Source organism: Polyodon spathula, chromosome 17 (assembly GCF_017654505.1).
Source record: "Polyodon spathula isolate WHYD16114869_AA chromosome 17, ASM1765450v1, whole genome shotgun sequence".
In the NCBI taxonomy this organism is placed as follows: domain Eukaryota; kingdom Metazoa; phylum Chordata; class Actinopteri; order Acipenseriformes; family Polyodontidae; genus Polyodon; species Polyodon spathula.
The window spans coordinates 27,182,057-27,254,145 of record NC_054550.1 but is presented as its reverse complement, the minus strand read 5'-3'; the positions used below and the strand labels follow the sequence as shown (position 1 = coordinate 27,254,145).

The 72,089-nt window shown below is 36.4% G+C and overlaps 1 protein-coding gene across 2 annotated transcripts; it reads left to right on the top strand.

Moving 5' to 3' along the window:
* The first annotated feature begins 23,407 nt into the window (after nt 1-23,407).
* LOC121330224 (syntaxin-binding protein 6) lies at nt 23,408-70,873 on the top strand. 2 transcript variants are annotated; one of them, XM_041276567.1, is made up of 6 exons: nt 23,608-23,690; nt 32,911-33,098; nt 60,571-60,701; nt 61,349-61,514; nt 67,097-67,254; nt 68,418-70,873. In XM_041276567.1, the coding sequence occupies exons 2-6, from the start codon at nt 32,945-32,947 to the stop codon at nt 68,436-68,438; spliced, it is 630 nt and encodes a 209-aa protein (XP_041132501.1). In that variant the 5' UTR covers nt 23,608-23,690; nt 32,911-32,944; the 3' UTR covers nt 68,439-70,873. The 2 variants fall into 2 exon arrangements, with proteins under 2 accessions (XP_041132502.1, XP_041132501.1); XM_041276568.1 differs by lacking the exon at nt 32,911-33,098 and having other exon boundaries at nt 23,408-23,690.
* Nucleotides 70,874-72,089: the final 1,216 nt, after the last annotated feature.

Sequence of the window (72,089 nt, the reverse complement as noted above, 5' to 3'; positions counted from 1 at the left end):
GAATGCAATTAGTTTCAGCCTTCTTTCCAATGCTAAAGTATTTTTTTTTTTTTTTTAGTAAACTAACTTGAGTAGGCTATAGCATTTTCTTACTAAAACAGATCTGTAGAAGAGGCTAAATGTCCAGATGCTGCAAAAAGGTTTAACAAAATTAATACCACTTGCGTTATTTAAGATGCTATTAGCTTCAGCGGGGGTATTTTTCTACATGTTTTGTCTGATATATTGCCGTCACAGATTCTGACCAAGCTGGTACAATGTTCTATATAATTGCTCGTGCAGTTGAGTCTGGTACTTTTGTACAGTGATAAAGATGCTAGCTTGGGGAGTGTGCAGTCGTCCTTTTCTACTAAGCCTCCACCTTGTTACATGTACAACTGTCTTGCTGAGAACACCCCTTTCTTGAGTTGAACTTTTTATTCAGGTTGAAATGTAAATGTCCTGTGATTTGTTTATCTTCATCAATTCCACTTCTCTAACCAGCAGTCTTTAGATCCCTGTGACTTTCAAACTTTTCAGTTTGGCTGCTCTCGGATCTGCGTCACCAAGGTGAAAGGCAAGTTCAAGTATCTAAAGTTCAAAGCCCCCCGGCTTAGTAATCTGTTAAACCAGAAATAGATTTTGATTTGTCTTTAAGCCCATAATAAGAAGAAGCCATATTCACATTACCATGTACCGTTGATTACAATGTTCTATTAAAAGATAGTTCAAACGGGCACAGGAAAATTCTGCACTGTAATTTAGCAGGGGGTTCTAAATCCAATTGCTTTGTGCGTAGATGCTTAGTTTTATCTTGGGATGGCATTTTAAAATTATAATTGAATAACCTTTAAAGCTGACTTAAAAATTCTAGTAGGTATTAAATCGACTAGAACCCACGCTACATATTAAATCTTGAAGCTCAAATGTGCTGTATTTTTCTAAGAAGAGAAACTGACATAACATGTTCTTTGCCTAGTCTAAATTGTATTTATATATACATATATGGCTTTTATCTTTTTAAATTTTTTTAGAAATGAAGAATTGCTCATGCTCGTCACATTTTCTGTTTTTTTTTGCTCCTCTGTACATGCTTAAATACCAAAAGACTACCTCCCGCCCCCCCCAACTAAAACCATTTAGTTCAATGAGGATTTATTCTATACTCAATCATTATACAAGTTTACTGTGGTATACAATAGTAAACGTGTAGTAAAGTACGTTAAAATAGAAAAGTTACAGTAAGCAATAGTAAAAGCCATGCTAAAATGCAGTATTAGCAATGCATACTCAAAGCTAGTAGCGTCATTTCATTTTTTTCTTGTGTGTAATCATTCTGAGTTACTGGAATTGCTAATATTCTGTGTATTAATCTGAGTTCAGGTGCTGCTCCAGTTCTAGTTGTCTTTTATCGATATATTCAACATAGGCTAGATCAGCGTTTCTCAAACTAGGGGTCCCGACCCAAAAGGAGGCCGTGTGATTACAAAATACTGTCAAACCTTACCATTTCATTACAGCGTGTATACACTTAATCACTAGCAGTAAAAGAGGTATTATGAAGCCAGCCCTCTCGCCATGTTTTACTGGTTGGCTAATTTGGTGGGAAGGTGAGTGGAAGCGAACTGTCTGTATAAAAAAAAGTAATTTGTTTACTACAAACCCTGTGGCAAAGTGGTTTGTAGTGTGCAACTGTACAGGTAATGCAGTGCTCCAACAAAAAGTTATAATGCTGGCTTGACAACGACAGCGCCCGGGTATTTAGCTGTCTAATAATTACAAATAAACAGTTATAAACACAAACAAAATACAGCACTCACAGTTATCTTATCTCTGTACTCCTTTTACGGATCCATCCGTTACCATAACAAAGGAACATATTGCTTGGCCATACCTTTAGTCACACCTTCTTCAGTGGCCAGTTCAATCACGTATCCACCAACCCGTGACTGTCACATCGCCTACCCCATTAAGGCAATGACTTCTGATATTGTGGCTCCGCCCCTTTCTGGATGGCCGACTTCCAACTGACCCTGGAATGAACTGTCTAACCATCCAGTCCGGGGCACACTGTTCCTGTGCCCTCACAGGTCGGGAGGGAGATTGTTGACTAAGATTCATTCATCCTCTGTTACAGGAACTTAACATGTTTGTTTAAATCACAAATACCTTATACTATTTAATCAGAAAAAAGCTATACAAATAACAATGAAACGTATCGGTCTGTAGGTTTGTTTTTTTTAGTTGCAAGTTTTCTTACTAAGCCGCATGCACTATTTGTTTTTTGTTGCTTAAACGGATCAGAGATGAGTCCATAACTCAAAACACAGTCTTCTGTAATTACTTTAGGTAAGGTACTTAGAGTCTAGAATTGGTAATCGGGTTTGTGTAAAATATATAAATAAATATATGAAATATTTTTTATTTATCGCCAGTTTAAGTCAAGTAGCATATGATTGCTGTTTTCTTATTTTTAATTAACACATTTGTTTTTGTGGGGCATTTTATTAGATGTGAAAATACTGTAGCACCCCTGAAATGCCCTTCCATGATTAAATATGGGCCCCCTTGGTGCCCCTCTGAGCAAAGTATGATGTTGCCCATGGTGCATTGCTTGTTCAGTGTTGTTGCCCATGGGATAGCAAAGGCTGGGCACCACTGATATCCAGTAATTTCATATAATATCGCACTGCGGGCTGAGGGGTTGTCACAGCCTGAAATATTTCCAGAGGGGGTCCCAGCAAAAACGTCTGAGAAACCCTGGTCTTGATCAGCCAAAGTACCTTTATAGAAGAAAGATCCAGCATCATCTAGTGACCGGCCACTTTAGTGTTTTTCTGATGATGCCCCCTTGTGTTTACTCTAGGAAGAGCTGTAATTAACCGGGTGGGGAATGTAATGGCTCATAAGTTAATATTACTGACCTCAGACATGCAGACATGCACTTGCTTGTCGACTTAAGAGCTTGCTTATACTTGAAGGGTAAGGCGGTTGACTTTGAACTGTGAGTTTACCGGTTTGCGTCAAACCCTTTCCTCTCCATTCAGTTCAACTGGCTGTGATGTCAATTTATTACAGTAGGTTGTCAGTGAGGTTCTTATAGTGAGGTCTGTCCCAGTATGTTACCAAGCAAGGACTGACTGGGTCCTTTTGTTATTGAGTGGTCTAATAAAGTGCCTCACTCACCAACAATTTCCTAGAGTTAAAGCTAGTGTGTTTTTGCACACCCTCCTCCAAAATTAAATTCTAGATATTGAGCTTTGTTTTTGTTACAGTACGTAGAGCTCCTGTCTAAAACAATGTACACTTGTTAGCTTATTTTACTCTGTGCAGACTCTGCAAGGGATAGAATCTGGTTCTTGGTTTCCCTGCAATCAATTCCTAGCATGTCACTTTCTAATCAAAAGAAGGTTATGCAGCTTAGCGCCATATTCAGTTTGTTCAAGCCAGAACTAAGCAAGAAGTTCTGTGCTAAAAAAAAAACAAACAAAAAACAAAACAAAACACAATCCCTGTTATTAGACTTCAAAAGCACTGGGATTTCAAAGATTCAAGCAGTCACCTTGGCAGCATCTGAATAGTGATGAATGCTGACAAAAATGCAATAACATAGGCATTGGATTATAGGTCCTATTTCAGGTAGTCCCAAAAGGTTCTTTGTGAAGAGATTGAAATGGTTTTTGAGTTACTGTGCCTAGCAGAGAGGGAAAGGTCATGCATGATGCATTTCAAACTTAGATTGAGCAGAACAGAAACTGAAAAAAATGCTACTATTAAACATTCCTGCCTTGTGTTAATAATACATCAACCATGCCTTGGCAAACTGTCAATTTTTGAAATCCTAAATGTCAAATTAAACAGTTTTTCATAATAACCAAAGTTGTTTGCAATGCACTTGTGTTTCTGACTAAGCTGTAGGATTGTATTATTGTACACACAGCACACTCACTCACTGCCTATGAGTTGGAGATAATGGCTTGATTGTTGAGCATCATTTTTTAAAGCCCTTAATGTAACAAAGTAGGGCATTGGTGGCTAGGATGGTGTATCCCTTTAATGATATAACACTGTGGAGTATATTATACAAGTAAAACATCCATTCTCTGGGTCTGAAGAAAGATGGGATAGCTTTTTCCTGTTCATACCAGTTCTTAGAATAAATGGTTGCATGAGTAAGTGATATAATAGCCAACTACAGGTCCATTACTGGGTGATAAGTGAACTTCATAACTCTGTAATCAAAAACTCAAAAAATGTTTATATAATTTATCTCAGGCAAAAAAAAAATACCCCAAAATTCCACGACACAATACAGTTTTTTAAAGGTATTTTGAAAGCACTTGACGCATAATTGCTATAGGTCTGGTTGAATGTAACTTATCCTCCTTGCAACCTCAAGTGTTAATCCACAGTTTTTTTTTTTCTTCTTGTATACTCAGCTAACCCTCACTTGAATAGTCCTAGCATAAATACAGTGAACCTAGTTTGGTAGTTGCAATTTTTTTGAAACATTCAAATCTTCAAGCTTTGACTTTCTCTAAAATAAAAATAATGTCTTGTCTAACACCTCCATGCAGAAAGGCTGTATTTTTTGCTGAAAAGATCTAACTTTTTCTGTAAAGCATTGATCTTCTCTTCAAGGACACGGTGGTAGATTAATTTGCAGCAGCATGCCCCCTCAGCATATGTTCATTAAAAATATCTCTATGAGGTTGTACATCAACTCAAAGCATACCGAGCCACTCACCTGAGCCTCCCCCATTCTTTTTTGATAGCAGTTTATAAATATGTGATTTCTTAAGATGTCCCCCATTATTCCTTAGAAGGAGAGGCAACAGTGCTGTTTGTTCATAAAACTGCTAAATGTTGATTTTTAATTGAAAATGAACATACAGTAATTTAAGTCGTGAAGGATTTAAGTCTGCTGTGAATTAAATGAAATTTGAAACATAGATGCTGTCAAAAAAATAGAATCCTTGATATTGTTTTTTTATGCCATGCTCTTTCTCTGATGGAAAGGTGTGACAGGGTGCCTCGCCCCTGTGTGGATTTTGTGTTGTATTTTGTCTATTATATGTATTATTGTAGTGGTGCACGGAGTGTGGGTTATGTAGCACAGGTGATGTAAAATGTATATTTGTATTTAGGCACAGGGAAAAGCACAACCACTTCATTTGCAGATTGAAATGGGTATTTATATGTTAGCATGGGAAGTGATTAATTAGTTATTGAAACCTGGCACAACTGTATGTATAGATGCACACTCACTCGGGTTGGGTGTACAGCGAGGAGGGACGGGAGAGGGAGAGGAGAAGTTAAACTAAAAGATAACAATTGCTACTCGTGCTGAAAGCATGAACACAGTGCTTATTGTTTGGTTGAGTGTTCATTTTGTTTGGTTTGTTTAGTGTTTGTTCTGTTTTGTTAAACCTTTTATTTTGTTTATTTATTATTTACAATAAACTGGCACAACAGTGCATTTACTCACAGTACTGTTGTCAGCACCAGGCAACCTGTTCACAAAAGGCTACCATGTTAAATAGCAAGTCTAGATGTAGCAACCTCAAACTGCCACGTTTATATCTCTGTTGTACAGTATGTGTGAAGCAGTAGTATGGCTTATGGGTGCAATAGTTATGCATTACCAAATTATCAAGAATTACATGGTGGAGAATGTCACACAGTATTTCATAGCACTGCTCATTGAAATACACCGTTCCTATCAGCATATTTTGCTAAGTTTCACTTGCAAATCATTTGAATCTGTTAGAAACTTTAAAAATAAAATCATTTTACTATGGTGCCCATTTATATGCTAATCATGCAAACGATTAAAGAAGATTTAGCCTCTTCCAGTACTACTGGCTTCTTTATTTGCTTCTTGCTGATGACACCGTTCTGTCAAATATGTTGTAAATGATAGTGTTGTTTACTAGAGCGTTCTGAAATGAATGCCACAGCACTGCACTTTTGCTGCAAAATGCCTTTACAAGGAGGCAAATTAAAAAATGTTTTGGCTGTGTCTGCAGTGCCTCCTAGTGGTTGTGTTTTGTTTTGCTGGTAGCTTTCCACCCATAGCAGTAGTACAACCAACAAGACACTTAAAGGAGAAAAAAATAAACGTGACAGCTCATGTTTGCTTTAAACTTTACAACAGCTGTATGCTTTCAATATTCCTAAATATATCTGTGAGTTATGGACATATTGTGCTTCTAATACCTTAATCCGGGATGCATTCATGGAAATAAAAGGAATTGATACATTTATGACTGAAGTTAGGAAGCAATTGCATGTTTTCTGTTCAAAATTGTATGTTTGGGCCCAAATTGTACGGCATTTCAGAGTTTTGTTCCAGGTTTGGTAAAATACTCCAGTTCAACAAACCTAGAGGGCCTATTTACTCCAGTCTGTACAGTATTTATCATTTTACAATGGTGTTTATGTATACCTTTTACATAATCAGAACCAACCAGTTCAATTTGAGCACATGCACGTTGTTTATTGTCATTTTGTAACATTACTTTTCAACACTGCAGAACTGGCTGCTGATGCAAGGTGCCTATGATTAACTGAAATGGCAGTAGTGCCATTTACCAGTACTATTTAGTAAGAGCAGGTGGTTGCTTGGTTTAGGTGACTCTGCTAATACATTTTTACTGCATGAGTGTTCTTCTTGCATGGATACTGACAGGCTGTCATCCAGTAGTAGATCCATGGGTCCTGGGAAATGGTTCCAAAAAAGGGCAAAGGTCAAACCATCATGAGTCTGTAATGGTCCGAGGTGGAGTAAAAATTTTAAAAATGAAGTCGTGTCCCATTTAACATTATTAATGATATGCATTTGCTTCTGCAGAAATAATTATAGGACCATAAAAAAATAATAATCCATTCATTTTAATAAATGGTACTAGAACTATAGAATGTATTAAACTATGGAGCAATGCCAGCTCATGTTTAAACAGTAATGATAGTGATCGAATACCTTAAGCGATAAATGACACCAACTTAATCTTTTATTTATGGCACATCTTAAGTGTGGTTAAGAATGAAATGCTTATTAAACCATCCCTTTCAAACTTGAATATTAAAAGTGAATAAGACCAACTACAGTAGGTTACACAATAGTACTGGTATATACAAAACTGTTGAACTTTTACTCAAATCTAGAGTATATCTTTATTATTATTATTATTATTGTTATTGTTATTATTATTATTATTTATTATTATTATTATTATTATATTATTATTATTATTATTATTATTACCTATAATGGCACAATTTAACCACTAAGTGGCAGTCATACAAACAATTAAGATTAAGATTGGCTCTAATTTAATCCCAGTAATGCAAACAAACCTCTAATGACTATGCCATGTGTGTGTTGCAGTTACCAAGAGTAGAATAAAACTGGATATAGTTATTGGTTCCCACATGAATACTTTTCAAAAATATGGGTTCATAGATCTTAAATTCATGAAAAAATGTACTTGTGTTCCCATTGAGAGTACAAAAAAACTCGCTTTTTTAAACATCTATGGCATTCATCTTATAAATATGAGCATGTGTCTTTTAAAATACCTGGTTTGATTGCAGATTCGGGATTTAAAAGAAGACAGTCTGCTAGCTCAACAGTGGCCAAATTTCTTTCTTAATCATAATTTTCATTCTTCTAAATTAATTTAAATCTAATTCCCTAAAAAAAAAAAAAAAACATGCTTAAACATGTTAAAAGAGCCAGAAGGGAGAGAGAGATTTCAACAACAGATTTGATGTCCATTGAACACATGTGTAAGTAGCATTAATGACATTTGCAAAATGTTTCAGACCAGGACTGCAAATAACTAAAATTATGCAAATGATTACTAATTATACTTTGATGGTACAGATAAGCTACCTAATTCCTAAACTGCGTGTTTTTCTTTGATTACCAACATAATTTCTCCTGTCTCTGTTGAATAATGTAAGACTAAATAATCCACACTTCTTTTTTTTTCATAGCCTGTTTTTATTAATAAAGCACAGTATGATGTTGTTTCTTTCCAATTTTATAATGGGAATCTTACACAGGTGTACTGGCTCTGCTTTAACCACTTTAAACATGATATATCTTTTGGATATAGGTGCCTTCTAACCACAGCCTTAAAGGGCACATAAGGACCTTTTTATTTTATTGTGTTACATAGTCCCATGTGTTGCTACAACTGTTTACATAAGGTGTGTGTATTTTTTATTTATTTATTTTTTTTACATTTTGACCACTTTTTTAAACTTTTAAATTGCTTTCCCTGCCTCAAGATGACTTTCATGTATCCACATGGACCTCTCCGAACTCCATTTACCTTACCTAAACAGCTGTAGCAACACATGGGAACATGTAACACAATAAAATAAAAAGGTCCTTATGCACCCTTTAATGATTACAGACTGCAGTAAAAGATCATGCAGATATTATACTGTGTACTGTGCTGGCTAGGCATCGGTTCTTTTCCGATGTGATATTTCCTACATCAGATCTCTCATCAAGTTGGGCTGGTAATCACTTTCCTAAAAATGAAACATTTTACTGAAATAAATCAAAATGCCCTGATTACAATGCATGTTTTTAAAGTTAAAGTACATATAGCTGCAAACTATGCTTAATATTTATATTTTAGTCATTTTTCATGATTGTTCAAACAGGCTAATATATATATATATATATATATATATATATATATATATACACACACAGTGCCTATAGAAAGTCTACACCCCTTGAACTTTTTTCACATTTCGTTGTGTCAGTGCCTTTCATGCAGTTTAAATTAGGATTTTTTTTTCCACTTATCTACACATCATACTCAACATTATTAAGGGGAAAAAAGTTTTTATTGAGAAAAAAATTATAATTGGTTAAGTCTCCACCCCCCCTGAGTTAATACTTGGTGGAAGCACCTTTGGCAGCAATTACAGCTGTGAGTCTGTTGGGACAGGTCTCTACCAACTTTGAACACCTAGTTTTGGCAATATTAGACCATCCTTCTTTACAAAACTGTTCAAGCTCTGTTAAGTTCCTTGGGGAGCGTTGATGGACAGCAATCTTCAAGTCATGCCACAAATCTTTCGATTGGATTTAGGTCAGGGCTCTGACTGGGCCACTCAAGGACATTTACCTTTTTGTTCCTTAGCCACTCCTTTGGCTGTGTGCTTTGGGTCATTGTCATGCTGAAAGGTGAACTTCCATCCCAGTTTCAGCTTTCTTGCAGAGGGCAGCTGATTTACCTCAAAGACTTCTCTATACTTTGCTCCATTCATTTCCCCTTCTACCCAACAAGTTCCCCAGTCCCTGCTGATAAGAAACATCCCCATAACATGATGCTGCCACCACCATGCTTCAGAGTAGGGATGTGTTCTTTGGGTGATGCGCTGTGTTTGGTTTGCGCCAAACATAAGTTTTGTTTTGTCTGCCCCGGACCTGCTCACCAGGCTACAGTCTGACAAGTCTGTGCCGGGGTACCTGCATCCCACTCTAACACCATTCATTGTCCATCAGTGTGTGTGTGTATGTGTGTATATATATATATATATATATATATATATATATATATATATATATATATAGTAGCGTTCTCGGTCTGCCGCAGGCAGGCGCATCACACAGGGCGAGGCAATCCACACACAGGTGGAGGGCGGGCGCAAACCTGGACCTCTCGCACTAAAGCATAGCACTGATACCACTGTACAAAAGAGCCGGCTCCTTTGCAAGGAGCGTATATCGGGCTTATGTCTTTGTATGTGATTACGTCATCTACCAGCCCTGCTGCTGCCTTCCCCCGTATATATATATATATATATATATATATATATATATATATATATATATATAGTGAAAGATCCTCGCTCTCTCACGATTCGTTGCCCCTTTAAGAACAGACCCAGAACACGGAAATGGATTTTAACCTTCTCTGACACGCACTTTTAATAAACACAAATAAAATACGCAAAACAGAAACAAAAACCTAACTCCATTTTGGAGCTCTGACTTTACACCACCAGGTCCCTGACTAACACACAGGACGGCTAAGCCGTTTACCTGTCACCAACAAAACACACAACAAAAGGTTTTCCCACAATACCTTTTTTCTTTGAAATGACTGATCTCACACACAGTCAGGCTCTTCACTCAGCAGCCCTGAACAGACTGGCTGTATCCTTTATATACCCTGCACCTGGTTCTAATTTACAATTACCACCAGGTGCAGGGGATTAACTAAATCATTAAACTATAAAACCATTAGCCCATTCACCCGACCTGTTTTTAGCAGGGAGGATTTTTAACCCCCTCCCTGCTATCTTACAATATATATATATATATATATATATATATATATATATATATATATATATATATATATATATAAATGTTGTGTCTTCAATAACCCTGTGATATTTTGTCCTTTTAACGCTGTTGACAGACCCACCTGCTTCATGGAAAAATATAAAAGCAGCAGCATTACAAAATACAAAAAATCTCCCAAGGAGGCATATTTACTTACTGAATAGAGTTCCCACAGAGCAATAAATAATTAATATCGACAAACATAGGCAGGAGTTAGATTCCACTTGCACTTATCGCCCATATAAACATACTGCCACTACAGTACATCCCACTCTCAGCCAAATCACCAAGTTGCAGTTATATTAGCATATCCAATCTATTATGAAAAAACATCCACTTAAAAGGGAATTGTCTTTTCATACACAGTGCCCTATTTGGAAACAAGTGTGCCTGCAAAGGCATTTTTCTCAAAGAAATACAACTATTGCAATGATATACACTGTAAAACATACAAGACATAACTTAGTAACAGGAAGAAGCAAAATATTGTTCTTAGTACTTCCTAGTAGAGCCAAGAATGTGGATAATAGGCAGTATTCTCATTCTTAAAGAATGTTAAAGTTCTGTGACTAGATCCATGTTTGCAACTGTTCTAGAGAGGGTTGTATAGCTTATTCCCATATACAGCTCTTGTTTTAACAAAAATAATCCTTAAAAAAACATAACAGTTTTTTTTGTTTGTTTTATTATTAAGTTTTGGGACCAATAACAGAAGTTAATTTATTTTTCAATAGTGAAGAGCAGGTGGTGTATTATTGATCATGGGAAGAAAAACATCTTTTTTCAATAGTGCATAATACCTGAAAACAGAGTTCCCCTTACATTATAGAGGCATCCAAACTGACCTTAATTTTTTTTTTTTCCCAACAGTCAACTGTGCCTTTATATTTCTAATGCCACAATGGCCAAGATTTGTTTTCTCATTGTTTTTCATGGCAGCCATCCAATTCCAGATTTTCAATCTGTGCACACTTTGGCTTTTTAATTCAATCTAATATTCTCAGTTGTAATATATTTCTTTCCACTAAGAGGCACTGTTGTCTTTTTAGTGTGATGTAAGTTACAGTAAGACCAAACCTTGTAGTCATATTGTAGGTATTAGTTAGACTTCATTAACAGGTCAACTTTTTTATTTTTTTTCATTCAGTTCCTGAAGCAGTAGAACCTTCTTGTTTAATCAAGTTATAAACATGATTGAGTTTGGAATACTCTGATTGTTTTTCAAAAACTTTATTTATTCTTTATCCCACCCTTAATCTTTTGTATCACCGGGACTCACAGAAAATACCCAGAGCTTGTTCAGAATTATGATGAGGTTAAATGTGTTCAGTTTTCATAGGAAGATAGATGGGTCTGAGTTAAAATAAATATAATACAAAAAAAGCTTGCACTTTTGTTAAATCATTTTAATGATGCACATTACAAACTGCTCCCCCTATTGACTAATATTCCCTTTCATGTTTTCATCCTTTCATCCCTTACATGCTTTGACACTGCTAAGGTAAAATGACATACAGCAGGACATGTAATTTTAACACATATCCTGAGACTAAGGCATGCAAAATGAGAACTTTCTTCAGCCTAATGTAGTACCAGATATAGGGGTAGATGTAAGTATAGGCACAGTGCAAATAATTGCAAAATTCAAAATTCAGATTGGATTGCGGCCAGGCAGTTATTTTGACTTACTAAGCTTAAGAGCAATGCAAATTACTCAACACGCACAAATAATGAACTGCAATTATGATAATAAGGGTCTCAATGAGTGCATCAGTCTATTTAGAAGCCATGCTTGTAGAGTTAGGAGTACAGAAAGCAATAGTTGCTGTATGACATTTATGGAGCACAAAAATACAAAACAAAATAAAAATGTCAGAGGAAGTACAGCACCGTCCTCTTAGTGCACTGAAAAAAAAGAAAAGTTTTCTGAGAAGGAGCTGAGAGCCCTTATGGCTGAGGTCACTTAGCATGAAACGGAGTTGTTTGGAAAAGCCTCAGTCAACATCAGTTATGCTAGTATCCTTAGCAAATGATATGCATTGACCTGCCCATTTTAGCATGACATCCATAAATTTGCCTAGCATTCTGAAAAAAGGTGGATTGGGCTATCTATCCAGACATTCCAACTGTGGTCTAAAAAGAACCAGAAGTTAAGTAGTGCAGAGATCACAGTACTTTCACATGTGCAGGGATAGCGCTCCCTAGATTGACACTGGGGTCTAGCTCATCCCTCAATTCAGCTAGTAGGTCTAGGATGACCTGCGGAGTGAGACGATAATTCTTTACCACTGCATCCTCTAGCATCCCAAACAAAGTGACCCTGGGATTGAATATAAGGGGTCTTCTTTATCTTGCCCTTCTCCTGCTCAACAAGAGCCAATTGTCGCCCCATCAGGAAGTGTACTACAGCAGCCATCCTGAAGCCAATGACAGGTCTGCAGGTGTGTGCTTTGATACAGCTCTTAGTTACTCGCTTATACAATGTTTGCACCTTGTAAGAAGAGGTGTAAAGTTTTTGTAGTGTCAGCAATTGGCTAAGTGCAAGACAAAATCCTTACATCACATTATAATGTTTGCACCCGCTTAGTATCCAGATCCCATGCTCTTTTCTTCATTAGAATGAATTTTAATATAATTGTAATGGATTAATGATGGCAATATGCAAATTTCACAGCAGGTGCAGAACGCCAGGTGAACACCATTCTTTACATACATCACATTTTTAGCGGCCAGTAAAATCCGACTTTACAGCTGCTAAACATGATTTACAGCAGCATTATGGGGGTTTTGCGCATGCAAATCCCTTTGTGTGTATCATTTACGTCACCCCATAATGTGTTAACATAAAAAAATCATGTTTGCTGTAACATTTTTTTCAAAACTGCTTATTTGAGATCAATGTAGCTTGTGGAAGTGAAAAACAGTTACGATGTATGGAATTATTGTATTAGTTACAATCTTTAAATAGCCAGAAAATCACAAACATGATAACTTTCAAAATGTAATAAAATGTTTATGATATTACATAAAAAATTGTGGGAAATTTTTATTTTTTAGAGCATATATAAAACCTGCATTCCCCTATAGTCTTTAGTGATGCCTTTTGTGTGATTAATTTGGGTAACGCCACTTCAGGAACATTATTGAACAGTGTGATATCATTATAGCTGAAGTATTCCATGTATAGTATTTTATTATTCAGTGTCTGTGCTGTATTTGTTGATGAGGCTTCTCTTTTGTCTTTACAAGTGGATGGACACACACCCTCTTAGGATTTTAGGCTGGCAATCTTCTAAAGCATTAAAGACAAGGCTTGTGCTCATTCTGATACAGAAAAACAATATAATCCATTTAGCTGCATTCATGTTGAGCAAAACCTGCAGGTGAAAAGAATGTGTCAACTACCCTATCCACCTGGATTCTTCCTTAAAAGGGCTCAATAGTGACATCAAATGAATTCAAAACCTCATAATAAACAGTGCAAGGAGGGGTTATTTATTTATTTTTTACAAAGCTTGTAAGCCACACTGGACTGTTGCAACATTCACTTCCAAAACCTTATAAAGAATGACCTTCAATATTCTCACAGTGGGAAATACAGTACATAAGAACAGTAAAAAAGATATTGACCACAATGACTAGATTATTTATTTGAACCCATTGCACCAATGGGACCTCATTGTACATCATCACATACAAAGTGTTCTTATGCCTATCTTCATTAAACACATGCAAAAAGAAAGATAAGGTTTTACTAGGGTCATGCTTCTGCTTTCCAACTGTAATATCCAGGTTGGGCTGAATAAAAAAAAAAAATACATTGAATGTCTTTAGAACATGACAAAGTTACTCTTCATCATTAAATATTAATTTCAAATCTATTGACATATTAATTTAAAGTGTTCCATTAGTGGTAAATGCTTTCTTATATTACACTGTGCTTAATATTTTGTAGGTTGTACAGTTAAAATTAATGCAACTGAACATAATCTTGGTCAGCTGAACTTTAAATAATCCTCTCATGGAAATTATTCAAATATTGCTTTAAGATTGGATTAGTTCACTAGTACATATATGTCTAGTTACACAGACAACAATAAGCACTAATCTTGAACTACAGGACCTAATGTAGTCCATGAGTAGTGCATATCCAGTAGGCCTCTAAGAAATTAGTCATTACAGGTATACTTTTGCTAATGTGCCTTGGTAAATTTAATTTACAGCGTGCAAAACTGATGAGAAATGGTTCAGAGAGATACTGCAGTGAAAGGCTAAAATAAATTCTGAAAAACACAAATATAATAACAGAACACAGTGCACCCTTGCTATTTTACTATCTGATTTGCACATTAAATAGTCATGAAATCTCAAGGGCACTGAATTAGTGAAAGTTCTCTAGTCAGTAAAATATAGTACATATTACTTACCTTCAACATGGCTTAACTAGCACTTAAGCAAATTGGTGCGTTATTATATTATTAATTAATGAGGGAGCACTGTATTCAAATAAAACACATGGTACAGTCATGGTACGCTGGTATAAAAAAAAATAAACACAAAATGGATGTGAAAATGTGTTTAGAAACAGGCACTCTTCAAGTAAACATAATGGTAAGTCAAATACCCAAGCACTGTATATTGGATTTTAATAGTCCTTTCAGCCATTCGGAGGTTCAGAACTGATGGGTGACAAACAATGAGAATACAGTATATTTCCAGACACATGCATTAGATATGTGTCACTAACACAACAGTGCTACTAAAGTATGGTTTTAATTTCCAGTGGTGGTTTTCTGGTAATATTGCCTTAATAGGAAAAGCCTTAGCCTTTTAATGGGCATGTTGGTCAATGGAGCCATTGAGAAACAAGACTGTTTCACAGACATTCGCTATTATGCTCCTTGTAAATGCACTAATTTCTAAGTTTTACTTACATACTCAAATTTTATGGCTAGGTAAAATTAAGTTATGGGTATGATATGATAAAGGGACTCAGAACGCCTGTTCCAGCTCTGGTCTGGAAAATGGTGATGTTTGAAATTGGATGAGTGGGTTAGGTTGTTGCATTAAACAGGTACAAGACAACGTGAGATAAATAGGTATCGGGCATCAAACCGCATTAAGAGGAATATAATAGGGTGGAGTATTACTTGTTGAGTTTTTGTGTGGACATGCAATGGAAAATCTGGTATTTACTGAAAACAAATGCTGAATTATTGGGGGAAAAGAGGCAAGGAACACAAAGGATACATTAAACAAACATTTTTGGTTGAATATTTTTTTTGGTATATTTTTTTTTACTTTTTTAGTTTTCTGTTCTCTTCCATGTAGATTGATGTTAGTGATATATCTCTTTGTACTTTAAGGATTTCACTAATTGTTTTGTATATTGTTTTTTGCCGGACAAGTATTGAAAAGAATCTATTGCATTTGAATAATTTCTCACAAATCACTGCAAAGTTGATCAAAATGTCAACCTCACCTTTTAGGTGCCTGACCCTACTCGGCTATCTGATCAAAGATAAAATTCAAATTACATTCAATAGAAGTACAGGCAGCTACAGTGGTCACTGGTAGAATTGTACCAGTGTGGTAAGTTTTTCACATTTTGACATAACATGTTATATCTGTGGTATTAATAAACATATCAATATACAGTGGTAATTTGGAATGGTTCTAAGTTTCAGGGTATACACTGGTAATGTAATGGTAGCCCAATAGCGTGTTTAACACTTGTCTTTTAAGGATTTGACAGGTTCAGGGGATATTACAGAAACAAAAATATATTTTATCACAGATATGCGTGCCATGTGATTGGAAGTAGACTTTGAGCTGAGCAATGCTGTAAATGAGAATAGATAAATATATAGATACCATATACCTGTGAAATTATCTTTTATCAGCTTTGCCTGTCATTCTTCTTTTCTAGTGTATGTTTTAATTTTATTTTACTTCAATCAAATATCTACTTAATCGTGTCTTCAATTATCTCCATTATCTACTGAGTTTTTCATAAACAAAAACATAGCCTCATTGCTGCGGCCACACAAACGTAACGGATGTTGTGTAATGGTGTTCCGAGTTCAGTTGTTAGTTTAAACAGGGCGTGCACTCATTTCACTATGAAAGGTGTGTGTGTGTGTGTGTGTGTGTGTGTGTGTGTGTGTGTGTGTGTGTATACAACAAACAATAACAGCGAGTGCAGTTTGTTATTACGGTTTTTGCGCTATCTGCAATCTGTGCGTATGAGGCCTAAAAGTGTAGAATTAGTTAACATTTGAGATGTTCAATTTCACTACATGACAAAACTTGCCCAGTTGGTCAGGCTACAATATTAATAAGAATAATAACAATTAAGCATCAGGTGGGAGTATTTAACACACAGTATCGTCTGCATTCTTACCTCAGACAAATGCAGTATAGGTATGGCAGCTGCAGTACTTTGCTTCAAACAGGCATATAGTTGTGAATTGGCCAACGTGTCAGCCTTCGGCAGTTGGTGTTAAAGCGCAGTGATTGTTGATATATCAGGCAAAGGGGGATTGAAGGACTGCCAGGCAGCCTGCTAGGGAGGAGTAGGGAACCAGGCCTGGGCCACGGTTGTTGTTACTGCTGTGTTTTGTAATAAAAGTCCCTGAGGTGAAATGCTCCACGGCTGTTTTTTAAAATAAAGTTACTGATTGAATTTGAGTCTTACTCCATCTGTTTTGAAGACAGACAGCTGATTAAATACCCATCAGTGATAGTCTGTCCCTCCATCCATCCATATAATGCGTGACCGGTTACTGCGTTCTCAGCAAAAATGCAGCAGGCAGACAGTGTGACTTTAAATCTGAACAACCCCAAGCTGTTCATATTTATTTATGTGTTGATGTATAATGTATTGAATCTGTTTATTTATTTGCCTTCTGTATTTACACATACATACATACATACATATACAATAACCAGATTTTAAATAACATTTTGAACATGGTATAGAGGCAAGAAGCATATTAGTAGCATCTGCAGCTTTTGCCTGTCCCATGATAAATAAAGCATCTCTCTTCATGTCACGTACTGTATTTACAAGTCATGCCTGTTGCTTTTATGTACATTTCTGTATCAGACTTTTCAGTACTGCTTTTCCTGGTCATATGTTTTAAACATACATGCAGACATATATTCAGGCACCTCCATATATCACCAGATATAAAGAATGTCTTTACATTGTTAAATAACAATTCTATGAGCTGTAAACGTGTAAGTGCAGCATACTGTACATATGTTCAGTCTTAAGTATCGGTACTTCCACTACTGTCTATTCAAGTTGCTGGAGCTATGTAGATCTCCCACAGGTAATATTAAACATATGGAACCAATTTATCATTCAAGTTACTTTTTTCTTTCCATTTTTGAATGAGCACTTTTATTTAAACAATACACCTCACGTACATTAAATCTTTTTTGTTAATAGTACTGTATAAAAAAAATGACAGGGTAAATGGCCAGAACACCCACAATGTTCACCTTTAACACGAAATAATACGTATATATTTGTTTAATGATGACCGTAAAAAGGTCAACAGGTTGCAGACACAAAATAAGTACCCTTCATCATTTGTCATCACAAAATAGTCCTGGTAACTCACTGCTGTTCATTTTAGAATGTAAAATATGAGAATATGTAATGTGCCACCCACTTTTGGGGTTAAGGATGACCAGATTAAGGGCGGAAGTTAAACCACCTGGGATGAGCTGATCTGAAATGCCATTCTTGGCTGTGTTTGGGGAAGGTCAGGGGTAGTGGGTTTGGCTGTGTATGGGCATTCTACAGGGACGTGTGTATAAGGGTTATTGGGTTTTAAGCAATCACAGTGGCAGTGGGGATAGAACGTACATGAGTTGTTGTTGTTCTGTAATGTGGACTAAAGCGATACAGCAGCATCAACTTTGAGCACAGAATTTACAAAAGTTTTATGTTTTTTTGTTTTGTTTTTTTAATAAGGTTAATTTTCTCTTTAATGGCAGCAGTAGACGTGATTATCATGGGCCACGTGACTTTTGGTTCGAAACTGTGTGGTCGGAGTTGCTGAATTCTTCAAGTAGAGTAGTGACTGGCTGCTGCTGTGGCATTGAGTATACTACAACTAGTACCGACAAACATACTTTGTGATTTTAAACCGAGATGGTCCAAACAAATCTACTTTGATATCAGAATCAATTGACTTGAAACTGATGCGATCTGCTCCAAGGCCATAGCCAGCTATGAGGCACCGGAAGCACAGGCCTCGGTTAAAATCATACTGATAATTAATTATTTACTTTTACACGCAGCTTTTCTGCAAATAAAAATACATTTCATCACTCGTTGTGTGCATACATGCATTCCATCTATAGCCTCTGTGCTCTTCAAAATCTTTTTCTGTAACAGACTACAGGGACATCATACCACACACCACCGTAACTGGTAAGTTAAACATGTTTGAATGGCTTCAAAACGACCAAGACTAACTGACAACTTTTTTTTACTGGCCTCGCTTAGCATCTGCACAATAGACCAACAGCTGATTTTCCTGCAGTGCAGATGGGACTCACATTCACCTCACATTCCTTGCGGTAAAGTAATAATGTTGATTAGAAAGAAGTGCATATCAGTTTAATAACAAGGAATAATACTTTCATTGGTGTTTCGCAGTGTAGAGAACCCAGCTTATTAAGATTCCAATTCTAAACTGCGAGGACCCAGTTTATAACAATTCTATACAATAGTTTAGAGGACCCAGGTTGTGAATTTTATTAGGTCATTTTATGTAAGGTTTGGGGGCTTGTAACTTACATAAACATGTCTTATACATGTAGACCCAAACACTGGGCTCCATGAATAGGCCAATACACAGTTGACAATGGGTGTATAGTTGCTTCGTGTCGGGTCAAGAAGTGTGCAACTCGACATACTGTATGCTTGCATTGTGTCTATTTACTTATGTCGTGTCTCTGTATAGCCCCCATTTATCACTTTCGTGGGTGGCAGGTAGTGTATATAGACATTTGCTTTGATTGATGTCGTTAGTATTGTTTGCATTTCAATTCAATATCGTTTCGATTATATCTAGAGTTTCTGGTTTTGGGGGTTTGTTTCTGACGAATGAACCTGCCTTTAAATGTTTTTGGCAGACTATTTTTATTTAAAAGTGAAACAAAATGATTAACTGAGGCTTTTTTCTACTTCATCGAATAACGTGCAGAATGAAGGCAGCAGAATCAAATGTTCTGCATTTTAAGTAGTGCTCTTATAATACAAACACATAATTAATCATCACAATTATTATGAATGATTTTATTTGATGAGTTTAGCCAGGGTGATGCTTTTGTTTTATGAAACAGGTTGTTTCGTGAATTGCTATATTAATGGCAGACACAGCGCTCACATATAAAAACCGAAAACAATTCTGGTGTATTTAGAAGCATTTGATTTTTGCCTGGCATCCCCCCCCCCCCCCCCCCCTAAAAAAAAAAAAAAAAAAAAAAAGACTAGATGAATGCAAGAAAACCTTAAAAGAATTGCCCCTAATACCTCTACAAATGTTTTTTTTTTTTTGTTTTTTTTTAATTTAAGGGCTCAGGTTCCTGTTTTCTAATTGGAAACACAAGCAATTAGGCTGCTGAAATGTTCAATACTGAATTTGTTAAGAGACAATGCAAGTAACACTGACATCCAACTGTAAATAATACCAGAAACACATCATATTAAGTCCTATTGCAGTATATTCTTGTTAATTGTATGACCCTGGTGCCTACTGTAACAGTTTTATTCAATTAACCAGCATATGCAATTATCAGTAACATATACAGTGCAATATATTTGTTTACCTGATCAATGCATACAATTGTGTAGTACATTTTGTTTGAAAAAGTATGTTCCTTATCCCGGTTAAATAAAACTGTTTGTTCCTTATTCTGGTTAAATGCATGAAACTGTTAGGCACACAGGACACACAATCCATAGGAATCTACTGCATGTGCGTTTTCATAAGAAATGTGCTTCACTTTTTTTTTACGTTCAAGTTAGAGATATCTTTGAATGAGTTTGAGAATGTTCTAGATGAACAGAGAGTTATTTTGGGATATTGCTAAATGATATAGAGATATCTCTAAATGAATGGGAAGTCATTTCGAGATATCAAATGACAGTTTGGCGTGCCATGCTAGCAAAACATTATTTAAAGGCATCTGCAAATCAATTTCAGATATCTTTATTTCATTTTTAGATATCTCAAAATGAAATGAAAATATCTTCAAAAGAGTTTATTTACAGATATCTCATATTCCTTTAAATATTTCAAGATATTTCAAAATGCAATTTGAGATCATTTGAGATAATTCTACAAATATTCTGGCATTGCTACATTTCTTATTTTTTTTGAATCTTTTATATTGAATTTGAATGTTGCAAAGAAAAAGCTGCTTATTTGCATTTAGTATATAGGCTAGTCAGTGTGTTGTGACAAGATCTGCCATGCAGATCAGCTTTATGTTCTTGCCCTGCTGCACTGTTACAGAGATGAGATTGATCTCTCCACAAAAGGCATTTGATGCCAGTGGTCACTAGACATTTAAATCAGAATCACATGGCTAGCCAATCAGGGCCCTGTATTTCCTGAATGAGAAAACTTATATTTCTGTATATAGTTGCTTTGTCACAGCACTGTGCAAAAAAACCACACAGGTCCTGCAAATTTAGAATCTCAGGTACTCAAAAAGTTCTATAAAAGTATGTTACTTACAAATGTCTTCCATTATAAAAACTTTTGTGGCGAGCGTTGGCTTTATAAAACACGGTCGAATCTCCACAAGGGCTTTTTGCATTTGTCAGCCTTTTTATCAACTTGTGAGGTTTTCCATTGCACAATCATATGATGAGTTTTATTGTAGAAGCAAAAGCAGAACATTAAAAATAACTTTAAAAAAATAAAATAAATGACAGCAATAGTACCAATTCATAAAGTAAAGGAATGTGAGGTGAATTGGGGTCCCATCAGCAGTGCAACTCATCTAAAAGCTCCCGATTATGTAAACCAAATTAAACAAACTTGAAATGCAAATAGTACTGTACATAGCTTCCTCTTGTCATTCTCCTTTAAAATGGGTCCTGCTGGTTCAGGAGACTTCATGCTGGCTGGGAGCTTTCAAATCCCTTAACTGCAAGTTCTGTTGGTTTAAACTCCTAATTAATCTATTTGCTGTACACATTGTCAGGGATTTTATACATTTACTTAGTTCCCAGTAAGAGGCCAATATATGTCACAATAGCCAGCTTTCCAGTAGTTGATGAAAATTTCATCAGGGATATGCCGGTGTCTAACTGACTGCTACTGAATGCAGTGTTGTTGTGGAATCATATCCACCCAAGTTACTGATTGTGACCTTCCCGCCTTGTTTTATTTTTAAACTCTCTTGGCTCATCATACACCATAGAATACAATGAAAGAGCATAATAGAGGGTTGCATGGTGCCATATCTGAGAAAAAAAAAAAAAAAAAAAAAAAACGTGTATAGAGATTACAAACCAGCTCCTATTGAAATAAACCAGTATTGTGGATGAGCACTGTTATTTAAGGAATACGCCTAACACACAGTAAATATTAGCTTTTTTATAGTATAAAGAAATGACCAGAACATCCACAATATTCACATATTTCATAAAAAATGACCTTTTTTTCACATAAAGAATGGTCCACAAGTTTGATTTTAAAGCTACGTTGGTAGTCAAGATGAAAATTAAGTTACTGTTCTCAGTAAAAAAGCCATTGCTAAGATGGCAAAATAAGAACAAGATGCTTGCCTGGGCCATGAAGCACTGCCAGTGGACTACTGAAGGACTTATGGACCAATTAATCAAAATTTTAAATCTTCGGTTCATCATGCAGGGTTTTTGTATGCCGTCGAGTAGTCGAAAGGATGGTTCCTCGGTGTGTGACACCAACTGTCAAACATGGAGGAGAAAGCGTGACGGTCTGGGGCTCTTTTGCTGGATCCAGAGTCGGCGACCCTGAACCAAAATGGCTACCACAACATTTTGCAGCGCCATGCAATACCCTCTGGTATACGTCTAGTTGGTCAGGGGTTCATCCTACAGCAAGATAATGACCCAGAAGAAAAGAACAAGACGGTAGGCTTCAAAACATGGACTGGCCAGCACAGTCTCCAGACTTAAACCCCATCGAGTTGGTTTGGGATGAACTGGACAGAAGGGTGAAAGTAGAAGCAACCTACATTTGCTTACAACCTACAACCTAAGTGCAACACATTTGTGGGAACTTCTGCAACAGTGTTGGGAAGAACTTTCCGAGCAATATTTGATTTCCATTGTAGAAAGAATGCCACGAGTGTGTTCTGCTGTTATATCTGTAAAAGGTAGCTACTTTGATGAGTCAAAAGTTTAGATTAAATTTTGTTAAACAAAACGATTCCACGATTTCTTTTTTTATCTCCAACCTTTTCTTTATTTGTTCTATGCTTTAATTTCAGAGTACACTGAGAAATTAAACTGTGTAAATTTCAATAAAAACTGGAAAAATGGAGGTGTTCTAAAACTTTTGGCCGGTTGTGTGTGTGTGTGTGTGTGTGTGTGTGTGTGTGTGTGTGTCTCTCTCTCTCTCTCTCTCTCTCTCTCTCTCTCTCTCTCTCTCTCTCTCTCTCTCTCTATATATATATATATATATATATATATATATATATATATATGTGTGTGTTTAATGGTGCCAGTAAAGAGGTCAACAGGGTGCAGAAAAAAAAAAAAAAACAAGCGCCCTTCATCGTTTGTCGTCACAAAATGGTCATGTGACCTCACTGCTGTTCGTTTTAGAATGTAAAATACGAGACTAGGCAGATGACCAGATTGAGGGGGATATCACAAACCACCTCGGGTAGAATGTACAGGAGTTATTGTTTTGCTTCACCTTCTGACTGTAATGTGAACTAAAGCGACATAGCTACATCAACTATGAGCACAGAATTTGCAAAACTTGTAGTTAATAAGCTTAATTTTCTCTTTAAGGGCAGCAGTACACGTGGTTATCATGAGCCACGTGACTTTTGGTTCCAAACTATGTGGACGGAGTTGCTGTGTTCTTCCAGTAGGGTAGTGACTGGCTGCTGCTGTGGGATTAAGCATTACAACTCGTACTGACAAACATACTTCTGGATTATTTGTGATTTTTAAACCGAGATGATCCCAACAGATCTAACTAGATAACAATCAATAGGAACTGATGGATGCGATCTGATCTAAACAATTCAAAACGACTTAGTTGGTTACACGGGGGAGAAAAAGTCAACGTTAAAAGTGGTAGGTTTCTCTTCCCTCTTGTCAGCCATGCTGCAGTTTACTTTGATTTACTGATGATACTTTAAAAATAACTTCAACAAAACATATGCCTAAGTAAAAATCACAACGTTAATGTTCTGTAACGTAAGTTTGAAATTGGCGTAGGATGCTAGTTATAGGCTGATAATATAAGGGGTTTCTTCAGCTCCAGCAGTCGTCTCCTGACTTATGTTGTGTTATTATGTCCATTCTCCCAACACTTGTAACTGCAGTTTATTTCTAAACTGGTTAAACTGTTTAAATTAAATACGGATAACTTACACAGACTGGAAGCATGTGCCAGATAAACCTTACCTTGGTTATTACTGGCCAAGTTTTAGACTACAGACAGTAAACAGCTGTTTTTCAACTGGAACGACACAGACTTGCATTAATTTAAAGAGTGAATCATATTAAAGCCTGTAGTATCGCGCTGAAGATTATTATTATTATTATTATTATTATTTATTATTATTATTATTATTATTATTATTATTCTTTGTTTAGTGTTGGCTTTGTAAAACACAGTCGAGCCTAAGCCTGTAGCGCGACGAAACGAAATACTGTATAGGCTAATATAGTGTGCGTGTGGACGGTGTTTCTCGATTGGGTAAGTTGCTGAGTGTACATACATGTTTATTTCAATTTAAATACGTGCAGGTACAATGCCCATTCGTTGCTTACATTTTTAAACATTGCTATTTTGAATGTTGAAGTATTAAGTGCTGCTACCGTGGTGTAGTGTGTGTTTACCTGCAGGAAATGACTCATTTCAGGTGTAAACTGTGCTGTAAAATAGTACAAACACTACACTACTCGACATGGGAAAGTAAACGTGTGGGATAAATGAATAAGTAGCATACCATTTTAAAAAACACAGTGCAGTACTGTAATTGAGTGAGCAACGTTATTTTAAAGCTAGTAACCTGTACTGGATAGTTAAATAACAGTCGGTTTTGACATTGTTTTTCCTTAATGCAAACCTGAAAAAGATTGTAATCCAACACGAGTGTATTTTCTGTTGCCACGGTTTTGTAAATTCTGGTTGAATGGGTACAGTACTACTTGATAAATTAATGGGAAAACAGTGACGATGTGACAATCTAACAATGTGACAGAATTAATTTATATATATGTGTGTGTGTGTATAAATATGCATATATGCAAATGCTATTGTAAATATATAAGTATAAGTGCTTGTTCTTGAAACATTTGTTGATGTAACGGAGTTGCTTAGTATTCGATTGAGTGTTTAAAGTGGATGGACTCGTCACGAACATACCCGTTTGGAAGGAGTTTGGTTCAAGTCATAATATGTTCCTGTGTTGTACACAATAAGGAATATCATTAGACACAAGTACCTTTCTTAAGGAAATGTGCATGCTGCTGAAGTTCTGTTTTTATCCTCACTTATATTAGTGAGACATGTTACAAATCAATTGAAGGCATACTGTACTTTTAGTCTGCACATTTGTCAAAGACCTTTACAAGTACATTTTTGTGTTACTCCTTACTCTATGTTGAATTTGTTTATAGTCCTGGATGATGTCGTTATACTGTAGGGATTATACAGCCCATGACAAATTTGTTTTACTGCAGAACAAACAAGGATATAGAATAGCTGATAAGTCTTTACTTTAGCTTTAGGTTTTCTTTTATCCATGTTTTTTTTTTTTTTTTTTGTGTTACTCACAGCATCCCTTTTACCACCAAAGAAGCTCCATTGTTTTTACTGGAAATAGTGAATTACTAATTTTAGTATGTTTAATTATGTCATTCCGGGTTTCTTCAGCCAGTGGAACACAGGGCAGTTTTCCAGACTGAAAGCAAAGGAACTACAAAATACAGATGGAGATAACTCTTCCATTATGCATGTTTTGCAATTTGGGAAAGGAAGTTAAACATTACAATTTCAAATGTTTGCTTATAGAACTTTGCTGTTAAGTCCTATCTTGAAACAGGTGCTAGAAACACTTACAGTATATATCTATATGGTACGTTTGCCTTTCTTTTGACGGGTGCAACATCTGTTTATAAATACTAAATGTTTCTGTTGCACACAAACTAAGTGTTTATTGTTTCTCCTGAATTAAAATATTCACTGCAATTAAAAAGAGCCATTTAAATAAAATAGGCTAATATATTTGCTGTTTTACAATAACTATGCAGCACAATCAAGCTGTTCAAGCTGGTGTTTAAACTGGTCAGTACAATTAAAGGGGCACATTGAAACCTTTGTTCATTTGTCAGTATAGCTTAATTCTGCCCATATTTTTTCTATCGAGTGAAATGCTCAGTTCCAATGTTGCCTAACCTCTAATATTGACTCTGTTCTCGCCTCTTTTTTCGCCCACCGATCTTAAGCAACCAATGTGACCAATCAAGGATTCACCTTTGGATGTCTGTCTGGACTTTTCGGACAGCTGATGACTTGAATAAAAATGCCAGTGCAGCACTTCCTGGTTAAGTTTGTCAACTAAGTCTTTTTTGTATTATTTTACCCCCAATTTTCTCTTCAGTTTAGAATTATCCACAATACTCAGGAGACCGAAGTCGTACACCCTGAAGCCCGGTTGCGGTTATCAGTGAGCTAACAGCTGTCAGAGGATGAGGTATCTTGCAGGTGTCTGATTGAGCTCACTGAGCACCAGGCTAGTAGGGTCTTCTGTAGCGTAATGAGGAAAAAACAATCCCTGCCGGTTTTGGCTCACCAGTGGGATCACCAAACCCACTGTGAAGTTCCCTGTAGGGGAATAGTAGCTTTGTAGGTGAGACACTCTGGGACCATGGTATTGATGTCTTAATAAAACTGTTAAGCCTTGGCTTCAAGCTATAAAGCCTACTTGCATTTGTTACACACACTGTACCTGTTTAAATCATACAAAGTGTGGTCTTCCATGGAGATAAATACAACAGAAGCAAAGGATGACATTTTGGTTGGGGTTGCAAAGCATTATGAGCCTGTGCAATCACAAATTCCTGGCATTTTTGGGTAAACTGTTTTCCAGTTAAGGTTTCTGAGCTTGGAATGCAGTTCGTTTTAATAGACTGCATTTTGCTGTGCCTGAGCCAATGAGAAATCAGATTGTCTTGTCTGAAAGTGCAGAAAGATGGAAATAAACATTTGTTAAAAGTGTGTGGAATGCACCCTTCGCATCTCCTGTTGTGTTAAGGGCTTGGATTGGGAACCAGCATGGGTCCATTACAGGGAACTGGTTTCTTATTTAATCAGTGGCATGCTTTTGATTGATGCTGGATAGCAAGTTCTTTACAGACAGGGCTACTTATGTTACAGTTTGTGAAATATTCTAAGATTCACTAACGTATTTGCTTTTGGGCTTGTTTGAATTTTATATTCATAGCTGTTTATTATGGAAGGAAAATCTCATAAACCAAAATAACAATGCATATAACATTCAAATTCAGTTTTTGTTGAAAATCTTGGATCACCACAATAAAAGGCACATTGAAAGAGAAGTGCAGAGGAACTCAACAACACTGCTTTCTATACTAATGTGAGTGTATTTAAATGAACAAATGTCCATACAGTATATCACCTAATGATTTCAGAAAAATGGTCTTATGTGATGCTGGGTAAAAGATGGATTTTAGAGATACAGAAAATCATTTCCCACATTTATTAATTTTGAGCAAAAAACAAGTTTTTGGTTTCTGGATTATGAAGAGCATACGCTTTGAGATATTGGCTCAACTGCATAGTTTTATTTGATGAGTCTTGAGGTCATTATGGATAGAGTGCATGAAAATGTACCCTATTTAGTCATTTTACAAAGTTCCTGCCTCCGCTCTGTCAAAGCCTCATGACCTTGCATGTGCATGGTTATGAACACTGCTGACCTAATGTTTCGGTGACCTACACATTTAGTAGCCTATCACTTTTATTCCAATTCATTTGAGAGTTTCATATTGGTCATTGCCCAATAATCTACATTTTTTTTCTGCCACATTTCTTGTATTCTCTAATATCTCATAATTTAGACTTCATATTTGTTTATCTCAATGGGAATCAGTGTTTAATTGGTCCTAATGGAACTGGCAGATGCTATGTGTAAGATTATGTACCAGGAGTGGGGTGCTTGTACCTTTTGAATGATGTCACAATAGGTGCCAAAGGTGTAGGAAGGAGGAGGAAAGCACAATGGTGAAAGATCATCTGAATCGCAGCGCTTTATAATGAGTATCTAAATGCCTTCAATTATATAAGCAGCAAATGTAACACTGGAATTGATTATTACCCCAGACTGTAGTAGGAGCACAGGCGACAGGTGTCTGTCCTTCAGCAGATCAGCTAGCTCTGTGTTTAGTCCTCCAAGTTTGTGTCTCTGTCTTGCTCGCCAACCAAACTTTTTATCTCCCTTTTTGTCTTAGTTGCGTCATCCCCAAGTAGTGACTCGGCTGGGACAAAACAGCCAATGGCAGCCGATTGAGCTTTTAGTGATCTGTCCTGATTCTCATTCCCACAAGTATGCATTGTGCCTTCGTTATCTCTCCTGTCTCCAATATAGACCTTGAATATGTTTTGGCCTATCTTGACTTGGCAGGCAAGCAGCAACTCTTTACTTAACTTGTTTGTTGCATGCATAAAAAAGTTCAGTTCTCAGCAAGAAAGAGAGGCAATTAAATTATTATTTTAGTATATTAAAATTATTAAAAGTACTAGATGTTACATGTTTAATTATTGTATTTTGAAATATGATATGTAGGATATTTACAGTGTCATATCAGCTGTCTGCATAAATGTCAGTTTAGACACTGGCCCAGTGCACATACTGTATTCCAAGTATTTTTGTAACAAGTGGAATAATGAAGGAATATTGAATTCTATCTGCAGTATTCTTGAATTAACATTTTACCTTATATATATAATTTTTTTATGGGTAATACATGTGTTTAAACGTCTGTTGGAGAGAGATAACAGAGAAGTGGAAAGAGAATAATTATTTGGGTAATCAGATGTTAGATGAGGGATTTGAACAGATAGTGTTGCCAGAAATGATCACGATCACATGCTTTGAATTCCACATTAAACTGGAGTTGGTTGTCTCCTTCAAATGGGTTTTGTAGGTGTCAAGGGAAAAACATAGGGTATTTTTCCCATGGGCACATACTTTATGAGCCTGCCATTTAGTTTCAGAATAAATTAAACCAATGCATAACTGTACATATTGCTGGGAGAAAAAAGAGGTTCTGACTGTAGCTGTTACAGTGTTTGACAACCGCCATAACAGCAGTGAAGGCATCTGAGATCTCCACATAGCTCCCACCAAGCAGCTGCTAGCAGTTTGAGAGAGCCTCTCTTTGTTGATTTAACACAGTAACTGAAGAGCATTTTGTTGGCACTGAAAAACAACAGTCTGATGCAGCAGTTTTAGAAGGGAATGGGAATTGTATTTGAGGCTCCAGGATTATCGTGCTGGGCACTTTCAATGCTTTATTGAAAACTATAACAAAGATGGCAATTTCCTGTAGAAAACAGCTGATGGTACTGTACCTGCTGTTTTCAATTTACGTTGTTTACTATTTAAACATTTTGGGCCTGCTGTTTTGTGCATTTTCTGAATGCAAATGTGGCAGTTACACTACTTGTTTAAGGTATACTTAAGCATGATTCACACGGGATTAAAAAGCAGGTGTCTTCAAAAGTAAAGGGCGTCTAGTAACCTCCCGGACGTGAATTAGTTTTCATCCAGAAAAGTCAGTAAATTCAAAATGAGATGCGATGCTGTGCAGGATTTGTAAACCCTGAACCAGGTCTAAATAACTCTTTGTTGTACCAAAGGCGAGAATAACCATTTCATCGCTTGAGTGATATGTATTTCCATGCATACCTTCAAATGCACCATTCAAAGCATTAATTTAGTTGTGCCCATTATATGTTTAGAATTTTCAGCCGATCCACAATTTGGTTACCCAGTTGTTGTTGTGTTTTACTGAACTGTAGAACCTGGGGACAGATCGTACCAATTTTAATACAGGCAGTCCTCACACTTACAACACAGTTGGTTCCTGAAAGTCGCATTATAAGTCGAAGCACATTTTCCTATAGGAAAATTATAGGAAAATGTTATAAATTGGGGTTACGTTCCTGACTCTTTGGCCAGAAAAAATATTTTTACAAACACAACCCGTTATATTGTATTCCTGCAAATATTTATTTAACTTTTTACACTTTTAGGCGCATATCACTCTGGCATCTATATACTTTAAAAGTACAGACTAGTGGCTTTCCAATTACGTATTCAGTGTGTGTATGCGGTACTCCTAGCTGGAATTACGATCGCCTGACCTTTAAGCCCCTCATCATGTGACAGAGTACACAGCTTAGGTTTCGTTTTGACTGCATTGCTTTTGTCAGACATTGTTAAGGGCAAATACATTCTACAAAAAAAAACCCCGCTAGACTGAGTCACGGTGGTTCGGACACCAAGCATGCGCACATGACACATGTCTCGTGTCTCAGCGTGTCGTAAATGCCGAAGCAGGGTAATAATACAAGAGAGTCGTACTGCCAAATTCTTTAAAACGACATGGAGGCGGCTTACGGTAGAGAAATAAACATTCAGTTCTCTGGCAACAGCTCTGGTGGACATTCCTGTAGTCAGCATGCCAATTGCACGCTCCCTCAAAACTTGAGACATCTGTGGCATTGTGTTGTGTGACAGAACCACATTTTACAGTGGCCTTTTATTGTCCCCAGCACAAGGAGCACCTGTGTAATGATCATGCTGTTTAATCAGCTTCTTGATATGCCACACCTGTCAGGTGGATGGATATCTTGGCACTGGAGAAATGCTCACTAACAGGAATGTAAACAAATTTGTACACACAGTTTGAGAGAAATAAGCTTTTTGTGTGTATGGAAAATTTCTGGGATCTTTTATTTCGGCTCATGAAACATGGGACCAACACTTTATATGTTGCATTTATATTTTTGTTCAGTGTAATATGATCATTTATACCGTAATGTCTGTTGAATCTGCCAAATCTGTTTCCTGTTTTATTGGTAAACTGGATTGTCCTGTTTTTACATGTGTATGTACTTGTATTAGAATGTCATGCAGAGTATTCTGTCAATTCTTAATATTGTTTTAGACAATTAGGGTAGTGTCAGTGGTTTTTCAATAGGTCCAGTCTTTAAGACAAACTTCTTTTTGAACAGGGGTGGGGTGTCTGTGTGGACAAAGCGGTCTGTTTTCTTGTTAATGACAAGTTGAGCGAAACCAGAATGATATAGGAGGGCTATGTAACTTTGTGCTTTTACAGATTGTATAACTCTTATCTGTTAATATTTAATGACAGCTGCAGCTTTTTGGTGATCTGTGATTGGCTGCCAGTTGGACTACACAAATGCTGTGTGTACAAGAGACTGTATTGACCTGCAATTTACGACAGTCTGGCAGGAAAAGCATTGTAAAAGGTTGGCTTGAGCTGAAACTGGAATAAAAAAGTTCCTGGCTTCCTGCCAGGTTTCTGATTCTCTGTAAAAGCTGCCACTACTATACAAATCATGCCATGCCCCATAGTAGCCTTTTTTAAGTATATATATATATATATATATATATATATATATATATATATATATATATATATATATATATATATATATATATATATATATATATAATATATATATCAATGTTTTGAATACTTTTGTCATTGTTTCTGTATCCTTTTTTCCTCCATTTCTGATGGACCACTTTGCCCCCTCGTAGCTGAAGCATGATCTCCAATTGTGTTTACTGTTTCGCTGCTAGCCTGTTTGTATTTTAAACATACAGTCCTTTATCAAAAACTGGGTCAAATTGCTCACAGTAGTGTACCTGCTGTTTCCGGTTCACAGTGCTTTGCTTTCAAAGGTAAAACATAAAACCTTTACAAACCTCTTGGTTTATTGTTTTCTCTGTTGTTTCTAAGGAGTAAAGTAGGTTAGAGCAACCTGTTTTCTTTTTTTCCCCATATTGTATGTAAAACATCTGGGATACATTTTACTAGTATACTGTAGGATATATTTTGTGGTAAAGTGTGTGTGTTTTTTTTCTTTTTCTCTTTACACTCAATAGTGACACCCACTGGAATATTTGGAATCAGAACTGAAGCAGGCACATGTTCTCTTATAGCTTATTACTGTAAAGTAATCAGTCTTTGATACCTCCACAAGGCTGTAGCTGTCCGCTGGCAGCAAAACCAGTTGCATACTCAGTTTTCAGTGATAATCTAACAGTTTCCTTTCATGAACTCTTTGCGAACTCTAGGCACTAAAGTGAGTCATCAAACTTTTGCTTATCGTTTAGGGCCATTGGATCTCATTGGGAGGGTTAAAATCAATTCCAGAGTGCTGTAATTCACATTTAAGTCACCTAAAGCCTTTAGACTAGTGACGGAATTCAAGCATATTGTTTTCATGATCACTTAATATAAGAAAGTGGACAACATCCAATGATCCTTCTTTAAAAGTATTTCCTAGAGCCCTGAGAGTTGGGTGACTCTTTTACAGATTTACCATAACGTGTCTTCCCTTGACACTTCTACAGCTCTGAAATTGACCAGAGCTTCGGATTATTCCTACAGGGCAGTTTCTGATAACACAGCAGAAATACAATGCTAGAACTGTAAAATGGATAGAGTGAATTCATTTCATGGTTGGACATGCACACATAAGGGGAGCTGCTACTACATTAAGTAACATATTTTTAATATTCTTACCTACTTTATAGAAACAATATAAAAAAAATACTTAAATGGCAAAAGGTATAGTATAATTACATAGATGCTACCCATTGCATTAACTTCAAAATGATCCAGCTTTTTTTTTTTTTTTTTTTTAATCTTTGTCAGGAGGGTTCACAGATCAGACCACCTTACCTAAAGTAAAGTTGCATAGTCCAAGAATGCTAATTGGGGCCTGTGAAATGAGCTGGGCATGTACAAATCAAAGACTAATAAAGTATATTAAAGAACAACTGTATAACACAATAATTGGTTTAGATTGGACTTTCTAAATTAGGTTTGAGTCGCCCAATTAGTCGCCCAGTGCAGAAACAATTGGGGTAGTTAGGCTTTTGTAGTAAGCCTGACCATCCATGTATTTATCATCCCAATTCTATGGTATCGTTATCCACGTCTGGTAAGCAGAAATCCTTGAGATGAATAATAGATTTGGTACATGTTCTTCTCCTTACAGTTAAGTCTGCTGTTTGACGTGTGCCCAGCCGACAATGAGTGCTAAATCTGCCATCAACAAGGAGGTTTTTGCACCACATGATGAGAAAATGCTCGGAGCAGTCCAGGTCAAAAGGAGAATGAAGAAAAAGATCCCGTTCCTTGCCACGGGAGGGCAGGGAGACTACATGACCTTTATATGCCTGTCAGGTAATGTCAGCATGTGTGGTTCTGAAGCCACCCAGAGTTTCCTAGTAGGGCTTCAGAGGATGTCTTGAATGTGGTCATCCATCAAACAGCTTGCACTGACAAGGTAATTGTGGGAGCTAAAATGGATAAACACTTCAGAAAAACGTAAGACTTGATTTGGGGAGAGAACCCAAAATGCTCTGCTGATGGGATAACATAGTGAATGGACTGCTGGGAGGGCTGTTGGGTTGCAAACTATAGCTCCCACCTTGTTTTTTTTTTTTTTAATAATCATGTTTTGTTTCCTACTGTTGATAATATAGGGTACAAAATTAATCAGATCATATCACTTCTAGGGTGCCAAATTGTGCTTGACATCTATTTAAAGGGACAGTTTTGAAGTGAAAGCTTTAGTTACGTGTTATGGCCTTATGATCAGTAAGTGTCCATTAGTCATTAATGTCATGTGTTTGTAAATATATTTAAAACATTTCTCAATGGGGAATTCAGTGTATTAACCTGAATCAAGACGCTGACCTAAGATCTGTTGTCTCCATTTTTTGTGTTGCAGTCACATACTGACTTAATATCTCTTATGCATAAAACACCTGCCTATTATTGATTTGCCTAATTTAAGGCCATTTTATAGTTTCTTTACAAATGCTTTGCCGAACAAAGTATCACTTTCTACTATGGAACTATAGCCTCAGGATGTATTGTGCTTTAGGACCACCTCTGTATAGTGCATGTTCAAAATGTCAGATAACCTGTACTGTGTTGCTGGTGAAAGTACTGATATAAAGTATTACAAGGAATTCAAATTAGCCATATTCTTCTCGGAGTATTGCACAGGCTAGCAACTTATAGTGCCAAAAGCACATGTACAAATACATTTTCAAAAAGTAGCATTGTTTATTACTGTAACAGTATATTAAATAGAAAAAAATATATATCAGTGACTTTTTTGAGTGCGTAGTTATTTGGACCTGAGTCCACCTAGGTTTTATATGTTCTTTCTTCTAAAGGTTTCACTCTAACAGTAGCAGTACAGTGTGCTTTAGGAGCAAGAGAACCTGCTGTAATACTTTATGTTTTATACTTTAGGTTTTATATGTTCTTTCTTCTAAAGGTTTCACTCTAACAGTAGCAGTACAGTGTGCTTTAGGAGCAAGAGAACCTGCTGTAATACTTTATGTTTTATACTTTAGGTTTTATATGTTCTTTCTTCTAAAGGTTTCACTCTAACAGTAGCAGTACAGTGTGCTTTAGGAGCAAGAGAACCTGCTGTAATACTTTAGACAGGGACAATTCTCTTGGCCTTTGGCTTGAAATTCAAACAGTGATTCATTCGCCAGTGCTGTGGTAAATCACTGGATTATTTAATATGAATTGTATAGAATTCATGTAACAATGTGAATTAGTTTTTTCTTTTCCCACTTGGGTAACTCAGAGAGAATGGTTAAAGGCCTATGGGTGCAGTCACATAAAATATTCATGTATTAGAGGTGATCTGGGATTGGAGCTCAGTATATTTGGATGTTCATAATGTAGCTGAGACCCTTAACCGAGGCATTTAGGGTCATGCACTAGAGGAGGTTGTACTTCAAGGCAATTTTTAGTCTGAATATATTGAAACAGTCACTGATTTTTTTTTATCTGCTCAATATTTTGCCATGTTTAAAATAATCACTCCTCCCTTACACTCTCACCAGCAAAGTAAAGTAATCTTACTACAGCTGCAGTGTAAAATGGCACAGCAGTAAGTGAGTAATAGTTACTAATTTAATTCGGCTCCAGATTTCCTGACATCAGTCAGTGAAACAGGATTCTAAGCTGAGTGATGAAACTGCAGTGTTAAGAGACATACCACAAGCCTTATTGTACTGTATGTATCCCTGACATGCATGATAATGAGGGTGGTGCACTCTGTAAATGTATTCAGTGCACCACATGCTTAATGCCGCCATAGAAGTTGGCACCTTCAAGTCCGCAGGCGAATGAGAACCCGATTATATTGAGCCGTGCCCTGATTTATTAAATGTTGATGCAGTAAAATGCGAAAAAAAAAAAATAAATAAATAAATAAAATGTTACATCTTCCATCATTTAGATAGACTGAATAAGCATCTTTATGACTGGTATATAGTTTGCCAGCCTTTTAATCACAAACCTCGTCATTCACAAGTACTTTGCCATTCCCTGAGATGCCTATGGAGCATATAGTCTCTGCTAAGCTGCTGGGAAGTCATTCATTACCGCAGTAGATAAATGTGGCAAATGAATGGGTACTAAAATAGTAATTGAAAGAAATGTATATGTATATTTAACGTAGTCCTCAGTCGAGGCGATCAAACGTAAATGAAGAGGGTGTACTTTCAGCTGGCAAATGGTACTTAGCAGTATGTTTCATCATGTGTTAATATTCATACAGTCCTATGAGAGGGAAGCTAATGGAGCATCAAAAAAGTTGAATCTCAGGAGCCTGTGTTCTGTTATTTTATTTGTAATTTAAGGAACATATGATGCAGAAATCCAAGACTGGTGGTGCTTGGGCAGGATCCAAAGAGTGATTGCTGTATTCAATTTGATATTTGTATATTAGCCTCTATGTTTTGTAATATAATCCAGGTTGTTTTATTCACAAATATTAGGTCATAAATCAGCTGGAAATGCATTCTTCAACTATACCTTTGAAAATGAAATAGTGTAGTTACAGTATCTAATACAGTGATCTAATTGTATTTTCCGTTATCTGTAATTGCGTAATCCTATAGCACTTCACCCGGCAGATATAGGGCGCAAGACAGGACTACACCCTGGTCTTTTTAATATGATTTTTAAAAAAATAAAATCATCAAAAAATTAAAAAAAATAAATAATAGTAATGAATTCCTTATCGGCTATGCCCTTAAAGTCGTGTAAACAATATGTGATATTGGACTACTAATTATTATTGAATTTAAGCACAAATTCCAAAAAGGCTTCTGTTATTAATGTGTACGGTAACTTTTTTTTTTTTTTTTTTTTTTAATTCATTTTGAATAGATCAGGCACTTTTCAGTACAGGTTTCCCTTTCCATAAAATATGATACATGAGGGATTTCCTATTGAAATACATTATTCTTGTATTTTTCCATGAATAGACAGAGTCTACTGATGAGGCAATGTAGTACAGTAGATCTATTCAGAGAGCTATTCAAGGCTGCCTAGGATTTACATCTACCACTGAATGCGCTGCCACAGTTGTCGCAGTCTGGCTGTTCATCAAGACACTTCATTGAACTCCCTGGAGAAAGCTTGCTGTACCTTGTGCTGACATCTTTTACTACCAGAAAAAAAAGTACTCTTGCCCAACTCTATCCTCTTTTCCTCAAAGGTGACCTATGACAAGGAAATAATTTTGATAGCTGAGCAAAATTCAAGCCTGCATAATTTGTTATAAAAATGAGTATTTACTAATAGGTATTGTACATCATACTGTATATATCATTTCCAGGGTTACTGTATATATCGTTGCCATGGTTTCAGTTAGTTTCTTTGACCCCGGTTTTATTAGGCTTCGTAATGTTACCTTAAGTAAGGTAAGGGATCTGTGGAACCAGCAGAAAGAGATTTAAGTAGAGCTTAAACATACCTACCAATGTTGCTTAAAATGTTTTCAAGACTAGTAAAATAACCTCACTCGCTAATCATCTAGCACAACCTTAGAACATAACTAGACAGTAAACAACACTTACTAATTAACTTTTTGTCAATCAGAGTGAAACAATATTCTAGTCGTGGAGGACAGTAGTTAGATATTGGATAAGACCCCAAGTGAATTGAACTCATGGATTCCAAAAGTAAAAAACATTGTAGCTAATCAGAAAAAAGGTATTTTTCAAACATGTTGTTTACAAAATAGTACAGACGTGGTTTATATTTCCTTGAGCGTGTATAATTGTTGAAAACATATCCCTCAATCTTCATCCTAGTAAAGCCATTGCTGGATTTGTGCTGTACAATATTTCAGGCCAATGTTTTCCGTATTCATTGGACAGCAGCTTGCTGAAACGTGTAATACACAAAATGTTTTCTACATAAATCTTTTAGCACTGCTGTTTTCTTAAACTATATTTTTGTTTTCTTAAACTTCTTTTCTGGAATGGTTCATAGTAAAACACAATAAGACCCTTCAAGGTGTACATTGCTGTAAAACTGACAGTGAAGCTTAAGTAGATGGTTGCAGCATTTGGATTCTGTGTATATGTTTTTATCATCTTTTATGAATATTCCCCTCGGTGTGGTAATTTCAGAGAAAAGCACATCTTACTGTATCCTATTGCGTTAACACCACCCATGGCCCTTGTTGGTAGGCTTATTATCACCTGGTGTTGCCAAATGTTGGTGTCATATTTTTTTACACAACAACAAGGACCAACAACCAGCGTGTTATTTAGCCCCAAGTTGCATATTGCCTGTTACTTTGAGGTTTATCCTTTGTTCTATTATAACCTGGGCAGTTATTCCGCAGGATTTCTTCTGTTATAGCTTCAGTGTAAGCTAAACCTATTCCATCAACGCAGAGACTGACCCACCCTCTCGTACATATGTGAAACTCTGGAAACTTGGCTGTGTTTTTGGGCAGTGTAGAGACAGAGGGTTGAGATGTAAGTACTATTGCAGATGTTCACACACTGGAGCAGCCATGCTCAGTAGGTTGTCTCATATGATCCAGTAATAAGATGTGGTGCCACTGTTTCTTGGCCTGAGAACATAGTTTTCCTATCTTAGAAGGCAAACTAGTGTGTTGTTGGAATAACTACAAGTGGAGTTGCTCCTTCAATGAGTTGGGAGCAATAAAACAAATTCCAGTGATATGTAATGTCTCTTTGTTTTGCATCATTCCTATGTGGAGTAAACTATTAGAAACAACAACACCCTTTGTGAGAACAGTGATGTTGCAATGCGAGATTATGTTGAAGTTGGATTCTTACTGACCTTCAAGGGATGGGTCTTTTGATTCAAAACATATTGTAAACTGATCTTTCTGTACTCTATCACTGAAGTGATTATATAACTCTAGAAGCCTTCCCATAACTTTCTTTTGTAATAATAAAATGACTGCTTACTATGATAAAAAAAAAAAAAAAACTATAATTACTATAACTTATTAAAAGTGATGACCTACAACTTCCTTCCAATGCATTTTGTGACAGTACTAATTCATAAAATTACTTGCCAATTTGTCATAGTTAATCGCATGTCGGTTGAAACGAGCTGAAGTCCTTCATATTGAAATTCATAAAATGCATGTGCATATCGTTGTTCAAGAATGAAATCAGTCGTCTTTTGATGACATCATCAGTCCTTTAAATGTTCCCTGAGGGCCCTCTGTAGCTGTTGAAGACATAGTCTAAAGCAATGGCTTTAAACCTTTTCACCTCAAGTACAGTACGTTTCTCCAGCAGGGACCACCTAGTGTACCAGTAACTGTGCAATCTTAAACAGTTGTTGTAAAACAGAGATCTACCCCATTACAACTGTTTTTTTTTCACTGAAAATGTCCTAATTACTTGACAAGAGTTCACCACAGTCAGTATTAGAGATGCTGCTTTAGTTCTCCATTAGTAACTCTGAAAGTTCTCAACAAATACCTCTCATCATAATTTCTCATCTCTTGTATTTCAGGGATACAAACAGATGGATATATTAATACGGTGTGATTACGGGAGCATTGTGATTGAGGAATCATATCGGCATGAAAAACAGCTGCCGGTGCATAACAGTTGCAAGCCTGTCATGTACCAGTACTGATATGTACCACAGGTTAAACCGCTGGTCTAAAGGAATCTACCGATAGCAATAGAGGTACACAAGCACGGCGAAGAGGCAAAGGAAAGGGCGTATTCGGGCACATGAAAATGTTTTGAATAAGGAACATAAACTGTGTGGTCCAAAACCTGTGTCTAGATTTTTTTAGGGGTGGGCATGTGTGCGATTGTTAATGTGTTTTACGATTAGACATTTTATGCCGTCCGTCCATCCATGTACCATTACTGCACCTGCTTAACTGGTCCCTTCAGTACGTCCAAGAGCAGTTGGCTGCAGTATAAAATTGGCAGCGGTCCCAGATCAACAGTATTTCTTTTGAGATCTTTGGAAATTCCCAGTGGATAAAGTACTTGCCAGTTTTATTTTTGTTGACCATGCTTTAGTAATACAATCTTATACTGTATCTTTTTAGTCTTGCCGTGTTCCCTCCCAGTTAAATTGCATAACGTTTTTTTTTCAAATAATTGGATTTCATGTTGCACGCAAAACCTTGTGTTCTCTTTTTGTGAGGTGCTTGTTAATAAACTGTTTGTTTTCTTTATAAAATATAGAATAATTTCATTTCAGAACACCAGCTGCTCATCCCGTATTGTATTACTTGTAAATTGTAGGAAAGTATGTAATTTGTCTATTTCGAATAATGCTTGAATAGAGCCCCTCCTACCTTAATATATAGTGTCAATAAAGCTACCGTACTGTGTTAAAATGTATTGTCTCTGCCAGATAAATTGCCCTGTACTGTAGCTCTCAGCATCAAACTTCATGGAGAGAATGATGCAAGATAAATACCTATTTTTTTCAGTAGAAAATCCAGCTCTAATGATACAAATAGATAAAGTGCTTATGTTCTAATGCAGACTAATATAGTCAAAGGAGGCTGATTTTGTTTAAATGTTGTATTAATGCTATGTTTACAATAAAATGTAATATGCACAGGACATCTATACCACTAGCCATCTTCGACATGCTGTAGGTACCCCATTTGGCCATGGTACATACAATATGGTAATTGTGCCTGCTTCGTGTTGATTGAATTTGAATGGAAAACAGTGGGTTCATTATTGGAATGGAATGTGTTTAAGTAATTTGCAGTCTTGAACGTGAATTCTGAAAGCACACTGTTCAATACTGATACACAGATTGAAGTTCTGTAGTGCCGCATAATCATGCAAATAGGCACACAGGCTTGTACCCGAGTGTCGTCTGTTTCCTGTGTGAATGCAGTTACTCCCTTCATTTCACATGTAAGCCTATGCACTTCTAAAAGCAAGACATGGGGGCTAAACGGTTTCCAAATATGAATTAGTATGATAAGTTGGGATAGTAATATTGGTAAGGAATAACATCAAAAATAAATTCCATACCATGTTGCCTTTTTTTACATCGAATTCATTTTTAAAATTTTTTTTTTTTAAAGGAAACATACAGAAAAAGCATCAGGATTTCATAAGGGTGAAAGAAGTGTTGACTGTGATATACTTTACTGTAAACATTGAATTCCAAGCTAAGATTCTTAACATGCAAATTAATCTTCATGTGCTTATCCTATAAGCATAGGGTAATATGTAATTTTGAAAATGAAAAGAATCCGGTGGGTATTGACCCCTTTCAGGCAGAGGCATACATCAGTCTGAGAGGGCACTGCAGCATGAGAGCCACTTCCAATACTAGCTTGATTAATGTGAAGGAGACTGCCAGCAGAATGTCAAAGCTTGAACGTAGAGCAATATAACATCTGGTTTGACTTTAACTTTGTATAAATCAACTCCTGATTTTTAATCTTTGCAATTGGATGGGGAGAGATGAGAAGAAAGTATCAGACAATATTTTTTACACTGCCTGGGGTCTTTTCAGATGAAAATAGCAGGCAGATCTAAATACTCTTTACTCATGTTGCATGTTTTTAATTGCAGTATTGTAACTGGTGATTGCTGTACTACACAACCAATTCATACAATGCAATGTGCTCTTTGTGTAATATAATCAAATATGACAATTAATGATGAGCTGTTTTGGCAGATGGCAGAACTTAAATTGGAGCATGTATTATTAATGACCGCTATAAATCTCATGTAATCAAGTGATATTTGTCAGGTATTAAGATGCATATCATGAGGAGTCATCACAATTCAATAACACAAAATGTGTTCACCCTACAGAAAAAAGATACCATTTGACTATGATATCCAGAAAGTATTAGTTGCTGTAATACTTATTTGCCAATAATAATAATAATAATAATAATACTGTCATTGTGCATCTCATCATTTATTCATTTATACATTAAATTACATTAAATCATTGTACGTCGGAATGAAAATTGCACCAAAATTGACTGATTCTAGTGATGTGAATTCTATTATGCACTTCAGTTCACCACATTAAGACAATAAGTCATGTCATTAACCAATAGAGACTTAGTCATGATACCACCTAGTTTGTTCCAGAGTGTGGTAATTAATTACATAGATTGAAACTGTCTTTGTTTGCCGCTACATTAGACGTGTTGGAGAACTTTGTAGCTGCCATGTTCCATCCCTGGAAAAAATGTTCCATTTAAAAAATGTTCCATTTTTTTGTGTATGTTTTTTTAATGTTCTCATCTATGATCAAAAATTATGGAACAACCTGTATCTTTACATTTTTATAAAAAGTTAATAAAGTGTACCCCAATTAAGTGTATATCCCACCTTCCTGTGTTAAATCTAAAACCATTACCAGTGCTGTATCTGTACATTTACCCTGTTTAAGTGTTATGTTGTAAATGTACAGCACATTCCTGTTTTACTGTATGCAGGACTTTTATATAGTTAACCTAACATGCAGTTGGGAACACAATATTCCTGCACTAAAATTTCTGCAAAAAAGTAAAACTGAGAGATTTTTCATTAAGAGACTGTAAAGGACTATGATATGTGCTCAGATGAACACAGTATTTGTTAAAGATACGTCGACAATGATTTCTTTTCAGTTTTCAGTAGGCTAAAATGACTTTGATCTGTGATCAGTCTATGACTGCATCTGTTTCAAAAGGTGTAGGGTGGAGATGGCATTCATGTCTAGTTTAAAGCTGTATTGATTGCACTACACTGCCATTCCCAGGTTTTGCTGAGCCATCAGACTTTGGGACAGAGAGTTGATAAAAAAGGCTGGTGCATTTGTATGTTAGCATTGATTGACAGCAGTGCCTAAAATCAATTTGCTTCTTGTAGTGAATTGTGGAGTAAGCAATTTTCCTGTTGGTCCAATTATCATACTACAGTGTGCTTGTACCTTACTTTAGTATGGTTTGTCATGTTTTTAATATGCTTTACCATAGCTCTCTGGGCATTAAAATGTTAACTTTGCTTTACCATGATTCAACTTAATTACAGTTTGCTATGCTTTTACTATGGGACTTTTTTTTAAGGGTAGGGCTTTAACCTGACCTTGGTAATAGACTGATCCCGACAGACAACAGAACTGTACCCACACTTAAGATAGGTTGCGTTATTCTGTCTGCAATATTGCATTCTAGCTAGACAAAATTTATTTCACTTCCTTTTGGTTTAATTCAACGGGCAGTTTCACCACATTCCCAGCTAGAGAGTTATGGGATTGAACATTAAATTTGTGTAATGTGTAACAATGTATTCAGTTAATGACTGTCCAATTACAGGTCTTTATAATGGTGCCTGCCCCACAGTTGCTGTCACACCCATTCAGTTGGATCTTTGATGCAGTATTATTTCTATCTCTGCACTGCTACAGTTGATCTCCTTAGGCCTTCAGAAACAAGTTGCAGGGGTCATCAGCTGAGAGGACCCAAACAAGTAATGATTGAAACTGACAGCGGCCAGACTGGGACTGTATAATTGGACCTTGTGGGAATATTTATTTTTATTGTTTTATTGCTAAAGTAAGAAATTACCGAAAAAAAGATTTTCAGCTTTGCCTGCAAATGTAATTAACTTAAAACCTTTAGGCTACAATGCTGACAACTGTAGCTCACGCAAAGACAGACACACCCAAATTTGCTGTCGGTTAAATCAACCTAGTTTAGATAGTTATAAAAATGAGGCTGATCTTAAATGTACCTGTGCTGTGTGTCATGACAAATCTCATATGACACATTGGCCGGGTTTCCATGCATCTTAGAAAGTCGATATTCTCTCTCTACAGTCATTATTTATGTGATGTTGCATGCACATTCCATCCGCTGTAGGAAGTGTGCGTCTGAAACGTACAACTTTGAGGGGTGGGTAAATCATCATCTCAAACTAAAAAGCTGTACAATTGACCAAAAACTCTTTATTTGCATGAAAAATATTATTATTATTATTAATAATAATAATAATAATAATAATAATAATAATAATAATATTATAGTAATAATAAAAGTAATATTTAGTGAAACACAGGCGAGTAGGGTAGCCTGATTATACTACCAATATTTAGCCAAAACCAGCTCTCTACCTGTCATGATACCGTCACAGTGCAATGAAGTGAAAAATGTTGCAGCTTTACAATCCTGTTTTTCCTGACTACCATTGAATCAGCTGCTCTGCATTAGTCCTACTGTTGGAAAAGAGAATTGATTAGCAGTTTGCTATGCATGTGGACTGGCAGAGCTATACTGGTGTTCTTTTCTGAAAAGAGACTAATATTGCAGATAGCGGACTGTTTGGTTCAAATTGCATGTACTGCTAACAATTGATAGAGACGTTGCGTCTACAAGCTTCTTGCCCAGCATTGACTACAAGCTAACAAGATAACAGTGCTGTTATCAGCCAGGCTCTAAGACTTTTGGAATACAATGCATAAAGGGGATAAAAGGCTCCCAGGGACTGGCGTTGGACCCAAAGGTTCTCGGAGAGATCCAAAGAGATAATGCCACTGGAATCAAAGGGTCTCAAGAAGATAACAAAGACTAGATGTATGGACCTTTTGGGGCACCACCAGGCGTCTGAAGAATGCACTGAGTTCAGAGGTCGTCACACTAGACTACACACACAGACACACACACATACACACTAAATTAAATACTTATAGTGTATGGTAACAAAATAATGTGTTGTACCTTTGCTATTGGTTGTCAGAGAAAGAGGAGGTGGACCATCTATACAGAAGGGTATTTAATGTCATGCAAACATTGTAAGGATGAGTATTCTATTTGTCCTGTACCTGGGACCAGGCTCCCTGCATATTTCAATAAACCTAACAACTGATTGAAGAAAAGGACTCTGCATTTTCTTGAATCTACTTACTCACCATCCATTTTTTAAAATTACTTCACCTACCATTGCTTTATGATACTAAATATTCAAACACGTATCTCTTACATGAAGCGAATTCCTTTCAACTTGTCCCGTTCCAAAGATGTTCTCAGTTTACCAACATGCTTTGCAAACCAGGTTCATTCAACAGTGTTTCCAATAGAACACTGTTATGTTATTCTTTGGCCAAGTCAAAATATGAAACTGTACGCTATTGTATATATATTGAGGCCCCTTCCTTAGGCTCAGAAATCTGCCTAACTTGTGTGTAGGATTAGTCTAGTACCTTTCGATTTTGAGTTGCTTTCAGAGTTAATTTTGGCGTAGTCAGCAGGATCTCTCTTCTATAAGTCCCCCTCGAGGATTATAAAGTTCCATGCTCAGGTAAACTTGTTTTTATCAGCTGATATCCTGAGCTGTACTAATTTGACTCTGTAGTCGATGGAGAGTGTTGGATGCTTTTTATCTGTATGCTTGATGTCTTTGCAATGGCTGTGCTTGTCGCGTCAATTCAGCAACAGTGAAAGTGCAATTAGTTGTTTGTTTATTGTATCTTTCATTTAATCACCTCTAACCATTAACATACAGCACTTTTTTTTCCCCTTTTCTTTTTGTTAGCATGGTTGATTAGTTTGCTGTCTGGAACAAGCTGCTGTCCATTATTCCTCAGGATCAATGGATGCTTTAAAGTAGCAGCATGATGTACGTGGCGGGGGTTCAGTAATCGTTGAGCACAGAAAGAAACAAGAGGCACAGTTTGTACTATAATACACTGGAAACAAACCTCCCCAGTCTGTACACATTACAGACACACCTCAAACTTCACTCAAGGCCTGCATTGTTTTACAGCACCCTGTTGTGGCTTATTGCTTCACAGAATTTTTTGTTAATTGTATTAACCCATTAAGTGCCATTGTCTTCATTTGAGGACAGACTACTTCATTTTTTTTTTTTTAAACTGTTATGGTAACTTGCTCTAATTTTGTTAACTACAAAAGTTAAGTATAAATGTAATGTATCAAATGACATAAATACAGATTGTGTTCTGATGTTTTTTTTCAAATAATTTTATTTGGTACTGAGTGGGTTAGTTTTATAAACACTGCAGGTAATACAGTATTATTTAAGCATACAAAAAAGAACGATTACCATGTAAGGGTGGAACTATTTTGAAGGTATCATTCTTAGTTTTATAGGAGTTAATATCCCTGCTGATAGAGATATTCAATGAGAAATGCCCATTATTCATGTTATCTTGAGAACAATGGATGCCATTGTAATGAAGATGGTTGCATGGCATTCTTCCACATATTTCTTCAAGGTATCTTATTCTAGGATATGACCTACTTCTGGTCTTTGATTGGTTGAGCTAATGAAGGTTTTAGAACCACTTGTCCAAATTAAACCAGGTCTTTTATTAGAAGTAGTTTTACGTTCATAGTAGTGACACTCATTTCAGCTACTACTGTACCTTAGGAACTGTCTGTATGGGGAATATTTTATGAGATGCAAGTCTGTTTTCTGATGACATAAATCTTAGTTACCTTTGTTCCATATCATCCGGAGTGTGTTACTGACATTGTCTTCTGCCTCAGAATAGGGATAATGAGAGTGACACTGTGGATCTCCGAGTGGCTTGCCTGGTAAAAGGGGGGCCAAGCGGTCGATCTTGATTGGGTATGCCATAGGAGATTGTCACATTGTTGGCCCCGGCAGGTAATTTTAGCTCAAATTATGAAGCACTGAACTGAGCTGAGATCTTAATTTCCAGCTTAATTTGAAATAGGTTTAGCAACCGACTCCCACTGTGCCCGCTGTTCTGTGTAAGTGAGCACATACAGTAGTTTTACACCAGCAAGATGCAGCACTGATGGTTTCCTTGATTTGACGTCCATTTTAGTTGCATTAATAAAGGACACCCTTGTGCCATTGGTGTTAGTTTTGTATTAATATGTTCTGTGTTTAAGAAACACAAAGCATATCATCATGTCTTTGTAAGTATGATATATGCTTCCATCCCTTTGAGTGAGTGCTTACAAAACTTCTTTGAACCAGGTAAGAAACTAGGCATCTCAACACAGTATGTTGAACTACAGAGCATTTCTAAATGGTTTTAAATGTTTTACCACAGTAATTTAATTGGGGGACATTCTTTATAAACTTTGTGCTTTTTTAATGTATTTGTTATCTGGGAGCAGGACAAATGGCAGGTACTGTATCATTACCATTGCAGTGCATTATCTGTAAAAAAAAAAAAAAAAAAAAAAAAAACATTTAGAATGATTTACATTGCTTTGTTTCCATGTTTTACTTTTAGAAGAATTACTTCACTTTTTTGGCAAATTTCGACATTTAATATTACTGCGAAAATGCTCCTTTGTAGTGCTGTGAGGTTACTGCTATTAGTTGTGAAGTAGCTTTTGTTACATAATGCAGAAGATTACTTGCAGGCAAGGCCAACAAGACAACCAGTTCTAATTTTTTTTTTTTGTTGTTGTTGTTGTTGTTTTTTTATTTCTTCAGTGATGAGTTAACAGGGAAAATGAAAGGCAATGCATACAGGTTACATCATTTCACACACGACTTTATAACGACATTGCTGTGATGCAGAAATGAACTAGAAATAAAGCAATCCACATACTGTAGACTAAAATATTATACATTTAGTAAATTTATTTGAATGTACAAAAGACTAAAATTCCTTTTGGATGTGATCAGTGATTCGTTTTCAGTTGAGGGTCTGTTTTGAGTATAACTGTCATCTTTAACAGATTGTGATTTGGTTTTGTGATTTGTACAGTAGACTTGGAACAGAAGATACAGTAAGTGCATTCTACCAAACCTTTTATCTTAAAACTAAACTGCATACGGAAGTATAGATTTGAAATAAAAGTATTATTAAATAAGGCATTATTTGCCTTGTTATCTTTTACATAGTGACATTCTTTCCTTTTAACTGGAGTGGTATTGTTATTCCAAGCAGTGATTATTAAAGGCTTCAGTATTAGCCTGTTCATTGCTGTTCAGATTTGCAATGAACATGGGAATATGTGTCTCTACATACATCCAACAGACGCAGTAAGCTCTAAGGCAAGCGCTTATAAAAAAACAAATGATGTTAAAAAACAGTGATCACCCACTTTGTAATGTTTGTTTTTCAGGAACATTTCTTTAAACAGATTGCATGTGTTGCAGTCATGCACATAGATTTACAGAAATTTATGATCTAAGTGAAGGAACAGTATAGGAATTGTATACCATTGTTGCTCAGCAGACAGTCATGAATGTCTAGGAGGCAGGTGGCATCATAAACCACAAGCTACTTCAGCAGACAGGCATGATGTCTGCAGCTCCCCTGGGATGTTCTCAGATTAACCTGCAGTGGGGAATACATATTTGCAGAAAATGTTGGTGAAATATGTGATGGGCTATGAGTTTCATGCTGCAACTGTCATTCTAGTATTAGACTTATTCTGTAATCCTTTCCTCTTCCAGAAAAGCATTGCACTGTGTGTTTATTTTTCACCCTGGTTTGGTACTGCAGTAACCTGAAAAATAAGGCACTGTGAGAAAGCAGTAAAGTTGACTGAATTTGGCATCTAAATTGTATGGAAATTTGACACTGGAAGACAGATGTGTCATTCTTTAATTACAAATGGAATTGCTACTTTTAGACTGGCCAATTTTTATTTTACTGGCCTTTGTCCGTAGTTACAAAAAAAGTAACTACCTAACACAACTGTCAGTATGCACCAGCATGGTTTCTTTTGACAGGGCATTTACAATAGCTGTGTATATAGGCTGTAACCTCATTTTGATCACCTGCATTAGTTATTGTTTGTGCTGCTTTTGCCATATTCTTCAAATGCAAAATGAGGCTAGTTATAATATATTTTCAACTATACACCAATAGCTGTAAAATGTTTTGTTTTGCCAAACAAAACAAATAGGCCTACTTATTTTATGAAAATATCAAGAAGTTGGTAGAACTCTGTGCTATGTTTACTTAAGGTTTATGTAAGTAAGTCTATTCTGTATGTTTGATTGAAAAAAAAAAAAAAAGAAGAAAATTAATTTTATAAAAGTGCCTTGTCCGCATATTCAAGAAGCAGGAGATTTGATGGATTTTACCCGGTTTATCGCCTCCAGAATACTGGTCTACATCCCAAACCATCAAACTGAAATTCACACTCCTTGGAGCTAAGAGGAGATTGTTGGGGTGAAAAAGTGTACAGTATGTTGAACGCAAGTGACAGGCAGATATACGTTTTTGGTGTGTTGTCTCTCTAGGTGACTTACCTTCGCAGTTTTCAATGTTCAGCTCCAAAAAACATTAAGTTGAAGCAGAAAATTAAGGCAATGGAAATGCACTGTCATCACATTTATTTCAAAATCGAGAGCTGTGTCCTACTTTGACTTAGAAAAACAACTAACAGGATCATAAAATGGTTTAAAGAGGGATCATCTTTCTTTTGTTGGGTCTGAGGATCAGTGTGAGCTCAACTTCAACATTATGAATGTACTGTGGGTAGCTAAAACATCACATGATTAATATTGGTGTATTAAGTACTACAATACACTAATTACGCAAGGTAACTAACTGAATAATGTCGTTTAATAGTAGCCTCATTGTTACAGTACGTGTAAAATGTGTTACCTGTCTTATCTTGTACAATTAACTTTGTTGTTCAATGTATCACATTTCAAGTAGAGATTGTATTTACGCACAGTTGATGTTTGTAAAAGTAATAGTTTAGACACTTTTACATGCAGGATCAACAGGGCCACACCCTTAGAACATCATCTTCCAACTTGTGTAAATCCTGTAACACTTGTGTGGCCGATACAGCTTGTTTACTATGTGCATTTAGTATTACTCAGTTAGAGTAATAATAGATCTGTTACCATTGTTTTCCTACAAGATTTACGGTAGACCAGTCAGAGTTTGTTTGATACACTTGTTCATTATTTTCAGATTGCGGTCTGTAGAGATACAGTAGATACACTTCTTAAACTCCAATACACCTTATTAATTCACAGCGAACCACTTAAGCCTTATTCACTGCACACATGATTGGTCAAGTGGTTCAGCCTCTTAAAATCTTGTGGTAACTTTATTTTCTGATAGACACTAATTACGTCTGGTATTCTAGACTGAACAAAATATGTGGTCGTGGACTTTTTAATAAGAACAATGCATTTTGCACTGTGTAACTTCAGTTCAAGTATGTTTGTCCTGTACCTGTACCAGATGTTACCAAGCTGTATCAGTGAGATAAGTGAAAGGGATAATTAATGGGAAGAGAGCATGTACGTGACACTGGTTTCCTGTAATGAAATGCCAAGGTTCCGTTTCAAAACAGCATTTTGCTGGTTTTGATTCAACCAGGAAAACCTATGCCAATGAGTAATGATTCTTAATTATAAAGTAGACAGTAGTTCAAAAAAACTACTTTCAAGAGGAGGTGACTGTTCCATACAGTATATAAAAAAAACACATTTACACAAGATTGTTGCATAGAACCATGCTCTGTAGGTGGCTACTATAAAATGTTACCTGGATAATGCAAATATGGTTTGTTTCATTGCTTTTTTTTCCTTTTCTTTTTTTACATCAGCAGCAGATTTTATTACCAGCACTTATCCAGTGCATATAAAAATACAGACATATTAAATATTTTTGAAATGTTGACATAATTTCAGGCACATTGAAGGCAGATTTATAGGACTTTTTTCTGAATGCCTTGGTGGTTTCTGAATATGTAAGATTCATTGATTTATTGCAGCAATTTTTACAACAAATGTATGCTTCTTAAAGGTATTGGCCATTAGGGGCGTGCTGATACTTGTATTTTACAATTATTGCCTTTTAAGAAGTATTTGTTGGCAGATATTAAATATAACAAACACCTATTTATTGTGTTAACTTCAAAACAAGAAAAGCTGCCCTTCCTTCGCATTTACAATTAACTTCCAAATTGAGTGTTTTAAAAGCCAATTGGAAGCCAATTTTCCTCTCATCCTGGACGCTGATATTATTTACTGCCATACTGCGACAGTACACTGACAACGACAATATGTTGCAAATCTAGCAATTGCAACTGATTCATCACATAAACGTTACCTTTCCTTAAACCTACCGCTGTGGAAACTGGGATATGTAGTTCTTTGTCAAGTTTAGGCAGAGATAACACCTTTCCCAGCACTACAGGTTCTATATTAAATAAAACTGTCAGATTGATATGCAAAAAATGTATAGACAATGGAAACTAAGGGACTGCATTGTTCTGTGTTAAATAATTGACATGTTTTATTCCATTGAATTAATACCTAGCAACTTCATATTTCTTAAAGGCAATTCCTCTGGGGAAAATACAAGTTTTGCCACACCTCTATTGGCTATATTATGTTCTCTAAATAAGATCAAATGGTAGATTTATAAGAATGGTCCCAGTACCAATAGACCATAAAGGGCCACTTGGTGTCCTGCATTTTCATTTCAGGTGACGAGTGACTTTCTCGATTGCATATTTAAATGCATCGTTAGAAATGCAGGTTTCAGCAGGGCTTATTGTCACCTTTGATGCTGCTTATGTGCTCTTGGGAAGCAGCTCAAATCCCACCTCGCACTTGTTGCTGCCAAGCTGCTGAAATATTTAAAATCCCTTCTTGCACAGCAGGACAGACAATGATGTGTTGCTCACTTGGGAAATATGCAGGCCTGCATTAGTAATCCCACTCTCTTATGGTGGACTATTACAAAGTTATTATCATTAAAGTGATATCGATGTAGCTAATGGAAGTGCAAAACAGGTAAGATTTATGAATCATTTTGCTAGCTGCAAACACTTAAAGGGAACAAAGAGGCTTAAATATTAAACCAATAAGAAATGTTCTTTAAGGTAGCCTCACAGCCAGTTTAAACAGCAACTTCTTTCCAGTTCTGCTGTTAACATTGGTGGAGTTTACATGCATGCGCGAGAAGAAAGTCTCATGTAAAATGCTTTTTTGGGTTTCCATTCGCTCAGTTTATTTTACTCGAGTAAACCAGGCTTTTCACCCGACAGCATGGAAATGAATGGGAAAGGTGGGGATTGATATGTAAATTAGCTGTGCGTAAAGTACTCATGCTGTTTTTGAAGATTACTTGTGACATTTTGTGAAACTGTGGTTTCCAGGCACGAGTGAATCTATGCTGCAGTGGTAAAGCAAAGTACCTCGTGCCTGGTTGGTTAATAATGTGTTTTACTGCTCTTGTTTATCAAATTTAATTAATGAGGTTGACTGTCGTGAGTACTGTTTCAACCAATTTATCTTGCAACTCATTAATTTAAAATGAACTCGGAGGTATAAAATGAAACTGACCAACATGTATTGCAGATCACCATGGTTGAAAACCTGCAGAGACGTTATATATATATATATTTCCCTTTCGTTCAGGCAATACAGCATATAGGGAATCAGGTGATGCTACCTGTATACTATCCTGGCTTAGAAACCCTACCCGTCCGGGCAGCTGAAAGCTGCTAAGGAAGCATTTAACGCCACGCTTGGGCAAATACGGGTAGTGAGCACTTGAAAGCAAGGTGGTGTATTACTGATGAAACGGACTGAAGTGCAACATTAGTTTGTATCCCAAAATTGCCGCTAGTTGCTGTATCCTGCACAAACTCTTGTCAACAACAAAATGAGGTGTTGAGGAATCAGTGGCTGCCTGTGAGACAGACGGGGGAAGGTTACCACTGTTGACAAGTCTCACGAGAAAAAAAACGTCACTGCCTTTCAAAACAAGCCCACAACCCATGTTAGAGTATGGGTGTTTTTGCAAATTCCAACCCGCGACTCTCAAAAACAAACCCAATCCCACTTATTATAAGCGGACTTGGCAACTGTGAAGGTTACTTCAGCCGCCAGCTTCAATTGGACAGCAGCGATCTGAGGACTCTTGTGCTGTCAGAGATTCTCTCCTTTCTTTTAAGTTGTGTTGGATTTACTGTTGTATTAAATATTAATGATGCAAATAAATAAAACACAATCAATACGTTAATTTTCAATTTTATTTGGTCAGTTCTGAGAGGGCATCAACAACTTGTTGGATGTTATTGCGCTGTTTTGGGCGATTAATGTGGAGGGCAGACCCGTGTTGTCTTTGGCCATAGCTGGGATCAAAAAAAGGACAGGAATTAATTCAGTTAGACATTTAAGCAGATCACTTGCTCTTCATTTTTAACTTTGGCATAGTTTTTACAGCAAGGGTATTCTCAGAGCTGCTTTTATACTATAACAAGGGCATAATGCAGTTAATGGTAAGTGGTTTTATACAGAACTGTAAACCCACAAGAGATGTACAGGTAGTGGACAACAAAATGGAAACACCTGGGTAAATTAGGAATAACAAGTATATTGAAAGCAGGGGCTTCCACACAGATGTGGTTCATGCATTAATGAAGCAAATAACATCCCAGCATGCTTAGGGTCATGTAATTATGGACATCAGTGACTTTGAAAGAGGAGTGATTGTTGGGGAGCGTTTGGCAGGAGTTTCAGTGACCAAGACAGCTCAACTTGCTGATGTTTCACGAGCAACGGTGTCTAAGGTGATGCCACTTAATTTCTGCCATCTTAGAATCCACAGTAACAACTGTCCTGCTCCTTTGCAATATTTATAGTTAAGGATACACAAGCTCACTAACATTTACACATGAAATGCTGGTTTCCATGTGAAACTGGGCATGGATTTTCCAGTGTGTTTTGTCATTTACACGAGTAAATGAGATTTACCATATCCCTTTTTTTTTTTTTTTTGGCCCCTTTTTTTTCGGCTACAAACCTGTTTTACCCAAGTAATTCTCCCAAACGTGCACGCGCATCGCAGTTTCACATGTAAATTGCCCTGCATGGAAACCCCATGATTGTAGTATAAAATATGTGCAGTGTGTTCCCTCACTACAACTTATTTTATGAAGGTGTAGATCTTCTTTTACTCTGATTTTAAAAAGCACTGAGCCCCAGTTTGCTTATTCTGCATGTCTGGAGTGCCTACATGACTACAAAATGCAGGAGTATTTGCACTGAGCTGGAGGGATCTATGAAGTACGCTTATTGTTGGCTCAGGACTTAACCCTCAGAGTTGCTGGCAAGGCTGCTTGCTCTAACAGCAACTCAAGCAGTAGCCAATGCTTAATACAAGACTCCCAAAGCATCGCTCTTAAGTCTTCCCAAATACAAAACAGATTTTGATTACATTTATTTGGCTCCACAGCATGCCCCTTTCAAATGACTTGGTCTTTGAAATTCTGTATTTTGTTTTCATACGTTTCAAATCAGAGAATATTAATTACATATTTCGAGGTGTGTAAATAGCAGTAGTTCAGAGTTTTATCCAAGTTTCAATTTTAACTACAGATTTACCATTTTCCAAGATAAGTGGCTGTGTTGACGATCCTTTTTTTTTTTTTTTTTTTTTAATAAAGAAATTCTGGTCCAGGGGGGAGGGGTGTGGTAGTATTTCTTTACACAACGATAGCTGATCTGTAATTCCAAAATCGTATTGCTTGGACGAACATGGAATTTTCATATTTGGATATCCGTTCAAGATTCAGACAAGTATAGTCAGAGGTGCATTTATTGGGACGCCTCAGGAGAAGTAAAAATATCCCAAATAAGCGTTTGCCCCATTTAAATGAGAGGCATTTCAGACGACCTTAGTCAAACTTATGTTGAAATTAAAAAAAATAAATAATTAAATCCCATTACATTATGATTTAAATGTTAAATACATAATTTAGTCTTTTTTTTTTATTCCTAAACAGAATGAATCGCTGTTTTTTATTTTTACATGAAATGAAAAAGAATGAAATCAAGGCGAGGCACCTGCTATGTTGACTCAGCAACTTTCTTTGTAACAGCTGCCTGAAAACCACAGGAGACCAGCTCCTTCAAGTGTTCAATGTGGTTTACGCAATTTACAAGTCACAGCGTAATCACATACTCTCTGCACTGTGCTACGCAAACCTGTCTTGTTCTGGAAAGCGATCTCCATCATTTGAAAATACTGTACCCCAATTTAATGATGTCCCAATTAAAGAACAGAAATAGCACTGGGAAGAACCACCCCACAGTTGTATCCCATTTAAGCAGAAATCCCAATTATCACTACCCTGATTAGGCGGTGCCGACTGTGTTCATATATTTAAACCTTAGCAAAGCCATTATATGTAACACTGTATTAAAGTAGAAAAATACCCCAGAAGTAAAAATAGGTTGCGAGGCCTTACTTTACCCAAGTGAATTGACTCGCATCTCAAATCTAAAGGATCACTGACGACTAGCTAGAGATCAATATTTGGCAGCTTGTGTTGCTGCATACGCATCCTAATCTGGACTCTGTTGTGGATTCTGAAATGCTCACGTTTATTAATAGAGGACCAAGAGTGGCTGTGTTGATCTTTTTTTTTTTTTAATCAAGAAATCTCACAGACAAGATTTTTCAACATGCTGACATAGAAAATGATAAATCGGTGCAGGCCAAAACATGTTATGATACGTATTTCTCATGCCTATCAGTTCTGGTGGACACGGACATTTTTTTTCATTTTGGATACATGTAAAGAAATGAATATTGAGTTTTATAGCACCTGTCCTGTTGCATGACTACTGCATCTTGAAGAGTGTGTGTGAGTTGGCATTTTTATTTCTTGACAAAATTAATTGAATGAGTCAGCGAATTATTCCATGCCCCTGCATCTGGTTAAAGACAAAGCAAGGTCATTATTACTGGGGAACACTGATGTAGCAGGTACTACATTGGTGGGGGTGGTGGGCGGGGGCATGGGCACAGCTCAGAACTGCGGCAGAACCTAATTGAGTTTTCAGATTTTCATCACAGCAGCAAAGGGAGTATGATTGGAATGCCAACTAGTGTGTGTGTGTGTGTGTGTGTGTGTGTGTGTGTGTGTGTGTATATATATATATATATATATTATATATATATATATATATATAAGCTTTATATATAATATATAGAGCTGCCTTTGTTCTCAGTCAGCATGCTTCACAATTCGTCAGGGTTTTACAATTTGAAGTGTTGAGGCTCTTTGAAGATGTGGTTTTGTGTTATGTTTTTGTGCATTTTAAATATTGCTATTCTTGACTCCTTGATGGATTCTGTGAAATGAGCAGAAGAAAATGCCTACATGCATGAAAAGATTATGTAAAACAAATTGCCAATGAGATTTCACACCGAGAATTCTGTAGCACTTGCTAAAATGGCAGAATTGAAAACCACTGCTTTTCTGCATACTTCTTTGCACCATATTTATATTGTACAGTATTTACTGATAAAAGGAGTCAGTGTATTGCCTGTAAGGGAAAACACAAGTTGAATGAATGTATTCCTTCAAGATGATGTCTCTATGCCATCTAGACTGTAGAGACAAGGGACATTGCGGAAAAATAGAGGACATCTACCCCGGTCATATGTTAACTGTTTGTGTTTTGAATGATACCAGATTCAAAGACCTTGCTGCTGTAAATAGTACCAACTTTCCTAAAAGTATGTTTCCTTTACTGTAGAGTAGCTGTAAAGCAATAATGGGTCTCAAAGAATCATGAAAAGCTCAATATACAATGTTTAATCAAAAACTGATTTGATTTTACTTTAAATACAGTGCTGCCCCTTTATAACACGACCTGTACAGTGTGGAATCTGTTATAACACGGTAAGGTTATGCCTCCTATTTCCCCCATAATGCAGTTTGACTCGCAAACATTGGGTGAAGCAATACAAGGGTGTATAAACGTCCTTGGATTCTGTGTTGTGTATTTACAGTTTACAACATTTATTATGAAAAATAAACAATTTAAATAAGAGTGGTGTAAACTCTAACCCTTTGCAGTCAGTTTATTCAGCGCTTGTGAGGCACGTCAGGTCCAATTTATTTTCACACGGTTTGTTTATTTTACACATGCTGTTTTAATTTTTTTTTTTCCCCCCAGAGTAAAACAGATTTAAAAGGCAGTGAAAGGAGACACTGTACTGCATCTCCAGCCAAGCCCCACACCTTGTTCGCTGTATTTTTCACATACCTCTTTGTAGTCGTACATACTGATAAAACGAGTGATCAGGAGAGGATTTATTACCAAACTTCTCAATAATGCGATCCAAATCATTATTTTATTACTATAACATCTCAGAAAGCTAATGTCCATGATATTCTTTGAGCGCTGGATGCGGAAGCAGTTATCTCCTTTGTTTGTGTCCGTGTTATCTCTCTGTATCTATATTCCTATAAGGTTCTATTTGAGTCCACTTTTTGTATATGATGTACAAAGATAGTTATATCTTGTGTATTATTTTTACATTGCTACCTTTTTTACCTTTTTTTTTCCCCCATTTAACTTAAATTTGATCATATTGGATGAATCCTCCATTCATATTCTGTCATTTTCACTATAGATGATGTTTCAAGTTAAAAAGCAACTTTATATCTTGTACATTTACTCTGTTCAGGTACTTTTTTCAGGGAATGCTACATTTTTAGTTCAAAACTTTAAAGACCTATTTGCCTCATGGTGTGAATTTTAAACAAGAATGCCTTTATGTATGGACCAAAGTACAACTCACTTTTCAGATATGTTGGTTTCTATGAATTCTAACTGGGAAACCTTGTTAGTGTGTCTAATAAAGAGTTTGTACCATTAATTTAAGCAGACATTTACCTTTTGACAAAATAATTCAAGTTGGAAGAGTCTTGATAAATTAGTGATAAAGTTCAGAATTATTGTAACAATGAAAATGTATTTGACAGCCTCACTCCTATCCCCAACATTTTACTATTTGATATGGGCATGTTTGTAAGTGTGTAGTAGGAGAACATTTCACCCATATTTAAAGCCAATAACAGTAATTCACCTCAATTTCCAGCAGTGCGGTGTGGTTCGTGTACAATCGCTGCGCAGCAAATAGCTGTGCAGTCTATTCCTGGGAACTGTCAGAGGAATGTTTCCTTGTAATCAAAGTACAATTTTAATAGAACCTTAATCAACAGGACGAAGGTGAAAGACACTAAAAGCTGCACCTCACAAGATAGTAATAATAGGCTGACAGAAGAATGCAACTTGCATACTGATGAATGGTCAATACTCACTTTATGCTCTTTAAGTTTTAAGTGCCAGTTCTCAATTTGTGCTCTTGTAAGGCACTGTGGCATTTAATTAATTTAATAGACCTTTTTTTCTATATTCATATGCCCTCTTAGCATGTTAGTTCTACAGACCAGCACTCACCAAATGAAAGGCAAAGGTCATCGTAAATTGTGTGTAAGTACATTAAAAATTAATTCAATTTAACAGAGAAAATCAAATCAAAATGGTATAATATACTGTATTTAGCTGCATTTTCAGGCCATTATTTCAAGGTAAATGTAGAGGACTTTTTTTTTTTTTTTTTTAATGGAAGGTACAGTTTAATTTTAATTCCGTGACATACAGTAGTATGCCATGGGATAACTGATTAACCTGTTTTAGCATCTAAAGCTGAAAAAAAATCAAAATAGGCAGAGAAGTACATACTGACACTTAAAATTCAGTTTACAGGGCTGCTGTTTTGAATGGAGTTGATCTGTGTACAGTTCTGCAGTTGAGTTAATACACAGGGTATAGTTGAAGCTAATATACAAGCACATTACAGTTATATTTTAAAGCACTGCATAAAACACAATAAATGCATAATGTATGCATTGGATAAACCACCTTTCTAATTACATGTGACGTTTGCTGTCAAGTAAGTGTCTAGCAAAATACTGAATACTGATTGGTTGCCACTTGGATGTGTAGACCAATGATTGGCTTACTACTGAAATCCAATGTACAGTGTGGGTAGAGGTAATTTGACTTGGCTAATATATTACTAATTCTGCGTATTTGTCTTCTCTCTTTTGTTCTCCATTTAGGTGACCTGTTAGTCAGTGTTCTACCGGTTCATTTTCAATACTGAATGAGCAGATTCTAAAGTATAATGGATATCAAACTAAAACCGGGTCCACACCTGAGCTACTAGTTGTGCAACAAGTTGCCCGCATTTCAAAGTGTGTGTATTATTTATTTATTTTTATTTTTTGTTCTGTCATACATTAGTCATTTTCTTTTTTCCTCTTCAGACCCCAGTATCAGACCCCGGATGAATTTAGACAGTTCCCCAGATATGGTGTTAGTTAAAAGGTTTCGCCTCACACGTTTTCACACACTGCATTTTCTTTAACATTGTATGTTAGTTCCTTTTATAATTCTTATCATTGTTAAGAGTCATACACCAAAATACAGTGCACTCCATTGGTATAAGAATCAACCGCATATAGTTATCAAAACCACGAGGCAAAATCATTCCTATACTAACCATGCTAAAATACTATGTTTTGTAAGAATCTGCTTATAAGTACCATTTTGGGGCAAACTGACTGCATGTAATACAGTTAAACTAGACACACAATCGCTTCTCAAGTATACTGTAGTAAAATAGGATTCTGCAGGCTTGAGTAAACATAATCGTGATCATATAACAAGTTGCTTATCTACTAGGACTTCTTTTGATGTATTGTCCTCGGTGATTGAGCACCATTGACATTTGTATACTGTATTTAAACTGCTGATGCGCAGAGGCACGCTTTTGCTAATTGTAATCATATCGGCCCGCTGAAAAGAATGAAATTACCCGGGACTGATGTGAGTCTTATAAAAAGAGTTCACTGTACTACTGAATGTTCTATAGGAATCTTGCAGGTGGTTTATAAGCCACACAAACTGGCCTGATTTAAACTGTTTGCTCCGCATATCAGTTTAGCCGGTCACACATGTTTATGTTACAGTGAGAGATTAATTTGGTAATATTTTAATCAATGACCAAACAATTAATGGATTTGTTGATTAGCTTGTTAATTTAATGCATTTGAAGAAAAACAATGGTCAGAGGTCATCAAACAGGACATTTTTGCAAATTTCAGACACATTCTCATGAGTTACAGTTTGCATTGTGCATGCACCCAACCCCTACCCTGGAACCCGTTTCTCTCACATATGGTTTATGTATCATTAAGCACAAATGGAGGAAACACCTCCCCAGAATTTAGTCCACTTGAGCTGTAATAACCATTTTGTATAATTCTCTCTAGAGGTCAAATAAATGGGATTAGAGAAGCATTAACCCAGTAATTGCATACTCTTGTTTTTAACATTATTTTTGAAATGTATTACTGTTCAGTTTGAATTGCCTTATCCCAGATAATTCTGCTGCATAATAGTCAAGTATAAAACCCAATTGCATATACAGTAGATTGGACTTGAAATAATTTCAGTTCCATTAGTGAAACTTCTTAATACAGGTTTTATACAATTATCTAATAAACATTTTTAATCCTAACTTTTTTTTTTTTTTTAATTGAAAAAAATGCCTTACCCTATTGTATTTTGGCCCAGTTTAGTGTTATTCAGTCGCGCTATATGTAGTTTATACTTTTATGTTATTAAGTGGAAAGAGAAGCACTGTACTGTACCAGGAAAACACTCGCCAAAACCATAGTGGAACATGTGGTCTAAAGGCAAATTTACTGAACGAAATAAGTTTACCAGAGACCAACTTTTTTGTCTTTGGATATAAAAAAAGAGTATGAAAGGAAATATTGGCAAATGAAAGAAACTGCAATTGTTAGACCTCCACAGTTTCCTGTGCTGGACAGAGCAATAGAGGAAATATGTAATTCCTGTTGTTGAAAACCTGCTTTAATCATTAAAGCATATGAGAAGAAACTTTAACATTTTAGTTTATGGTCCTTCGGTATCTAGGCAGTGTGTGTGTGTGCTATTTTCTTTACCAGTGGTTCACGAGAACATTGTTTGTTTATGTTTTCCTCACTTAATACCAGTGCTAAGCAAACCATAAGTCTTTTAAATGGTGAAATTGTGTGTGTGTGTATGTGTGTGTGTGTGTGCGCATGGATAATTTATTTCTTGTCAAAAAAGAAGAGAGATAACATCTCTGATGCTACAGTACTGAAATACTAGCCTGTTTGAAAGCTACTGTAGCTGTCATACAGTACATGACAAACCATCTCATATTCTTCTATGCGTGCTTAAATATTTTGACTTGCTGACACCCTGCGACTCCTTTTGAGTACTATATATCCCGATTCCAAAGATTCTTCTGCTCCCACCTTCTACATACAGGGCCAGTTGAAAGATCATGTGATTTCTTAAGAATTAGGAAGTAATACAACCAGAGCCAGCATTTAGGGTTCCATAGGATCGGATAGGGCCAGGTGGATTCTGATCTAGAGACGCGACTCACACTTTGAAATTCTTTGTCGAGAGATAGGACTAACATGTTAATATACCTTTTTAAGTAATTGTATTTATCCTTTTTATTTTATCAGTGACAAATAAGAAGCCTGCTCAGGTCTCCATCACCAAGGTCAAACAGTTTGAAGGCTCATCAGCGTTTGTACGAAGATCACAGTGGACGCTTGATCAGCTACGGCAAGTGAATGGAATTAACCCAAATCAAGTGAGTCCCTTCTGCTATCTTTATGAACATTCATTTATTTTGAACAGTATCCACTTAATTCTCTTTCATTAAATTCCAAGCCAGGACCTGACTCAAACCTGGTTCTAAATTGCTTAAACACCAAGGTTCAATTAAACCGTTAAAAACCTGGTTAGAACAAGGACTGGGCTGCTCAAGTGAACAATTCAAGATTTGGGTGGAACAAGGACTGTAATGGTGAAAACACCACTACTGAGTGCCACTGATTTAGACAGTAAAGACAGGGTTCAGAATCAACCTATATCTAGGGATTGAATTGTTCGTTTTTTATTTTTTTGTTCAGTTCGGGGGTGTTATTGTTTTTTAATATTATTTGGCAAAATCAGTTATTTTTGGTTTTTAAAAATAATCACCACTCAAAGTCTCTGTAATACAAGGAATGTACGTTTCACCAATATATATATATATACAAACATTAACTTACTGTGTTAAAATCAGGATGTCCGCATTAGGATTCCGGCAATGTAAACTTTGGATGCATTTTGAATCGGAGACTGAGAAGTAACAGATTTCATTTTACATCCATTACCATCTCTGTATCTATCACACAGTCCATGCTTTTTTTGAAATACATATTTATTGTAATGTTTTTCTTTCTTCCTCTGCAGGACTGTGCAGAGTTCGATTTAGTATTTGACAACGCTTTTGACCCGTGGGTAGCAGGCTCAGCCACAGAGAAATGCACGTTCTTTCAGATCCTCCACCACACTTGTCAGCGGTTCCTTGCAGACAGGAAGCCAGAGTTTATTAACTGCCAGTCCAAGTTACTTGGAGGTAAGGAGAAGAATATGCAGTGCTGACTGGTTATGTTTGCAGTATGGAAACAGTGTAATACTGTGTAGACCTTACAACAGCAATTGAACTTGCAGTGATAAAACATGAAAGAAAAAGATAAGCACTCCTGTAACAACAAAATGTCTAGCCAAGCATCTGGTCTCTCTATATCAGTCACTGTTTGGACGTGTTCTGCAGCTGGTAGATGAATACCATATCTGCCGATCGGTTCAATCTCCCCTCCCTAGAGGGCAGTATCTCCCTCAGTCTCACCTCCGAGAGGGCAGCATCTCCCTGAGCAAGGGGGCAACCCTGGATGTTTCTCAAATCTCCATTTTCTATCATTTGTTCCACCTGAGGCCAGAATACGTTCTCTCCTTGAGCCAGGGGGAAACCCTGTTTTCTTTACACACAGCTTGCTTTCACCTATGCCATTGTTCCTCTCTGGCCTTTTTGCTTTTTATCTTTCAAAATTAGGGTTGCCCAACGTGGCTCTGCCTCTGAGGTTTGGCTGTGCCAATCTCCCAAAGTGTAGGTGTTCTTTGTTAGTCAGGGTGACATCTAGACTTCTCAGATGTATCTCCTATCCTTCTCTTTATTTTCCACTGAAGTGTCGCTTGCTTGCCAGACTTGGAGGCTGATCGGTTCAGTCCCATCTCCATGAGGGCGGCTCTCCACGAGCCAAGGAGAAAAGTGTAGTGAAAAAAATGAAGCTGACAAATGGTTTTTGATTCAGACACACTTTATATGCAAGAAAGGTATACCTCCAATACAATATGTAAACACGAGATTTAAACTGACTTTGGAGAAGGCCTCAGTACAGCTCAGTGCATACGTTTGTATCAGAAAGCACAGATATACATGGAGTCAATTCGAAAGAGATGAAAAGACTGACAAAACTTTACAATGTCTAGTATTTATACCTTTGTAAAAAATTGTTGACTTCACTCCCATTTGTCTTAATTCTGTCCAATGATAAGGGTTTCCACTCTATCATTGAATATTCCTTCTGCAGGGAAAGGGGAGAGGGGGGTTTGCATACCACGTTGTACCTAGCAGGGCACATCCATCTTGTCTTTCAGTTCCCCTCCCCCATCTTGCACTATCTCTGCTACTCTCCTGCCTTTTGGCATTTAGCTCAGACACCTATCTGTGACTTTGAGTCGTGTTAGGCTATGCGAAACTGCACATAGCTGGTTTTGCCAATGGGCATTGAAAGAACTCAAAACTTACACACTACTGTATAGAAACTTAATATAAAAGCATATTAAAACAACTGAATTAGTAAGCACATTAAAACGATGTAAAAACACATTCACACACAATTTCAACATCATGATTACAAACAACTTAACTATAAAAGATACACATAAGGTAAAACTTACAATTAATAACATAATTAATACCTCATGCAGAAAAGTCATCACTACAAAAGCAATTCATATAATTCCTATTTTCAAGTCCCTGGGCTTATTCCTCGCAGCCCTGAAGAGGCAGCCAGTACCCAGGTTGGCACTTGCAGGGTAAAGGAGGATCGCGTGAAATTTGAGGCAGAACGTTCTAGTGCAAGATGATTGCCTTTGCTACTGTTTTGACTACTTTGCTATTGCTCAAAATGGTCTAGTGCAGAGTGACTTTGTTTTGCTTTTGATGCAGCTGCGCTTGCATAAGATTTGGGAAAAAATGTGTTCAAGGTTGCTGTATTCGTGTGAGAGTGTAGTGACATATTAGTCTGCTCAATGTTGCTCTGCTAAATTTCTTGTGGTGGAATAGCAAGAATAAATAATGCACATCATATTTTATTATTAACATTGTTACTGATTCCCAAATACTCAAATCTCGAATATTGCCATGAAGTATTTTAAATTGACCATTTTCAAAATGAGTTTTCAACTTAGTGTTAACCTTTTTTTACAATGTTAATAAACCCCTCATAAGTGTGGGGAAATGCCCTAGAAATAATTGAGGTACTGAATCAATTTGAGACCAGCATTCATTTTACTCCATTTCATACACAGTGAGTGATGTTGAGTGTAAGACAAAGACTGGATAAGAAGTTGTGGTAGTTAATTCTTTGGACCTCACTTCCAGTTTGTACAGTACAGCTACTGTACAATTTGCACAGCCCACCAGACAGATAAATTAGCACGACATGCAGATAAAATACTGGTATAATATTTGCTGCTGTCCACAGTTTAAGTCCCACACCAGTGCAAAACATGTTTATTGAAGCTGCACATGTTTGAGACAGTAACTGTGGAGTGTACTACTCCTTTCTTATTTATGGTGCAATGTCCTGTGCATTTAACATTATGGCAGTACTTCAAGAGTACCCCTTTGCTTTTTGTGACTCTCTAATTAATTTTAATATTATATTCACAGGTTTACTGGTATGTTAATGAAGAATTAACATCTGCAAGAATTAACATCTGCGTTAACATCTTGCATCTGCTGTAGACTGCTTTATTTTTAGAATTTTGTCAAGTCAAAGTACAGTAAATTATAGATTATCAACTGACTCATTGTTCGCCAATTTGGGTAATATTGACATGAAAATCGTTCTAAATATGCCATATGATAGACCTGTCACTGTTGGCTTAATTACATCAGAACTGCTGTAGAGACAAAAAAATGCCAAGACCCACAGTATGAGGTTGATTAGGTAGGCCTGTTTATTTTTTATTTCACCCTCATGATTGGACATTGCTCCCTGTGGGCCGTGGCCTTTGATGGAAATGCAAAGCTGTTTTATTTTTGAATAAATTCCAAGCACTTGCTTGTATCTATTACTGTTTTCTAGCCCTTCGAATCAATTTCCTCAGCCTTTCAGGTTGAATCATTTAAATGGTAAGCAAATGAAACAGAATTTAGTGTAATGTGTACTGTACGATTTGTCTGAAATTTCAGTTTTTACAATTATTTTGCTGTTGCCTTTACACATCCTGACCTCGCTCAGCTGACAGTAAACCCGTTAAGGGAGTCAACATCACACTTCATCATAATTATCCATATAATTCATTAGCTGAGCAGTCCACAAAACCAAAGCAGAACTAGGAGTTATGTTTGTTACATTGTTGTACCAAAATGCCAAAACACAAAAATAATAACTTGTCCTTAGATATGGTTATGGTAGCGAAATAATTTACTAAAGATTACATTTGGGTTCTATTGAATAGCATTATTAAAGTAACTATGTATCTATAATGTACCAATAACTGGTCAGGTTCTGCTCCACTCCTAAGCTTCAGAACTTATAAATACATAGAATTACATGGTGCAGTTGGTGTTTTAACTTTTACTATCTTTAAAGACAAGCCACCACTGTTTGATGTGCTCTATCTAGGATTTATAGGAACATAGTGGTACAAAACAGTTATATGTGTATATTTTGATTTCAGTAAAAAGAAAAAAAAAAGTCTCGTTCTATGTCCAATGGGAATTGTTCTGTAGTGAAATCCTATGTTTCAAAAGCATGATACAATACTCAATCTGGAATTATAAAATGGTTTTAATAGTGGGCAGAGACACTTCTCTCCCGCATTGTTCATGTGGTGGTGATAGTTTATTAGCAGCAAAGCTGGTGGCAGTGTCTGAGTGTAAGCTTTCAGCACTGTGGTGTTTTGTAGAAAGATTTCTACTTATTGCTCTTCGCTGTTGGCGTTCTTTTCAGCAGGGTGACATTTTGTTCAGTTGTGCCTTGCCCACTCATGAGCCGCTTCCTTTCACAGCATACGTAGTGTTTGAGCTCTAAGCTGGTGGGTGTGAAATTAGACTGCCAAGTGTATGAAAAGTGAATTAAGAAGCGTGCAAGATAACCCAGCAAACTGCAAAGGGAGCCTATAGCAGACACCTTTTTTGTTTTTTCAAAGTGACTAATTGAAAACCAAAAAAAAAAAGGTTTGCGTGGTTATCTTACAAAAAACAATCTTAATGTATAGCATCTAATTTGTCATTTATTGTCTTAAATCACTATTTCTTATTGTGGTGCTTAAATGTAATATGCCACTGTTTTTTCCCACATCAGTTGGGAATTTGAGCTAGTATGGCCTCTATATTCCCATCATGTTTACAGTTTTTATAAGCATTCTTGTCAAAACTGAATTGCACACATTGCAGATACAAATAGTATTGTGATTATCCAAAGCCTGGCAATTGATATACACTAGACACCTTGACATTGGTAGTGTCCAAGACTTTGGTCTCTGAAATTCAAATGTTGTTGATTTTAACAGAATCTTATTGATTCCCTTTAAAGGGATATAAACTGCCAAAAAGCACAACAGTTGAGCAGCATTCACTGGCAACAGCTTATTAAAAGAACCCCAATGTATTGGGAAGGCAGGATTCATGCATAATGTTTTGTTCTTTTGTCTTGTCTCCGAATCCACCTACATAGAATAATTATGGTAATTTAGTTCACTTGGATTTTGTTTTAAGCCATTTAACCGCACTTCACACTTCTTCAGCGTTCACTTTCTACAAGACAACTTTGACCAGGCCAATTAGTAGTTCTTTTCTGTTACAGTTAAATAGTAAGTAGTAAATGACGTAACTGAATGTAATTACAAACAGATGAATACATTTAGAGTGGCCCTCCAGGAGAGAATGCTGCGAAACATGTTTTGTAATGTGAATGCAGATCCCCTGTTTTATATAAAATGTATAATCTATTTACCATTGTCAAGGATAGATTATCTACTTCAGATTCATAGTGTGAAATTTCATAGAATTTGGATAACATTTGCATGCCTTTTAAGACAGAAAACTTTGACAGTAAGGCTGCATTGGTGAAAAAAAAATTATAATAACCATATCCAATTATTTTACATTTATGGGAGGATATTTTGTTTGGGTTTTTGTGTGCTGTTTACAGTCCCAGGAGTTGTATTAACATCATTGCATTAACATGCGAGTGAAATCAACACAGTACTCCATGCAAGTTCAAACCTAAATTCAATTTAGCTGTATTGAAGGAACTGCTTTTAATGCACCATCTGCTTAGCAACATTGTGTCATTTGGAATATGCTGTTGCTGCATTTGAATGAACACAAAATTCCAAAACGGGATCCAGCAACAAAAAATATTAAAGAACATTAAATAATTTAAATAAATAAATAAATAAATAAAATGTTTTCAATGCTATCTCTACACTTGTATAAACTGGAATTGTGTGTGTGTGTGTGTGTGTGTGTGCGTGTGCACACTGACATGTTTAATATGATTGATATATTGCTTGTTCTTATTCTTTATGCTAGAGGTTCAGCAGTGTAGTGTATTTAAATTTCTAAGTCATCAAAGTGAGGCAAACCCACCGAACTATACAGCTGTCTCTTTGGTCACTACAGTTTACTTGTTGTCCTCAAGACAAAATTGAAATGCATAATCAATCTAGAAGTCCTGTTTTGGCAATGAGACCCTATGAGCATAAATTTTTTGAAAGACTGTTGATGGGTTACTTCATTGTGATAAGATTGGGAAACATGCTGCTTCAACTCTAGCTGGTAAACAAAGATGTTATGATATGTCTTGTTTTGGTTAAAAGGTACAGCAGTGAATTGCAATAAACTTTTTTGTTTCCTAGGTAACAGCATCTTGCATTCAGCTGCAGATAGCGTCACCAGTGCAGTACAGAAGGCTAGTCAGGCCTTGAATGAGCGTGGGGAACGATTAGGCCGCGCAGAAGAGAAAACGGGTGAAATGATGAACAGTGCCCAGCAGTTTGCTGACACTGCACACAAGGTAAGAGATATCGTTTTTATTTTCTTCCATGCTTATCCCTAATGGGGCGGATAGTGGAGCCATCTGTATGGTTCTTGTTGCCATCTTCCCTGGCACTGTGGTAGGTGTGAAACCAATACTAACTTCATAGTTGCATGGGAACGGATCTGTTATCTTAATCCATCTCCTGGTAGACTGGTGTCAATATCAAAATGCCAACATAATGTCATTATTGGCAGTGTGTGAACAAGAGCCTGGATTTTATAATTACGTTGGTTTGTGGTTAATCTAATCCCAACCTTAGGGAGTGATCCCTTTAGAAGACTCTTATTTAGTATCAGCATCAGTCGGACTTGCTCAGGAGTCATGAGTCACCTTATTTTGACTCAACTGTTGTGAGAATAATCCTTGGAAAAAATGCTTGCAGGGAATCCAAAAACTGTTGAGTCGGAACGTCGAGATCATTGATACTGCTGGAGCTTTAGTCTTTCTCAGCATCCATTCCAGTGAATATTGAGGTTATGGAGCACTGCTTCTCCCTTGCCGTTTTGTCCTCTTCACTCTCTCCAGTATTAGTAGCCAAATCTCGCAGCTGACCTGAGTGGCAGATTGGTACAGTCAGAGAAATATAAGAATGAAAACCGCTAGAGCACTGTCCCTATTTACAGTTATACTGTATTTACACATACACATTTGCCCATTTTCCCATTGGAAATAGTGATATTTTGAAATATCACTGTCCTGGTCACAAAAGCAAAGTTTGTGGGGAATAATAACCATTTTCTATACTTTTGAGGCATAAGCAATTAGGAAATAACACTTACTACCCAGGAACAAAAAAAAAAAAAAAAATGTTGTTACACAGTGTAATACACTTAAAAACTTAACAAATTGTGTTGTGCTGTTAAACCGTAAAAGTGTTATACTACCACCAGCAGATAGTTTGGGTTGAACTACTTTAATGATTTATTGTGTCAATAACTGTTTTGTGCCTTATCATTGATTCATTAAGTTGAAACGATTAACCTTTAAATGTTGAAACGAAGTCCACCTGAACATGTTAGTGTTCAGTTCGGCAGATGTATTTAACTGGATGATAATAATAACAGGTATAATTTAGCGTAGATCTCTGTTTCTAATGAGTTGTGTTAATCTTTCTTTCTCTGTTTTTCTCTGTCTTCCAGCTTGCCATGAAGCACAAATGATGAGACAGTGCCAAATATTTGGGGGCCCGCCCAGGGTGAAACAAACAAGCCTTTTTGTGTGTGTGTTTTGTATCATCTTTTTATTATTATTATTTTGCTTGAAGGACATCCAGTGTTTCTTAAATATGAAGATTTTGAACAGGATAAAAAAAATACAACTGCACAGAGCACAGCTATGTGGTGTTAACCCTTTCCCTCCTATTGGTGGGTTTTGATCACACCAGAGAAGTCAATGTTACAGCAGCTTTCAACAGCCAGCCAACCATTTCTCAATTACAACCAACATAAAAAAAACAAAGCAATCCTCTTCTGATGGATTTTTGCTGTTTGTTGCTGCTCACTGTTGTTTCATTTGTGTTATATGTATTAAAAGGAATAATTTATCAAATCCCTATGTTCTGTGGCTAAGGTGGTTCATTGTACAACTTTAGTAAACCAGACAGGTAGTGGCATTTTTGGCATTTGTTCTTACTGTACATGGAATTTTAATTCTATCTGCATTTTCGTCTACCCTCTGCAAGGAGTGTATGGGGAACTGTATGACAATACAGTCTGATATTGGCAAGCCATGTATTTTATAGGTGTTTTGTTTAAATTATATTATTCACGCTTGTACAAAGGGGTATTTTTAAAGCATTTTTTTTCCCTAATAGACATAGCAATAACAAGATTTGACACTATTAAAATTTTGGGGTTTGGTGGTTTGTGTATGTGTTTTTCTTTTTTTTTTTTCAGTGTAATGTTTTATTGCCCATTTGTAGTTGGTCGTTGCTATGATATAACTATGATGACTATTTTTTTTTACAAGTCTATTGATGATATATCTTTACAAAAAGGTTTAATGAGTAAAGTGTATAGGCATGTTCTTCGTGAATAGATGTGTTGCCAATAAAAAGGAATGTTCTTTTCTCAGTTACCTTCTGTTAAATAAAAATACTACTGTCTTCATAGTTCTATTCTTTGGCTTGAATTTCCATGGTCAGTTTTCAAGGTGCCTGTTTTAACACGTGGGTCCTGCACTAGTGTAGACTAGTATTGCAAAAAGCCATTGTCGGAGATGCTCCTTTTCCATAATAATTATCACGTACACCATGACAACATTCATGAGGTATAGGGGCGCTGTAACCGTCTTTATTACGGAATTGGTAGGCATATTATTTGCCTTAAGTAGGGCTATCCCTGACATTGCTTTAAAAAAGGTCGTCCAATATCCCGTGTCCTGCATCTGGCATTTCAGCCTGGCCAGATGCATTACTCTGCTTTACCTAGTAACATTATAGCCATCCTATATATGTGTCTTAACAGTCTTTATAGGGCTGCTTTTTCCTTTGAGTCTGTTTTGTGGTAGTTGTCTTTCTGCCTAACTGCATGGGGTAGCCCAAAACCTTGTATAATGATTGGTGCCTTTTGCTCATTAAAAAAAAAAAAAAAAAACTACCAAAAAGTATATTTATAGTCCACTGCATTGGAATTTCAAAGGAAAGGGTGAACAACAAAAATGTGGATATGGTACATAAATAAAACCTATGTGGAAGTAGGCCATGTTTTCCCCTACCACAAAGAGAAATATCTTGTTCAACATACATTTATTAACAATGTTTTATAGATAGCACATGTTAATAACTGAAGTGTAAATTCCAATCCCATTTGGTATACTGTACCTTGTAAACACCAAATGTATTGCAATCAGTAGCTAAGGTTTTGATTTAGATGCATAATGTATAGAAATGTATTTAGTATAAAAATAAATAAATACATTGTTCTTGGTATGTATTCTAAATAGGCAATAAGACATTGACAGCACACAGCTACACACATTTAGTACCACATTTGAATTTAACATTTGAATTTTCATCTGCCATTCCCACTCTCATTATCTAGCTGAACCTGTGCTTTGTGCAAAAGACCAAATCTGTTGTTATTAAATCTGTCACTAATCTGTTGTTTTTTAATTCGGTGTCAATTTTTCTGTAAAGGGTATTACATGTTCATGTATTATCAACATCAATGACATTAATATCATAATCAATATTCAGTGATGTGTTAATGTAACTGAAAACAGATTTTTTATTGTTTTAATATAATAGTTGCTATTACCTACAAATGTAATGAAAGTGTATACATTGTATGTTATTGTATATGTAGTAACAATATAATAGCTACATGTAAAGAAAGTATAACTAGGCCATTAAGTTCCTGTTTTATTAAACAGGATTGAGCTGGACACAATGGGGAAATGTATGTTCTTGTGAAAACTGTCTGGTTACACAATCATACCGAGAGGGGGATATCTGTCATGCTAAACTTGTGACATTGCTGGTGTGTGTGTTATTCACTCCTGAGGGGATGTGTGCTGTTCTGTGAGACCAGCAGGACCAAGTCCCTTAAATTATTGTTACAAATCTCAGTTTGTCATTAAAAACATTATAATTGTGTGACGCATTCTTTGTTTTGTTTTTCAGTCCAGCTTTTTTTTTTTTTTTTTTAAACTAATGTGAATGCACTGCAACTACATAGATACCAGCGAATGTTTAGTGTACATATCATACTTGTAAATTGATTTACTTGTCATCTCTAAATAAAACTGCATTTTGAATTGAGTGATGTAGGAGTGTGACATCAGTGAGGTACAGCAATGGTACAAACAAAATCATCGTGTAAAACAAAGAGGATTTTTTTTTTCCCCCCTTATTATTTCACTTATAATATCACTTGTATGATATTATTTTTAAGAGCGGGCTCTTGAACCGATAACCCCAATTTACACGAGCAGCTGTTGCTAAGCGCACAAAAGTAAATATTCCTACAATGTAATAAAGAGACCTCAGGAGACAGTCTGACATCCACAGAAGGGCTTATTTAACTACTATTATGATAGTTATGATGGGGAAATGATTTGTCAACGATTTGGGAGTGTGTCCTCTGGTGTTTCCTTGGTCACGTTACAGGAAAATCCAGAATGGACAATGTTAGGTTGTTAATAATTCCCACATATTTCAAACTGAGGGGAAACATTTGAAATAGCAAGTAGCTTCAAATTAAATTTTTTATTTATGTATTGTTTGTAATGTTCCCTGTCCTTTTTTTATGCTATTTGCAATCATAGAGTGGTGCATTGGCAATGGGTTCAGGTGCTGCAATCCATTTCCAGTTGGCTGTCTATATATATATATATACATATACACTCACACACACAGTAATGAAGGCTGATACTCAAAAGTATTGTGAACATCATAAAAAGATAAGGGTACAGTAAAAGGGTTGTGAAGGATCTTGCTCTGACAACATCCTATAGTACTACTAGAGGGGTTTGATACCTTGGTGTTATAAAAGTTTAAACCACATACTGTATATGACTTTGGAAACTTTTTGCACTTCAATTGTAGGCATCACAGAAGGGTAAAACAACCTTCTTTACCAGTAGATTTGTACATAATGTGAACTTGTCTTAAATCAGACATATCATTTTGACTTTCCGTTCAAGAGAATGCACAGCAGTATTGAAGTTTAAATCTGTTTTCTGCCAAGTTTAATAATAGCATCTACAAAGTGAGTTTGGAAAGTGCATCAAGGATGCTGAATTCTTCCTGGGATAATGGTATTTTAATGGACACATCGTAGACACATAGAGAAGCACTGTGGTTATCTTTC

Bases quoted from the DNA above. Each gene is read 5' to 3' on its own strand.
- LOC121330224 (XM_041276567.1), top strand. From the start codon at position 32,945: ATGAGTGCTAAATCTGCCATCAACAAGGAGGTTTTTGCACCACATGAT. The intron at 33,099-60,570 runs GTAATGTCAGCA...TTATTTTATCAG, and splicing joins GACCTTTATATGCCTGTCAG to TGACAAATAAGAAGCCTGCT. The intron at 61,515-67,096 runs GTAAGGAGAAGA...TTTGTTTCCTAG, and splicing joins CCAGTCCAAGTTACTTGGAG to GTAACAGCATCTTGCATTCA.